The sequence below is a fragment of the Euphorbia lathyris genome, chromosome 7, assembly GCF_963576675.1.
Source record: "Euphorbia lathyris chromosome 7, ddEupLath1.1, whole genome shotgun sequence".
In the NCBI taxonomy this organism is placed as follows: Eukaryota; Viridiplantae; Streptophyta; class Magnoliopsida; order Malpighiales; family Euphorbiaceae; genus Euphorbia; species Euphorbia lathyris.
In genome coordinates, this window is record NC_088916.1 from 43,909,476 (window position 1) to 43,981,564 (window position 72,089).

At 38.1% G+C, this 72,089-nt stretch overlaps 1 protein-coding gene across 1 annotated transcript; it reads right to left on the minus strand.

Moving 5' to 3' along the window:
• Window positions 1-28,656: 28,656 nt before the first annotated feature.
• Window positions 28,657-30,791, minus strand: LOC136235922 (protein PHLOEM PROTEIN 2-LIKE A10-like). Its single transcript, XM_066026006.1, has one exon. The coding sequence runs from the start codon at window positions 30,323-30,325 to the stop codon at window positions 29,096-29,098; it is 1,230 nt and encodes a 409-aa protein (XP_065882078.1). The 5' UTR covers window positions 30,326-30,791; the 3' UTR covers window positions 28,657-29,095.
• Between the last annotated feature and the right edge of the window lie 41,298 nt (window positions 30,792-72,089).

Consider the following 72,089-nt stretch of genomic DNA (forward strand, 5'->3'; position numbering starts at 1 on the left):
TTAAGCTCAACAATAACACTAAAAATCCGTGTCGTGTAATCGGGTCGTGTGTCATTTTGCCACGTCTACTCATTATGGAGATTGGGGTGCTTTACCACATCCCTTTCTTGTTTCAGTTTTGAGAAGTGATTAATAAATCTTTTATTCTCTTTTAAACAAAAACTTGTGATATAGCCCCCCATTATGAGCTGAGTTTAAAAGCCACTAGGGTTCGATAATATATTTTTTTTGCCCTATGCATATCAAAATAATATTATTTTGGTATGAACTAGGACCAAAAAAAAAGTTTAGCTTCTTAAATGTCCTCTATCTTTTGGCAAGGGGGTTGAAATATCTCTGAAAGTAGTGGTTCTCGAGATCCGAGATGCTTTTGACCTAAACTGTGGTTAAAAAAAAGGTAAACTCTTAGTTCTTAATATATTTTTTCTCTGTTGGTGGCGTTTTGCACTCAAGTAGTGTCTTCCACCTTCAAAAGTAATCCATCAAATAAGTGATTCTCGACCTCTGGGGATGCAACACCCCATGCTCATTGTCTCCGTCTTTATATATATATATATATATATATATATAACCAATTTCTTAAAACTTAACTAGTATTTGAGGATAAATTATATACTTACAAATTTCTTAAAACTTAACTAGTATTTCAAGATAAATTATATACATGGTAGGTAAATATTAAGTATATAGGATATTATTGCTTTCAGGTTAGGTTATATCAATTATGTTGTTTGCTTTTATAATCTTGATTATTATTTTGTTTAAGAAAAGCTAGAAGTATAGAGGATGTTAATTTGTAAATTTTATTAAAAATATGGACTTAATTTTAATTTTTTTTTAAATTTTTTTTTTCTGTATCTATATCATGATGGTAAGGAAATCTCTTTCCAAATGAGAAGTTTATAATTTGAGTTCTCTTTTTTGTTTGAATCGATAATTTGAGTTCTCTTAAGACTAATAATACTTACATTTCTTTTAAATAAATAATACTATTGCATCTTAAAAAGAATGAGAATTGTAAAAAAAATGAACATTTTGAAATAACTTACCTTTTTAATTTGAACATTTATTTATTTTAAAGAATGAGAAATATAAAAATAAATGTTTAAATTTCAAATAATAAGTTAATTAATATAATAAAATCTGAAATTACCAAAACATAAAAAAGAAAAAGGTTATTATGTTTTTACTTAACACACTAGTAAGTCCATCATATTATTATAAGGTCCTTAAGTTTTATCTTAATCAATTCTTTAATTCTTCCAAAATGAAAGTTCAAAATTACCCCTATTTATATACATAATTTTTTTTTCATCTTTTAGTATGAAATTTAATCTAAATAGTTTTAATGAAAATTTTGAACTACATATGCACCCAAATTAATATACTTGAAAAAATATATTATTTATTTTCTTAAATTTTATTTATTTTTTTATTTATTCTTTAATATAATATCTTTAAGCTAACATTAAATATTAGGATAAATAATTATAAGGTCCTTATGTTTTTACTTAACACACTAGTAAGTCCATCATATTATTATAAGGTTCTTAAGTTTTTATCTTAATCAATTCTTTAATCATTCCATTTATTTTTGTAAATGAAAGTTCAAAATTGCCCATATTTATATACATAATTTTTTTTTATCTTTTAGTTTGAAATTTAATCTAAATAGTTTTAATGAAACTTTTGAATTACATGTACACCGAAATTAATATACTTGAAAATATATTATTTATTTATTCTTTAATATAATATCTTTAAACTAACATTAAATATTATTATGAATTTTTAAATCATTTTTTTTATGGTGAAGCTTTTAGCCTGTTGGTTGAGAGCTTACCTATGACCCTACAAGTCATGGGTTTGAATCACATGGGTATGATGGGTTTTAAAATAAAGAGATGTTCTTTTTACTAACTTCTATTTTGATAATTTTTGTTCATTTTTTTAGCCAATAAATTTTACCTTATTAAAGTAAAGTTCTTTAATTGTATAAAAATTAATATATCAATTACTTTATATTAGAGATATTGTGATTATATAAGAAAAAAGAGAAAGAAATATAAAATAGACAAAATAGATGTTTTATTATTAAAATATAGAGTAAAAGATAATTTTGGTATTTTGAAATTTATTTAGTATAGTTTGACTATTGACTCAAGTATAAGGACTAACGGGTCGTTTGGCATTTGATGGGGACATGGATAAGGATAAATATTGGGACGAGGATAAGAATAAAAAAAATTGGGATAAGATAAAAATATGATGTTGAGAATTATTATTCCATGTTTGTTTTGTGAGATATGGACAAGGATAAAATAATATATTTTACTATATTAACCTTACTTAAGTTACAAACTATTGATTTGAGGGATAAGATGAACTTTTCCATCTCATTAAAATTATAGGACCCTATTAGGTATAAGATTTGAAGGATAAAGTTCTTATCTCTCCCGTATCTCATCATCATATTTCTAAAACAAACACGAGATAAATGAACTTTAGATATCTTATCCCTATCCCACCACATTTATCCCTCGTAACAAACACCCCGTAAGGAGTTAACAAAAAAAAAACCTAACAACTATATAATTATTTCTAAAACAAAAAAAACTAAGTAGTATATTAGGTAAAACATAGGAACCTTATAATTATTTACCCAAAAAATCACAGAAAATACAAGGAAATGGGAAGGCAATTTTAAAGAAAAGACAATTCTTCAAAAAGAAGAATAGAAAATAGACAAAAGTATTGATTGTGGAGAGTGACAATACCGAATGGGCCATTGTGACCCTAATTTAGTCTTGCTATAGTATTAGCCTATTGGGTATGTGATTTTGGATATTTCTACAAATAATAACCATTTTACATCACGGTCCATCAAATTAGGCCCAATACTTTGATGGAAGATATCTCCATAAGGAATTACGATTATTAATTAAAGGGATAAGATGTAAAAATACGTGTTTACGCCTAATGTTTAAAATGGTGCAAGCTTACTCTTATTGTTGGCAGCCAGAAGTAAGTTTCCCCTAACATTGCTAAGTTGGGTCGATTGGGGAAATTATTCATCAAATTATCTTTTTGGACATGAATCTTGTTATCTACCCTTCACACGTGCCTCATTTTATCACACATGATTAAAAGTGAACAAAATTTAATTTTTTTTAAAAGTATACTGTATTTTGTACAAGTTGGACAAAAAATTCAAATATTTCATCGAAATTAATCTTCAATTCTATTATCAGATCACAACAAAATATCAATTTTTTTTAATCAACTTACATGCATTTGGTGAATAATAAGAAACAAAATATATGTGCTTTATAACGTCTAGAATTGATCCAACTTGCCAATGTTAGAGATAAAATCGCTCTTGATTACCAACGTTATGAGTAAAATATTAAAGGTAAACTTGCTTTAAACATAGGAGTTTGCACCTTATTACTCAATTAAATTAAATTTCTTTTATAGAAATATATATATGTAAAAACTCAATTATATATCATGATATGTTTAGTGTGGTTCTTTTTTAATATCAACTTTTATTTCTTTTCAATAAATAAAGTATAAATTGCATTGTCCTTTATTTTATAAAAAACCTTTTTCTTTTGCATAAAATTTTATGACATAAAATATAATTTTAAGATTTGAGCTTTAGGTGCTTATACTATTGAGCCACATAATTTAAATTGGTTAATTTTTTTCGTTTTTTTTTTTTTGTGATTAGGAAGCATGGCCCAAATAGACCGTCTGGAACAATTCCCGTCAAGAATATCATGGAGGCCTATATGAGGCATATCACACTCATGACAACAATATCCTGCAAAATTTACCATCCAGTCAACAACCTGATTGCCTTCACAATATGTATGAGAAACAACAACTTCCCACTCCCTTTCCCTAAGAACTCGACATTTCAGAATAGACCATGCATGTGGATGATGAACTTCCACATCCTCCTCCATTGCCTGCACAACATTTCGTGAATCAAATTCAACTACCACCCTCCGATAACCTCTCTCCCAAGCCATCAATAAACCATGAAACAAACCCAGAGCTCTTAAATGAAAGCTGTGTAAATCTCCAAGTTGACCGCAAAGTCACCAATCCAAGCACCACAATGATTCGTAAGAGACCTCCAGCCGACGCAGACCCAAAACTCCTTTTACTGGCTCCATATGTATTAACTTTTACACACGTCTATTTGGTGGGTGCCATTTAACCCACTGCTCCACTTTTAGTGTGGCTCAGGTAGTAAGTCCCTCCATTAACTTTTTGCACAGCTCAATAACACTGGCTAAAACCAATTCCACCTTCTCTCCTATCAGTTCATCCCCGCCAAACACACGCAGATTCCGTCCTTTTCAGATTTCCAAACAGTGAAGGCGAATAGACTCGGCCAGTCAACGTCGTGAACCCATCTCTGATGTTGCAAATTGATGCTAAGCCACTCCGCCCTCCCTGTTTCAAAAAAACTCAGTCATCATATCAGTTGGAAGCAGGCTGAGCCACGCCGATCTGGCCTCAGGACAATCGCGTAATACGTGAATTGTGCTTTCATTCTCCCCACACTCTGAGCAGACCATTGAGTCCGTTAAATGTCGCGAAACACAAACCATATTGCTTAGAACACCATCATGACAGACAAGCCATAAGAACGCACAGACTCGCTCGGGAGCCTCCACCTGCCAACTTACACTCCAGCCTCATCCACCTCTCATAGCACACTTTCCTCCTGCAAGTAGCGAAATCCAGAACTAACCGTATATTTTCCAAACCTTGATCGAGTCCAGTTCCAGCAGTCCGACCGACCCAAATCAGGGTGAAGAACGAGTGCATGTAGATGAAGTAGCATTTGTTGCGGCAACAGATGGTTAAGCGAAGTCCAGTCGCAATCATTGTTCTTCCAATAATCAGACATGTTACCATTAATTACCTCACACGAAATGGGGGCAATGACCAATTCCAGAAAACGGCGATCACCGCACCATCAATCAATCCAAAACCGTGTCGTTTCCCCATTGAAGATTACCCGACCAAGACCTCTACGGAGCACTCGTATCCTAGAAAGGATACCATGCCATGTTATAGAAATCGCCTAGCAAGGATTGAAGATTTCAAAATCACTACGGTTACCATAGTATTTTGCTCGTAAAACACGGACCCAGAGGAGCTGAGGTTTAGTTAGAACCGACCATGATAACTTAGCAAGCATAGAAGTATTGAAGTCCCTAATACGCTTAATTCCCAATCCACCCTGACTTCGAGGCTGGCAAACTGTCTCCTATCGAACCAGATGGACATTCCTGTAGTTTGGGTAAAATCCCCAAAGAAACTCCCGGTTGCTTCTGTCTAAACCGGTGACAAATTCCAATTGGAAGAGGCACAGTCTGCATCGTATAGGAAGGCATGGAGGCGGTGACTGACTTGATTAAAGTAATCCTACCAGCAAAAGATAGGCAGCGACCTTTTCACCCAGCTAGTCGACTATTGACTTTCTCAACCAAACCCCGATAAGTCTCCTTATTCATGCGATGATGCACCAAAGGCATGCCGAGATAAGTACCCAAGTCCTTAGTACAAGCAAAACCAAGAGTGTCACTGATACTTTGTTGGGAGGCACCATCAACATTAGCGTGAAAAAAAACTCGAGATTTCTCTAGACTTACCCGTTGCCCCGAGTACTCACCAAAGAACTTGACAATATGTTTAATGGTAGTAGCTTGAGAAATGGAAGCCTCGGCAAAGAGAATGATATCATCTACAAAGAACATATGTGTCAAAAGGGGACCAGAGCGAAATAATTTAACCGGCTTCCAACTGTTACAAAGAACCGCGTCCTTAATCATGTGGCTTAATCTCTTCAGGTAGAGTACAAACAAGTAAGGGAAGAGGGGATTCCCTACTGTTTAATTTTATTTATATACATTATTAAATGTCTATTTACTTGTGGTATCTCATTTTTGTAGTTTTAAACTATAGATATAACAATGTTTGGTTTGAATTGACAAATAGTTGTTAATAACATCCAACAACATTAAACAACTAACAATAATAACAAACAAACTGTCAGATATTGTACTGATAAAATAAGAATTAGAAGAAGAAGGAGAGAATTCAGAGAAGAAAAGAATAAAAGATAGGAATAAAAGCTTGATATTTCATTAATAGTGAGGATAGAATGTAAGGCATGACCTATATAGTGGTAGTACACCTGTTAAGGTTAGAAACTGTTACATAGCTGTAAATGAAAGTTAGCATAACAAACTTACAAAAAGATAAAAGGGAATAATATCCTAAAATAGAAACAGTGTAATCCTTTCCACAGGAAAGATCATCACAACCGTACAGAAATAACAATAATAACATAACAGAATTAACTACCATGAAAAGGTAAAATATCTTAATTAGTCCTTATACTTTTCTTCTTACGCGAGTATGTGACAATACCCCCCCCCCCCCCCACGAGCACATTCTTTTCCCCAAGAATGGTATAAGTCTGGAAATTGATGGCCAAAGACAGTTTCTTCCTCCCATGTAGCATAAACAATAGACATGCCAATCCATTGGATAAGAAGTTGTTTGCAAGGCTGATCTCCAATAATGGTGGTACGAGTATTAAGAACCTTAAAAGGATGAAGGTCCAATGGTTCATCCTCAAGAGGAGGGAGGGTGGTGAGAACAGGGTGGGCATGGTCAACTTTCTTTTTAAGTAATGGGACATGGAAAATAGGGTGGATGCGGCAGGTCGGGGGAAGCTGTAGTTTATAAGCTACCTTGCCCACTTTCTCCAGAATAAGATAAAGACCATAGTATTTGGCAGACAATTTAAGGGACTTTCTCAAGGCTATTATAGTCTGCCGATAAGGCTGTAGCCGGAGGAAGACCCAATCTCCCTTTTTGAACTCCCTATCTGTTCTCTTATTGTCAGAGCACTGTTTCATTCTGTTCTGGGCAGCTGCAATGCTCTCTTTGAGGAAGGAGCTCATGTATTCCCTGACCTGCAAAAAATCCTCAACAGCAGCCACTTGAGTTGTAGGTGGTGGTAGGGTAGGTAGTTGAGGTGCATGGCCATATAAGGCCTAGTAAGGACTCATTTTGATTGAGCTATGCTAACTCGTATTATACCAGTATTCAGCAAGACTCAGCCTCCACTTTTTAGGTTTGAGATGACACATGCCCCGCAAATAGTTTTGCAAGCATTGATTCAACCTCTCAGATTGGCCATCTGTTTAAGGGTGATATGCACTGATATAAAGTAACTTGGTGCCCAGCAACCTCATTAGTTCCTTCCAGAATGTACCTGTAAATTTTTTGTCTCTATCAGACACAATAGAATGGGGCATGCCATGCAATTTAAAAACTTGATCCAGAAAAGCTTTGGCCACTGTAGCTGCATTGAAGGGATGAGACAAGGCAATAACATGTGCAGTTTTAGTGAGCCTATCAATCACCACCAGTATGGTATCATACCCTGCAGACCTTGGTAACTTCTTAATAAAGTCCATCGTAATTTCTTACCAGGCTCCTTGGGGAATTGGAAGTGGTTATAGTAGGCCAGGGTAGGCTACATTCTCAGACTTACATCGGTGGCAGTTGTCATAAGCATTTACCCAATTGAAAACATCTTTCAACATGTGAGGCCAATAGAAGTCATGTTGGAGGCGAGACAGAGTTCCTTTAATGCCTGAATGGCCTCTAATTTACCCGAAGCAACTTCTGTCGAAGGTCAGAATTGCTACCAATGTATATCCTACCTTTGAACTTAAAAATCCCATGCTGGAGAGTGAACTTAGGATGTGCAGTTGGTGAGATAGTTAATTGAGGCACTAGGTCTTTTGCCAAAGTGTCCCCTTCATAGGACAACAATACTTCTTTCAACCAAGTAGGGGTGACCAGAGTCAAGGCTAACAAACTGCCATTATCTTCGTGTTGCCTTGATAGGGCATCAGCCACCTTGTTCTCCACTCCTTTTCTATACTGAATTGTATAATCCAGGCTTAGCAATTTAGAAACCCCTTTCTGCTGCAGGTAGGTGTGTAACTTTTGCTCAAGTAAGTGCTTGATGCTCTCATGGTCTGTGCGTATGACAAAAGGGACTCTTTCCAAATAGTGCCGCCAGGTAGTATATGCTGTTGGTCCCTTATAACCTAACAAGTTAGTTCCAAGGGGGGGGGTAGGAACTATTTAAAATTTTATTACGTTAAGGCTGACTTCTTTTTCTTTGAAAAAGGATAACACAACGCGCTGAGTAAATTAAGACACTAGCTTAGTCAACTGGTGACTAAGTCAGCTTCTTTCTTTGAGTCAGGAGATAGCACTTGAGTCTATTCCTGAACTCAGATACTCAATGTATACAACTCAGCGTGACCTCTTTACTTGGTCAGTTTTGTTTAAGCAAGCAATATATATATTAAGGAGTTTAAGGTTAGAAAGATGTTACTCAGCAGATTTATCCAGGTTCGGCCTCTGAGCCTAGGTCCTGTCCCCGGAACACGTTCCGAGCTTTCGAATTCTCTACTGAGCTCTTTAATGGTAGAGCATCAAACCTTTTACAACTTAGAAGCTGAGTATAACAAGAGTACCTTCCTCTATACCTCTACTCACTCCTAATCTCTCGCTGAGTACTATAACCGAGTACTCAGCCTCTCCTTTCTAATCTCTAGAAATGATAAAGATTTGTCCTAAACAACAATTGCTAAGACACCTTAGATGATTGGATAATCACTCTAGACTTTTACACGAAAGATATAGAATTTGGTGTAAGTATTTGCTTTGCTTTTTCTCACAGAACTTTGAGTAGAATTTTGGTCAGCGTAATGGCTTGATAAAGTTCTTTGTTGTTGAAATAAAGCAACTGAAGGGCTCTATTTATAGAGACGTCTGAGGCATCAGTCATTTCGAATTTCGAAATAACCGTTGGAGGGAAACGGCTTCCTGTCGTTGTCACTCAGTCTTGCTCAGAGCTCTTGGCCAATCAGATTTGAGTATCTTCTGTCCTCGGTCAGCTTTTAGTCAGTTCGACAGAATGTCTCTCCATTTATGGTAAGGTCAACTAGACAGCGTCCTGTGTCTTCTGAACTTTACCCAAAGTGGAAACACTTTGTCTGGAAGTTATTCTTGCTCAGCTGCTGTCTTGTACTCTTTGTCGATTCAACTCAGCAGCTTCATTCCGAAGTTGTTCAACGAAGGTCTTCTAGATCCTTCTCTCGCTGAGCTGCGTTTTGTTCATAACGACAGCGTTTTGCACACGCTGGCCGAGTGGTCTTGATCTGTTTGACTTGGGCTTTGACTTCCGTATTGGGCTTTAAGCTATTTAGTCTTTATGTCTTATAGACAATTTAACTCAACATTGAACAAACACATTAGTGTAATAAATCAAAGCATTTAAACTTAGTGTGTTTAGAATATATTTAATTTTACTTAAATAATTTTGTCAAATCAAAATCATGTGGAAAGGTGGTTCAACAAACTCCCCCATTTTGATGTTGGCAAAACTATTCAGCGAGGAACTCAGTGTTGAGCTCCCCCATGATAGTTGACCTATTATTACTTAGCAAACTCCCCCGTCAGGGTTGAGCTACTGACTTAGTTTTACTCTAAACATTTTAAGGTTTAATCGAGTAAGTCTAAGGTCAGTTTTCAGATATAGGTCAGAACATGGAACATATTATATTTTACTCAGTATTAAGCGGAAGGTTTAACATTCAGAGAGCGCTGAGTAATCATTTTGTTCAATGGGTCTTATGAGACAGTGTTTTATAAACATACAAGACAATGTCAAACATTTAATCAGCATAGGATACAATCAACAAGTATTATAGACAGTAAACACAGTTGATGTAATTGAAGATACATAATAACATAATACTCAGCATCATATAAAATAATTCAAGGTTGGATAAAAGATGCAAGTATTATATTGAAATAAAGTGGTCAGCATACACAGCAAAAGAAACATAGAAACTACAAAGTAAAAGCGTAAGACTGAGTTAGCCTATTTCTATTTCTTCTTCTTTTGCTTAGACTGACTACTTCTAGCAGCTTCCTGCTGAGTTCTAGCTTGTTCTTTCTCCCCCGTTTTGTCAGCATCGGGTGGAGGAGGAATTCTAAAGGAGTCGGTTAAGACTGCGGTGGTCAGTACGCCGGACAGCTCCTTAAGTTTATCGACACTTTCATTGATGCCGTCGAAAACAATAACGCCTTCATCCAAGACCTCTTTAGGTATACCCAGTTCAGCGGCGCTGAGCAAGCTCAGGATGTAGGCTTGAGACTTACCTACCCAAGTAATTGTATCTGACAGCGCAGCAAACACTTGATGAAATGTCTTCAGCAGGGCTGGGTCATAGTATTGACGCTGGATATTGTTATGACGCACATGTGTGAAGGTCTTTTGGGTAGTGACCAGAATCTCATTCTGCTTCATCTGGTCAGTGTCCATCTCTTGTTTATTTAAGTTCAGCAGACGAACTGCTTCGCTAATTTGCTCCACCGAGCATTGAGAGTAGGAAGCCAGTTGATGGTTGGTCTTGGTTTGCTCAGTGTGAAGCTGGGCAAAGAGCATCTTAACTTCATCAGAAGTTGCATAGTGAGTGTTCGTAGCTGACAAGGTCTGGAATTGGCCTTGAAGAGTGTTAAGATGTTGAACCGTTGTCAGTTGGAGCTCAGCCAGCTTCGTTATTGAGTCCTGATTGGGCTGATGTGATTGAATTAAGATCATATCACTTAGCAGATCCTTCAGTCCTTTAACCTCATTTAAGAGCTGAGTGACTTGGGACAGCTGAGTTGATGCATTGTTAGTAGACCCAGCAGTAGGTTCAGCAGTTTGATGAAGATCCTTGATTGATGACTGCACCGAGTTGATGAGTTGTCTACCAGACTCGGTGGCATGCAGATAGCTGAGTGATCCTTCATCAGGTTGCCTAGTTTCCTTAGTGTGACCAGTTGGTGGAGGAGTCAGAGTGATGATATGGTCAGTGACTGGAAGGGAGTTTTCAATCTGCACTTGGTTTTCTGGAAGAGATGATTGATCGGCAGGAGTTATGGTTGGTGAAGAAGTAATCCGAATAGATTCAGTGCTGATGGAGGCAAGAATGTTCTGAGTCAGCACAGTGCTTGGAGCAGCAGTATTGACGAGAACTTGCTCGATTTGGCTTGTAGAGTTGGCGGAAGCATTTAAGTCAGCTTGTTCCTTTTGTGAAGAAACAGAGGCTTGCTTTTCAAGAGAAGCTTGTTGAGAAGAAGGGGTTTGCTTACTGAAAAACTTTAACTTAAGCGAAGAAGGATCTTTGGTCGGCTTTTGTACAGGAAGGTCAATGGCAGTTGTTTGACTTACCTTTACTAATCTTCTTCTGCGAGGAGGAGTAGGATCAGCTTGGATAGATTCTCCTGAGTGAGAAAGAGAAGTCTCTTCTTGATCAGCATTGGGCTGGTTAGCTTGTTCTTGTACTTCATCTGCAGCCAACTCAGTATTAGTTGGGTCAGCAGCTTCCTCTTCACTCGCTGTCTCCTCAGCGTCATCCTGATCGCTTTCTTCTTCTTCTGCTTCCTCATCATCCTGATCTTCGTTATCTAATTCTTCTTCCACCTGAGTAATGAAGTGATCATCCAGTTCCACATCATCTTCTTGATGCTCAGCTTCAGTTCCCTGACATTGTGTGAAGTGAGAATCACCAGGAACAATGATGTCAGTGGGGATAGCATCAATTGGGGTCAGCTCTGAAGACTTCGTCTTCTTCAGAGGTTGCTCAGCAGCATCCACTCTTTCTTCTTTATCAGGCTCATCTTGCCTGCTTCTCTTCTGAGCTGACTTAGGTCTCTCCTGACCTTTTTGAGCAGCTGACTTCAGCTTCTTTACCGGTGACTCAGCATCTTTCGAAGGAGTCCCAACAGCTTTTCTTTTGCGGGCAGCTGGAGCCTTTATTATTTTGCCCTTCTTTGGGACAGTCTCCTCAGCAGGCTGATCACCACCTTTGGCTTTCTTAACCGGTTGGTCAAACTTCAAGGCACGCAGCGCAGCAGCTGTTATCTCAGAGCCTTGGGCCTCAGTTTCCTCGAATAGGTCAATCTGATGGTCTTTGAGGATTCTGGTTATGAGTGAGCCCAGCCTTAAAGTTCCAGTGCTCCTTTGGAAGCCGGCTATTAAGAAAACTGGCATGTTGATGGGCTTATAAGTCAGTATGTGCCATATGAAGCACTGCTCGAAGTTTGTCGCTAAGCTGGTGCAATTAATCTTAGGGTAGATGTAATTGGTCAGCAGATAGTGTGCCATCTTTTGGTGCTGACCCATTGAAGAACTGGAGATTTCTCCAGAATGGCCAGCGGGCTTGCAGAAGGTGGCTACGTACCCATTTCCTTTATGATCACCCTTCCTTCTCAGTTTTGTTCCTTCATTCTTTAATTTCAGCAAGTTGGCAAGGTAGGTGGGGTTGACGAAGATTGTTTTCTCTTTTACCACAGTTACTAGGTAGTCCTGGTTATTGTCAGCAACCCGCAGATTGTGGTAGAATTCCCTTACTAAGTCAGGGTAAGTTGGATCTCTGATAGAGAATAGCTCCGTCCATCCATTCTTCGATATCCATTCACAGAATGGTTGCTCGGTTTCTACGAAAGCCTCCGAGAACCATCTTGAGAAGTCTATCTTCCACTCTCTAACGTCTTCGAAAACCTTAGTATTGGTTCTTACTTTGGTCGGCTTTCCTTTGGAGGAAGTGGCTTGGCCAGCTTTGCCTTTGCTTGGTGTGGTGGCCTTAGTCGTTTCAGGCAGAGTGGTATGCTTGGAAGGTTCATCGGAACTAGTCTTAGGGTGACCGGCACCGGAGATGTTCACTGAAATCTTAGTCATAGTTTCAGAGAGGGATTTGGAAGTTTTAAGAGTTTTTAGAGAGAGAGAGCTTATGCCAGAGAATTCGGTAAGTGTAAAGAGATAACAATGGGGATTTACCCATTATTTATAGATGTGAAAGGTGGATCTTATCGAATCCATGTGTCAGTTTTGCCTTGGGATTGTCAACCGACAATGATTCAGGCTTTTATGACACATTCGGCGCATACGTCATCCTAGGTGGCTATTCGCGTGCTTTATCATTAAACGCAACGGATCTTATACTCAGCGTTTAGAATTCTAAACGTTCTATATTCTGAGTAGTCAGTTTTATACAAACGGATGGTTCAAGTAGTTGGTTGCTCAGTTTGAGATAACTACTCAGTGCGCATATTTGCTCAGTATGTGATATTCATTCATTTGGCATTAAACACTCAGCATACATCTATTCACTCAGCAAATAATATCATAAGTCATTCAGCATGGTAATTCACTCAGCATGAATGTATATTAAGAGCTGGAATTTACTGAAGAGGATTAAACATACCAATGGCTTCTCTCAATATGCTGAACTGCTCACCAGCCAGTGGCTTTGTGAAGATATCCGCAAGCTGCTCGTCCGTTGGGACATAGGTCAGCTTTATCTCACCCTTGAGTACATGGTCTCTAATGAAGTGATGTCTTATGCTGACATGCTTCATCCTGCTGTGTTGAATTGGGTTCTTTGATAGATCAATTGCACTTTTGTTGTCACATTTGACCTCAATTGTCTTTGTTTGAACACCATAGTCTTCAAGTTGTTGCTTAATCCATAGGACTTGAGCAACACAGTGTCCAGCAGCAATGTACTCAGCTTCAGTGGTAGACAAGGCTACTGATGCCTGCTTCTTGCTGAACCAGGATACAAGACAGCTTCCTAAGAAGTGACATCCTCCAGAGGTGCTTTTTCGTTCAAGCTTGTCTCGTCCATAGTCAGCGTCAGTGTATCCAACGAGTGTAAAACCATGAGTGTTGGGATACCATAGACCTACGTTCACTGAGCTTTGCAAATATCTAAGGATTCTTATAACATTGGGATATTATCCCGAGGACCCAGAGGGATATTCACCTAAAGAACGCCGCGTATTGACGAGATCCGACTGGCGGATCACCGGGTAACTAAGGTCTCGTCAAAAGAGACCCGCCAGAGAACTTATGAGGCGAATCTCCTTGGACACTCATTCGCCATTAGAACGGCTGGGCCGATCCGGCCATAAAGACCATTAATGAGCTATCAATTAGCTAACCGCCGGCTTCTAGGTAACTTGTAACCGCCATTAATGGAACATTAATGGAGACTTTCTAGTTACTGTAAGTTACAACTTTCTAGCTATATATAACCTACGTCTCAGGCTATCAAGGTACACATTTACTTACCCTTTGTCAATTCAGTTTGCTCTCTTGTTCCTCTATACTGACTTTGGCATCGGAGCTTCCCCCCGTCGAACCCAACGACGCCCCCACAGGGACGGAAGACAATCGGAAATTCTCCACTATTTATCAGATTCTTTTTACAGCTATGTAATGAGATTCCTTAGGGTTAGATTGATATCTAGCACAGTAGCATACTGAGAACTGAATGTTCGGTCTACTTGCTGTTAAGTAAAGTAGAGAGCCTATCATACCTCGATACAATTTGCTGTCTACTGACTTACCATTCTCGTCAGCACAAAGGACAATGTCAGTGCCCATAGGAGTAGATATTGACTTGCAATTTTCAAGATCATATTTCTTCAATATCTCCTTGGCATATTTAGCTTGACTGATGAAGATGCCATTTTTCCCTTGTTTGATTTGAAGTCCAAGGAAGAAGTTGAGTTCTCCCATCATTGACATTTCAAACTCAGTCTGCATTTGTTTGCTAAATTCCTTGCACATTGACTCATTAGTAGCACCGAAAATAATATCATCCACATATATTTGAGCCAGCAGGGTATCTTTACCCTTTCTCTTAATGAATAAGGTTGTATCAGCTTTGCCTCTGACATAGTTTCTAGTCAGCAGGAAACTGGTCAGCCTCTCATACCAAGCACGTGGTGCTTGCTTGAGGCCGTACATAGCCTTTTTTAGTTTATAAACGTGGTTTGGGAATTTAGGATCCTCAAACCCTGGAGGTTGATTGACATAAACTTCCTCGTTTATAACTCCATTAAGGAATGCACTCTTAACATCCATTTGAAACAGTTTAAAATTCATATAACTTGCATAAGCGCATAAAATTCTAATAGCCTCTAGCCTTGCCACTGGGGCAAAGGTCTCACCGTAGTCAATACCTTCTTGCTGACTGTAGCCCTAAGCTACAAGACTTGCTTTGTTCCTGACTACATTTCCTTGCTCATCCAGCTTATTGCGGAAGACCCATCTTGTTCCAATGGTCTTCTGACTCCTTGGATGTGGTACTAACTCCCATATATCGTTTCTTCTGAATTGGTCAAGTTCCTCTTGCATTGCGCTCATCCAGAATTCATCTTCCTTAGCATCAGCGAAGTTCTTTAGTTCCTGAACTGAGACGAAGGCTACGTTGCTGAGGTATCTCCTGAGTTGGTTTCTTGTCATCAGGGTATTCTCAGCGGCATCAAGAATATCACTCTCTGAGTGTCCTCTTGGTATCCTTATCTCCTTTGGTAGATTGATGTCTTGTGCTGTTTGTGTTTTAACAATCTCTGCAGGTGTAGACTGGTCAGTAAAAACAACTTGAGGTTCACTTTTACCTTTGGTCAGCCCTCGAGGGAATGACTCAGCGGCTGTATCTTGATCAGCGGGTACTGAGTGTGGATCATCATCGGTCAGCGGCAGATATCTTCCTACAGGGTTAGTTTCATCGAACTGAACATGTACTGACTCTTCTAAAACTTGAGTTCGTTTATTGAAAACTCTGTATGCTTTGCTGTTTGTTGAGTAGCCTAAAAAGATAGCTTCATCAGCTTTTGAGTCAAACTTAGCTAGGATATCTTTGGTGTTTAAAATAAAACATTTACAGCCAAAGGCACGAAAGTATCCAATATTGGGCTTTCGTCCTTTCCAAAGTTCATAGGGGGTTTTCTTTAGTATAGGTCTAACAAGAGCCCTATTAAGAATATAGCACGCTGTGTTAACAGCTTCTCCCCAAAAGTAATTTGGAAGCCTATGCTCACTCAGCATTGTCCTGGCTATTTCAACCAAGGTTCTGTTCTTCCTTTCAACAACCCCATTTTGTTGAGGCATCCTAAGAGTAGAAAAATTATGGTTAATGCCGCTGGCTTCACAGAATTCAACAAACTGTTGATTTTTGAATTCTCCACCATTATCACTTCGGATGTGAGCCAATTTTAGGTCTTTATCATTTTCAAGTTTTCTAACCAAATTTGAAAATGTCTCATTGGTCTCATCCTTGCTACTCAGCAAGATGATCCAAGTGTACCGAGAAAAGTCATCTACAATGACCAAGGAAAATCTTCTTCCATCCAGACTCAACGGTTGGACTGGACCGAAGAGATCCAAGTGTAGTAACTCTAACGGACGCTTAGTTGAGACAATATTTTTACTATGAAAAGATTGTTTGGTTTGTTTTCCAGCTTGGCAAGCGTGGCATAGTTGATCTTTTTCAAATTTAAGTTCTGGCAGTCCCTCAACCAATTGCTTTCTTGCTAATTTGGCCAGGAGGTCCATGCTTACATGACCAAGTCTCCTGTGCCATAGCCAGGAATTTTCTTCCTTTGAAACTAAGCATACAGTTTTTGAAAACTTTTTCTCCAAGTTCAGGATGAAGACATTATCAATGCGAGGGGCAGTTAAAATTAACTCATTAGTTTTACCCTCGTATATTTTACATCCAGTGTCATCAAATATAAATTTTCTCCCATTGTCACATAGCTGAGCTACGCTGAGTAAGTTATATTTGAGCCCGCTGACTAGGGAGACTGACTCAATAGTAGGATTACCTCCAACGGTTCCTGACCCTACTATCTTACCCTTTTTGTTGTCTCTAAAACTTACGCTTCCTCCTCGTTTACGCTCAAATGTGATGAACTGAGTTTCATCACCAGTCATATGCCTCGAGCATGCGCTATTAATATACCACATCTTTGACTTCTCAGCACATCTCAGGCTTACCTGCAATGTAACTAGTTACTCTTAGGTACCCAATTCTTTTTGGGTCCTTGCTTGTTAGGTTCAACAGGTAAAGCATCATATTTTATTTTATGGCGACATACTTGAACAGTATGGCCATTCTTTCCACAGAAGTCACAGCTGACCTTCCGTTTAGGATTTCTCACTGACTGGTCAGCACCCTAGTGCTGAGCGTGCCAGCACACCTCTGTGGTGTGTCCTTTCTTCCCACAGAAGTCACACTGGACTTTCCGCTGAGGATTCCATCTCTGCTGACCAGTACCTCGGTACTGAGTATTCAGAGGAATATTTCTTTTGTTTGGAACCTTTAGTTGGTTCTGGATAGTTGTGACGTCCTTTCTCAGTTTCTTAGAATCTGATTGGACTTCAGAGACAGACTTATGTATGATCTCCATGTTATCATGCAAAGTTGAGTTGTCCTGAAGAAGGAATCTGAGGTCACTCAGCTTGACCTCTTCAACCTCGTCACAATGCCTGCTGAGTGCTCTAACTTTCTTATTACACTTTTTGACAAGTGTGTAGAGATCACTCAGGGCATTAACCATTTCATTTCTGAGCTGGGATAGTGATATTACCTCATTTGATTGCTCCTCGTCATCAGATGCAATGGAGGGGTCAGCATGCTCAGAGATGCACGGCTCAGCAAGTTCGTCAGCCATAAAACAGATCTTTGCTGACTTAGTGGCATCAGCTTCTGATGATGAAGACTCATCACTGTCGCTCCATGTTGCCACTGTTGAGCGATTTCCACAAGTGCACGGTTTCGCTTGTAGTAATAAAAATATCGATCCTACAGGGATACGTTTTTTAACGAAAAACTTATTTTTGAATCTGTTAATTTCGAACTTGTTAGATTTACTATTGAATGCAAATGAAAAGTGAAATTTGTCTAATTGAATTTAGGAAATTGTTTAATTGAGTTTGTGGACTTTGAATACTTGAAAATGCTGGAATAAGATTTTATATTTAGAATATATCGATTGTTAGAAAGATCTTCTGATTTTAAGGGTGAATTTTACAAAACAGGAACATTTAGAACTTTTTAGAAAAACGAATGAATTTATTCATTTGCATTAAGCAAAGAAAACAACTTAAACTTTGTATCAATTATGATGATGAAATAAATGACGGAACCTCTAATTAATTGGCTTTGAACGCGACAAAACCCTTTCGGGATAGTTGCCCTTACTCAAATTAAAAACTCTTTCGAGATGATAATTTGCCTAAGTGTTCAACAAAGTTTCATTGTAATGATTTTGAATTCAACTACGTATTAATGAAAACACCAGCCTCACTTATATTGGATTGGTTACCATAAGTGCTGCATAACGATTTGTCGAATAGAACAGACTTTATTAGATGAAATATAAATTGATACAAGTTTACAGAGAACAAGGAGCATCGAGTTCTTCGAGGGCGTGCAAGTGAACGGCTTGATCGGTTCCTTTCCTTGGGTTTCCTAAGAGGTTGTCAGGCTCAGGGGCGAACACTCTACTCAATCTTCTCGCTGTAACTTCGTAATAGGGATTCGGTCGGCCACTACCATGATGCAAACTAAAACTGGAACAATGTCTAAACGCTACTGAGTTGTAATTAAACTATAAACAATATGTGTACCTCATCTTGTTTTGTACAGAATCTAATTTCTAACTCTCGAAATGTTTTACTTAGAACTTAGACATAAGTTCTACGCTCTGATTCTATATCTATATTATAACATTTCATTGCATTTTTTCTCAACATCAACTCTTTATTTATAGATGTTGAAGGGTTGTGTTTGAAGTGATGTATCCGTTGGTTAAGAGTCGTGTCCGTTGTGAAAGGACGTCTTTATCCACTTGAACGAACGCGTTTCTTGGATTTCAACATGTGTAAAATGCATTTGGTAAATTTTCTGCACTTACCGAGGATAGGAATCCTCGGCCGTGAATGACGTAGCATTAAGTTGAACGTTGGACGAAGGGGAGAAATGGCTAAACCACGCGTGTCGCGGTCGCGGGTGGTGGATTCGCGATCGCGGCTTGGTGAGTTTTCCGTTTCTTTGCTTTCGTTCGTGTCCTCGACTTGGTGCTTTCGATTTACGTCGTCTTTGACTCCTTTTGTAGGGTTTTTCTTCTGTTTTAGATCCTTTTTTGTTCCTATTTGGATTTTACCAAATATTTAGGTACCTTGCAAGAAAGAAAGATATTCGAGAGTAAAAGTAATCTAAACAGATATAAATAACACGAATTTGTAATAAAAATGATGTAAATGTTAATGATATTTTAGGTATATTTTGGGCTTAACAGCCACCATTGCCTTTTTGTTGTTCTTCCTTTCTTTCCTCAGCATGGGGCAGCTTGACTTGATATGGCCAGTTTGATGACATTCAAAGCATGTAATGGGCTTTGAGTTGTCCTTCTTGTATTTGTTGTCGCTGGACTCAGCTTTATACTTATCAAACTTTCTGTAAGGCTTCTTAGAATATTTGTCATTCTTTCTGAACAGCCTTTTCATCTTCCTGGTGAACATAGCCATCTCCTCATCATCTGTTGAGCTCCCATCAGTGGAGTCAGCTTTCATGACAAGAGATTTTTGCTTCTTGTCTTCAGACTTTTCCTTCACCTCGAAATTCTTCATTGAGATCTCATGGGTCAGCAGTGAGCTGATGAGTTCATCATATTTGTAGGTGGTTAAGTCTTGAGCTTCCTCAACAACAGTCTTCTTTGCTTGCCAGTTTTTAGAAAGACTCCTAAGAATCTTCTTGACTTGTTCTTCCTCAGTGAAGATCTTCCCAAGTCTCTTGAGCTCGTTGATGATGTTTGTAAACCTTGCATTCATGTCAGAGATTCCCTCATCATCGTTCATCTCGAACAGCTCGTATAGTCTCATCTGCTGGTTCACCTTGGACTCCTTTACTTTGTTGGTTCCTTCGTAGATGACCTCCAGCTTCTTCCAGATCTCTTGCGCTGACTCACAACCTGATATCTTATTATATTCTGCAGCATCAAGCGCACAGTGAAGCATGTTTATAGCCGAAGCGTGATTTTGTAGCTTCTTGAGATCATCCTTTGTCCATTTGGCCTCAGCTTTGACAACTGTTTGGCCAGCCACAACCTCAACAGGAACAAATGGGCCTTGGACTATTGAAAGCCATGCACTCATATTTGTTGCCTGAATAAAGTTTTTCATCCTATTCTTCCAGAAGGTGTAGTTAGACCCGAAGAATAGGGGAGGCCGAGTAATGGACAACCCCTCAGGTAAGATCTGAGTTGTCTGGTTTCCTGGGAGAAACCGAGTGCTGTTTTCAGCCATAGTGGGGATCAGCTCAAGGTAGTTAAACCTTTCTCAGTGAGCTTTTAAGCTCTGATACCGCTTGTTGGTCCCTTATAACGTAACAAGTTAGTTCCAAGGGGAGGGGGGTAGGAACTATTTAAAATTTTATTACGTTAAGGCTGACTTCTTTTTCTTTGAAAAAGGATAACACAACGCGCTGAGTAAATTAAGACACTAGCTTAGTCAACTGGTGACTAAGTCATCTTCTTTCTTTGAGTCAGGAGATAGCACTTGAGTTTATTCCTGAACTCAGATACTCAATGTATACAACTCAGCGTGACCTCTTTACTTGGTCAGTTTTATTTAAGCAAGCAATATATATATTAAGGAGTTTAAGGTTAGAAGGTTCGGCCTCTGAGCCTAGGTCCTGTCCCCGGAACACGTTCCGAGATTTCGAATTCTCTACTGAGCTCTTTAATGGTAGAGCATCAAACCTTTTACAACTTAGAAGCTGAGTATAACAAGAGTACCTTCCTCTATACCTCTACTCACTCCTAATCTCTCGCTGAGTACTATAACCGAGTACTCAGCCTCTCCTTTCTAATCTCTAGAAATGATAAAGATTTGTCCTAAACAACAATTGCTAAGACACCTTAGATGATTGGATAATCACTCTAGACTTTTACACGAAAGATATAGAATTTGGTGTAAGTATTTGCTTTGCTTTTTCTCACAGAACTTTGAGTAGAATTTTGGTCAGCGTAATGGCTTGATAAAGTTCTTTATTGTTGAAATGAAGCAACTGAAGGGCTCTATTTATAGAGACGTCTGAGGCATCAGTCATTTCGAATTTCGAAATAACCGTTGGAGGGAAACGGCTTCCTGTCGTTGTCATTCAGTCTTGCTCAGAGCTCTTGGCCAATCAGATTTGAGTATCTTCTGTCCTCGGTCAGCTTTTAGTCAGTTCGGCAGAATGTCTCTCCATTTATGGTAAGGTCAACTAGACAGCGTCCTGTGTCTTCTGAACTTTACCCAAAGTGGAAACACTTTGTCTGGAAGTTGTTCTTGCTCAGCTGCTGTCTTGTACTCTTTGTCGATTCAACTCAGCAGCTTCATTCCGAAGTTGTTCAACGAAGGTCTTCTAGATCCTTCTCTCGCTGAGCTGCGTTTTGTTCATAACGACAGCGTTTTGCACACGCGGGCCGAGTGGTCTTGATCTGTTTGACTTGGGCTTTGACTTCCGTATTGGGCTTTAAGCTATTTAGTCTTTATGTCTTATAGACAATTTAACTCAACATTGAACAAACACATTAGTGTAATAAATCAAAGCATTTAAACTTAGTGTGTTTAGAATATATTTAATTTTACTTAAATAATTTTGTCAAATCAAAATCATGTGGAAAGGTGTTTCAACATATGCTTGTATAATGGCTAACAGCTCCCTCTCATAGGCTGATAAATGTTGGTTTCTTAGACTGAGTACCTTAGACATGTAACAAATGGGCCTTCCCTGATTTATTAGAACTGCCACAATGCCTGTCCCACTAGCATCACATTCCAGGATAAAAGAAAGTTTAAAATCGGGTAAGGCTAACACCGGAGCTTGAGTCATGAGAACCTTTAGTTGCTGGAAGGCTTCAGTGGCTAGAGAAGTCCATTGAAATTGGTCTTTTTTCAAGAGATCAGTTAAGGGTGTACTGATGGAGCCATGGCCTTGTATAAAATTCCTATAATATCCAGTCAACCCTAAGAATCCTCGTAGGCCTTTGAGGCAAGTAGAAATAGGCCAGTCAACCATAGCTTGGATCTTTGTTGGGTCGGTGGAAACCCCTTCTTTAAAGATAATGTGTCCTAAATAGGGGACTGAGGTGACTGCAAACTCACATTTTGAGGCTTTAGCAAAGAGTTGATGACTCTCTAGTAATTGGAAAACCATATCAAGGTGTTTGAGATGAGCCTCAATGTCTGGACTATAAACAAGGATGTCATCAAAGAAAACTAACACAAAGTTTCGTAGATAAGGTTTGAAAACAGTGTTCATCAAGGATTGAAACGTGGCTAGTACGTTTGTAAGACCAAAAGGCATAACTAGGAACTCATAATGCCCCAAGTGTGTCCTAAATGCAGCAGTTTTGTGAACATCGGATAGGGCCATTCTAATCTGATGATATCCAGCTCTAAGATCAATCTTAGTAAATATGCTAGCCCCTTAAGTTCATCAATTAGTTCCTGAAATAATGGGAATAGGGAACTTATTTTTTATAGTTGTTTTGTTTAATTCTCTATAATTAACACAGAACCTCCATGTCCCTTCTTTCTTCTTAACCAACAACACAGGTGAGGCATATGGACTGTGGCTCTCTCGAATAACTCCACTGTTTAGCATTTCCACAACTAACTTTTCAATTTCACTTTTTTGGTTGGGTGAATATTTGTATGGTCTGATATTAGGATATGTGTTGTTCTTTAAGGGTATGGTGTGGTCATGGGACCTTTGGGGTGGTAAAGTTTTAGGTGTTTGGAAAATGTGTTAGTACTTCACTATCAAGGGTTTGAGTATGGCAGGAACTATAGGTCTAATGTCCTGAGCAATAGGAGTTTCTACAATATGATCTATAATAGATACTGACATAAAAAAACAGAGAGGATTTAACCCATTTCCACCCCCTTAGAGACTAAGGCTCTGTTCTTTATCGCTGAAAAAAACTGAACTGAACTGAATTGAACTGAACTGAATTGAATTGAACTGAACTGATCTGAACTGAACTGAACTGAACTGAATACTGCTGAATACTGAACTGAATTTAACTGAATACTACTGAATACTGAACTTAACTGAATGCTACTGAACTTAACTGAATGCTACCGAACTTAACCGAACTTAACAATAATGATGATATTAGACTTTAAAATAATTTTCATGATAATATTGGACATTAATGAACTTATAATAATAATAATGGTTCTAATAAATTTAATAATATTAATAATAAATAAATATATTATTAAAGATAAAACTAAATTGAATATCAAATAAAAGCCCGGGATGATAAAATCTTGGCTCGATAAAAGCCTATGAAATTAAATAAAAATAAGTCTAATTTAAATTAAAAATACAAATTACATACAAACACAAATTTATATATAATTTAAAGCCTATGAAATTAAATATAAATCTTCATATGAATACAAACTCTTAACTTTTTATTTTAATTAAGGGTTAAAGTGCAAAAATAACGTTTTGGGTCAGAAGTAATTTTACCTCTAACGTCTAAAATGGTGGAATTTTATCCATAATATTGATAAATTGGATAAATTTGAGAAATAATTCATAATATTGATGCAATTCCTAATTTTTAAATATGGATGCATACTTTAGTTTTTTTTTATTAAACCATATATACTTTAATAAACTATCATTTCTTGACTTTTATCTAATTTATAGATAATGATAAACTATAAATAATAATAATAATAAATAATGATAAATTATAGATAAATAATAATTATAATTATAATAAATTATATATAAATAATGATAATATAATAAATAATGATAAATTACTGAATACTGAAACTGAATGCTGAAACTGAATGCTGAACTGAACTGAACTGAACTGAACTGAATTGAATTGATTGAAATGAAATGAACTGAACTGAACTGATTGTTATTGAAATTAAGTGATAAAGAACATGGTCTAACTTATTTAATAATTTTTGAGTCATGAGTTTGAGAGTTACCTCTTTTGTGATTCCTTGCATCTCAATTAGCTTTTGATCCTTATGAACAACCAGCCTATTCTTCTCAAAGTCAAAAGTGAGCTCATCCAATCCACCCCTAACACCCCTAATATGATATCATAATCCCCTAACTCCAACACCCTCAAATTGTACTGAAATTTAGAGCCATGCATAGTCCATTGGCAGTCATTACATCTGGATTACATAACCAACTGCCTTCCATCTACTAGTGTTACGGCTACAGGTAGGGGTGGGCACGGTTCGGTTAACCGGTCCATTAGGTAAAAAAATTAACCGAACCGTTGTCAACGGTTTTTTAACTATCCAAACCGAAACCGGTCCAGATCAATTGGTTAACCATACAACCGTTAACCATTAATTTCGGTTAGGTTTTTCAATTAATGGTTTTTAACCAATTCTCACTAGTTAACCAAAAATCAACGGTTAACCATAATTTTTACCCAGACCTAAATTTTTAAACAATATTAAAATACACATAATTTCAAAAATTCAAACGAAACGAATTCATATAAAAGTTCAGAATTCAAACATATGTACCGAACTAAAAAAAAATCCATCAAGTTTACATTTAAAACATAAAGAAATGTAAATAATATTTCGTCAAAGTATTTATGTTTAAAAGATGGCATATTTATTTTTTTTAAAAGTAAAGCAATATAATCTATATTATATATTTATATTAATATATGTTATAATCTATGTTAAAGTCTTTTTTTTAAATCTTATAATATAATCTATGTTATATAATATATTAATTTTTTAAAAAAATTTATATTTATTAAACGGTTTGGTTAACCGTTAACCGCGGTTTTTGAACACTCTAACCCGAAACCGAAACCGAAACCGGTACCTATCTATTTTTTTAACCATTAAGAAAACCACCGGTTCGGTTAACCGTTTTTTCCAGTTCGGATTACCGATTTGACCGGGTTTTTTGCCCACCCCTAGCTACAGGTTTCACTAGTAGTAGTGGTAACTTAGCATCATGAACTAGTTTTTGATCGATGAAGCTGTGTGTGCTTCCACTATCAATGAGAATCATGACTTGCCTTTTCAACATCACTCCTTTCAATTTGAGTGTGCTATCATTAAGCCCCCCATCCAGGGCATTGATTGACAGGGACATTTGTTCCTCCCCTGCAAGCTCTTTTTCTTCTTCCTAAACAATCTCTTCTGCCCCCATCAGGCACCTCATCTTCAATTTCTTCTCCCTGCAACACATTTAATTTCTTGGTAGTTACAACACATTGGTGACCTAGGAAGTATTTCTCCCCACACTTCCAACAGGGACCAGGAAGTCTCTTAGGTGTGGTGGAGTTGTTTTGGTAAGTTGTTTTTTGTTCAGGTAGTTTGTGGGTTGAAACAGGGGTGCTGTTTGGCTTAGGAGTAAATTGAGAGATCCAGGGTTTTATGGGAACATGTGAACGGAATTGGGGTTTGGGTTTCATGAATTCAAGGACATCCTTGAGGTGTTGTTCTTAATGCTTAGCTTGCCTAATGGAAGAATAGATATCAGGAATCTGAAAAGATCTTACACCTAATCTAATTTCAGGTTTCAATCCAGCAATGAAGCTGGATGTAAAAAACTCTTCATCCACAGTAGGATGTTTCTTCTCCACTCTTAGTTTGATAGCCTCAAATTTCTCCTGGTAAGCTAAGACTGTAGTGGACTACCTGAGCTGTGTAAGCTGCTGCACCACATCTTCAACTTCCACATCTTGGAATCTCTTGCTTACTTCTTCCATAAAGTTCTCCCAATTAGTGACTGGATGATTGGGAATCCAGTTCTTGTACCATTTCTCAGCCCTTCCTTGAAGGTATAATCCTGCTAAATCCACCTTCCTCTCCTCAGCTACTTCAAAGATCTGGAAAAACTTTGTACACTTACTAATCCAAACATCAACATCTGATCCATCAAAGGCATGTAGCTCACATCTAGGCAACATTTTATGGAAGTGAGGACCCTTAGTACCAGAGGTTTCTCCCAGAACTAATCCGCTACCATTCACCAACCCCATTGAGTTGGTATGATTGTTGATATGTGGTGTCGGGCCCAATATTCCTCCAATAGTTAGGATAGTGCTTCTAGAATCAGTGTTTTGGTGCTGGGTTACTAGTTTAGAAAAAGAGGAAATGGAGGATTTCACAAGCTCTTCTAGAGCCTTGTGGGATGATACCAGGGATTGATAAGACTCAGTCTGAGTCCTTTTGATGGATTCTTTCTCCACAAGCATAGAATCTAGGAGTCTTTGTTGATCCTTGTGCATCTCTAGCATCTAGGTTCGAATACCACCCATTTGATGGGGATTTGCTTCAAAGGATGCAGCGTGCTCATTCAATCTGGAAGTTATCTGCAACATTTGCTGTTCTAAGGCCTCCATAGCTGCTTTTTTTTTTTGCTGCTCGGGTTCGTTTATCTACCATAAACGGTTAGAGGACCGTTGTCTCTGATACCAATGTCACGTATTGTAATGATAAAATAAGAATTAGAAGAAGAAGGAGAGAATTCAGAGAAGAAAAGAATAGAAGATAGGAATAAAAGCTTGATATTTCATTAATGGCGAGGATAGAATGTAAGGCATGACCTATATAGTGGTAATACATCTGTTGAGGTAAAAAAACGTTACATAGCTGTAAATGACAGCTAGCATAACAAACTTACAAAAGGACAAAAGGGAATAATATCCTAAAACAGAAACAGTGTAATCCTTTCCACAGGAAAGATCATCACAACCCTACAGAAATAACAATAATAACATAACAGAGTTAACTACCATGAAAAGGTAAAATATCTTAATCAGTCCTTGTACTTTTCTTCTTACGCGAGTATGTGACACAAACAGTAAACAATAACTTTGAATTAAACATATACAACCATTTTTCTTACAATTTTATCACACTTCTATAATAATGCACACATATTTTTGTGTAGTTGAACGGTTTCTAAGTGCAGTTATTAGAAAGTGTAGAAGTTTGATTGAAGAAAATTGAAGTTAAAAGGGGGTCCATACCAGAAAAATATAAAATTGAAGGGCTCAAAGATAAATTTGGTGTAATCCTCAAACATAATTAAATATTTATAACAGTCCAAAATTAGAGCAATTGGTATCTCTATATTTATTCATTCATGTTTTTTTGTTGCAACCGTAGATCTATATTTAGTTGTTTTGTTTGAAGTTATAACAGCCCCTCCCTCCTATCCCTATATATTGTGAATTATGAGGATTAAGATTAGAGATAATTAAACATGTCTAATAAGCTCACTACTTTGTTTCTCTTATCCCTTCTTCTCACCTCCATCATCTTTGCTCATGCTGATGTTCTTAAGGTATTCTTTCTTTCTTTTTCTTCACACATTGCATATATTTTTGAGATTTCATGATCATCAAATAATTTCTGTATAGCCATTTAGGATTTGAATTCTCTCTTATTTTGTTTGGATGATTAATTATATCCCTTGTCTGAATTAGATAAATTGATTAAAAATGTTGATGTTTTGGTTAATAGGAAAGGTCAGAGGATGATGATGTTATATCATGCGAGGGAAACGATGAAGAATGCTTGAGAAGGAGTACTCAAGAGGCTCATCTTGACTATATCTATACACAAAATGATGGAACATGATCTCCTCATTTCATTATATATATATACATATGTTTCAATGTATGCTGTTATTAACAAATTAATATAAATCATCGACTCATGTGTTGCTCTTAAGAAAGACTAATGTTATTATTCTATGAGGGAATGAACCAATAATTAACATGGAAACTATAAACTGCAAATTTTGTTTATTTCAACCAGAAATTTCTAAAAAGGTTTTTCATATATATAATAACTACAATCGAGATTCATAATCAGAATTCAGAACTTACTAACATACAGTACACGAATTCAATTCTAATCTAATGAATGGTTTTGCAATTGCAACAGCAAATCGATTAAGTCAATTTATCTACATTTTCCTCACAACCTAACAAAGAAACTCTGCTTCAATAACTTCATGCTTCAAGAGATACAACACATCTACAAAATTCATTATTAATGGGATATCGTTTTGGGGAAGATTAACTCTTACATGGCTGTTTTTCAACATGTTAGTTTAACCATTGTTTGATTGATTGCAATATCAAACTTTCTAAATATTAATTATGTCTAAAATGTTTGTGGCTGCAAACAATTAAATTTTCACACATATGTTTAGAGAGTTCGAAAGACCCATATGTTTAGAGAGTTTGAAAAACAGCATTTTTTGTCCAAGTCATCGGTTGTGGAAAGGAAACCCATACCAGTAGATTCAATTCATTAATGTGATACAGAACCTCAACATCTGGAGCTACTTAACTAGTTATGTAAAATTTCCATTCGTCAAAATCCAAAATACTCATTGATTGACATAAACTCAAAGGCAGAGCATATTCAGTTAACTTTCAAGTAAGCATACCAGATGGAACTTGCCATTCATACAGCCATCTATCTATGATTTGATACCATACTTTCAAGCTAGCTAGTGGGAAACAAATATCTAAAATCTCTGAAAATGCAGTTAACATTAAAATCCATCTATGATTACACCCAAAACTGATCCTTTCAACTTTCCAATATTTATTACCCAACCACTTTGTACTTGTACATCCTGGTCATTAATTAACTACACCCTAGAAGACTAACAACTAAATTCTATATATAATCATAAATGTGGCCCAGTAACATGTTCAACCACAATAATACAGTGCAAGGCACAACAGCAACTACTTCTGTAGCATATTTACAGCTATAAAGGAAGAGCCTATAGAGAAACATAAATCTGGAAAACCAAGCATATAAAGAAAGTTACATTTAAGTCGATGTCACCAATAATATTAAGAGTACATCCTGTTTCACAAACATTTGTAGCCAAGATTTCTGATAATTTTGTTAACTAATGTAGGATAGAACCATAACAATTAACAAATATAGGAGGAAGCACACACGATTCTGAAGCTAAAGCCAGACACCAAAATGTTTCAACATTGCATTTAGATGTAGGGTACAAGGATATACATACAAATCATCTCCGTCTCAAAGAGCTTTCAGTTCGCTGCTTCATAACCGATGAATTTAAGCAGGCAAAAGAACCCTAGTTCCACCCAGAATGTGCAAATACAATGCAAGACAGATGGTAACAATAACAGAAGATTTCGCCCCAAAGTATCTAATAACCTCAAGGCCCCTGTCTACAACCTCTTCATGAACTATATCAAGACTTCTTTTCAGAATATCTGCTATCCTCCAAAACAACAACTCCACAACAGATCTCACAGTCTCGAACGTCACCCTACCCGTAACATCAAGCACAAACTTCCTATTGCTTGGCACAGACAGAGCAGATGAAACCTTCTCAACCCATCCATCAACTGAGTTTCCATCTTTCAAACACACTTCTTGATCAAAGCAGTCATCTCTCATTGACCCTTTTCCTTCACCCACCTCAACAATTGAATTTGAATTCAAGTTTATGTTCGAATTGGAACTTAAGACCTGGTGTGAAGTCTTTACAAGTGTTTCAATAGCACTATTGCAGACAGAAACCAGAATATCTTTCACATTGGTTTGATGTTTGGGATTGGTTAGGCCAGAGAAGAGCTCATCATAAGTATTGATCTGCATCGTCTTATCAATATAAACAGCAACTGCTGTGCTCACAAACTTCTGTATGCAGTGAGCTACAAGCTCCTTACACCGATCGTCACAAACAACATTTAACCATTCAGACCCATCTGATAACCTAGAACCAATTTTATCCCCAGAAGCCCCAGCATCAGAATAAAACCCCAAAACCAAATTCCTTGCAAAACTACCAACTACAACAGAAACAAACCCAGTTCCAGCCTTAGACAATAATTTATCCATCAGCTTATCAGTAAAACTAGAATTCATCGAACCAGATGCTAATTGATAACCATTTTTTGACTCTACTTTATACCCTTTCACAATCCCAATTGTCAAAGCCTGAGAAACCCTAGTCAAAGATTGAAAGAACTCATCTGATTTAGCAATTTTAGAGATTTGCTTCAAGCTATTAGGAATTTCATCGGAATCGGACTGCAGAAACTCCTTCAAGTCCCTAGAAACAATGGCAATGGTATCGGAAGAATCTGCAACCGTTTCAGCAATAGAAAGCAGGGCTCCCAAAATTCTCATGAATCTCCTCCTTTTCTTGACCACGGATGGCAAATGATAGACCCTGTAAACTCCATAACCAGAGACACCAAAGACAGCGAATAAAAGAAGCCATTTTCTTCTTCTGGTAGTGAAATTGAATCCCTTAATAACCAAATCAGAATCCATCGCAGACCCAAACCCTAGAGAAACCAAATAATTGGGAACCTAGGGATTGGACATGCGAAATTGGAGGTAAGTGGAATGGACGAGTATAGGGAAAAAGTAGAAAGAATGGAGAAAAGAGAATGAATTGAATCAAGAAGAAGAGTCCATGGCATAAAATAGGAGGGAGGGAGAGGGGCAGCTAAGAGGATCAATAAAGGAAGGAATTAATAAGGGTACGATGGTAGATAAGAAATTAAGGGAAGCTATAAATAAGCAATGGAAGGGAAATTAAAGCATGGGCCAAGGATTGAGCAAGAGAAGAGGGAGGGAGGGAAGGAGAACCTGTTTTTGCAGACGGACGCTTTTTGACATTTCCCTCGTCATTTAAACGGACAACATAGGCTTTTGTGATCGGATAATGCATCCCATCCATCTATTCACATCAGATCTTTTTTTTTTCCCAAAAGCGCGGGGAACTCTTTTCCTTAGCAGACGACCTGCCGTTTTAGGGATACCCCAACCCAATAATACTTCAAATAGAACCGGCTGGAGATCGGAATCCGTTTTACTGGATATCCCGACAATACTCTCATTTATGAAATAGGAAAAACCTTATCATCATTTAGGGATGTCAACGTATTGAATTATATATTTCATACCATTATCTTAACGGATATATAATTTTAATCTCATTATCATCTCATATAATTTACGGATACATGTAGATACTATTATTCATTTAAATATATAAATTAAATAATAAAAAAAATAAATCATAAACTATTGTATAAATTCTTAAAAAAATCAAATATTCTTTTTAAGTAAAAGCTTATTCAACAATACCTTAAAAGGAAACCTTCTAATTCCAACTAGATTAACATTGGAAGAAAAACCCATAAACCCTTGAACCAAATTTTATTAATGAATAATGAAAAAAAATAAAAGAATGTAACAATGAAAACTATGCAAACTATTCTAATTAATAAGACCTACATTATATTAGGTTTTCTATTAAAGTTATTAAAAATATAACTACAACAAAAATGCGGAAACAAATTTCACTAACTCTTTGAATCTGCAGTAGCAGTAAACTTTGAAATACAATCAGTTGTCATATTCACTTCTCTAAAAAATATGAGAAATTCAAATCATGTTTCCACTCACAAGATCCAAATATAACAACCAATCATACTTTCATAAGAAACAACTTTGTTGTGCTTAGATAAAAGATCCACGACAAACTTCGCACCTCATTCAACGCATAAAGCAAACCAACTATGTCTCACAGCAGTCTTGATAAGTTAGATGACAACCATTAATGATGTGTAAGAGGCATCCATGTTGCCCAGAGGTAAGGCAAAGCAAGCCTTTGGAAACCAACAATGTCAAACTTTTACTTCCGAAATGGATTGGAGATAGTACTATAGAGAAAGAAATTATGAATCCTTTACCCCTCTCCATATTAGCCGCAATGCATTAGAGATTATACGTTTCTCAAAATTATTATGAAGGCTCTAAATGCCTAAACTGCATAGACCACCTCACAAAAATAAAATTTGAGAATTACGTTGAATCTGGAAAACATTATACATGAAATGTTCTTTTTGAGTTATTTGATTCATTCAATATAGTAGTTAACTATTAAAAGGTATTTTATTTTTTATCACGTAAAGATAGAAGAAATCCTTAATTTAAATTCATAGCATAAAATGTTTATACAAGATGAAGTAAGATTATACTTTATAAATCTAATTAAATAATAATAAACTTAAAGAATCCAACTCAAGTATTATGTTACAAAATTGACATAATACAGTTGAGAATTGCATGTAATAATGTTTTCTGTTTCTGAACAAGAAGTTAATCTCACAAGATATATAGATCTCTAGACAGTTACATGAATGTGTATGAATGAGTTCATATATACTGGCAATCCACTATGAGATAACATCATGGATATATTTATCCGATGTCACCTAACTTATCTCATTTTTATCATTAGACTCAAATAATATCAAGGTTATTCTGGATTATATAGTGTGATGCGCTGACTCTGTTATCTAGCATGATTCATTAAGGTGTGCCTTGGATAGAGATTGAGTATCACATGAAGTAATTGCAGGATAGTTGAATGATAGATTGAGCCTCCATCACTCTCAAGACCGATCCTGATAATTTACTCGTCCTAGATGGAATAATAAATAAAGCCATTTTTAATAAAAACATTTTACATAAAATAAATTAAAATATATTTCAATACATGATAAACAAAAAGTATTTCATTATAATTATACGGTACATATTATTACGTTCACTAAATACAATTTGTTATCCAAAATCAAAAAGATGTGCAACAATTTTATTTATGGATTAAACCCCTATTTGGCTTACGTGGTATTTAAAATTTTGTCATTTGGCTAATGTGGTATTATTTGATAATATTTGCCTATTGGAGTATTTCCATAAGCGACAGTTAACTCATTTTAGATAAAAAAAACTAATCGATTTGTTAAATTTTTTACCAATAATTTTTTTTTCCTATATAGACTTAATACGTGGATAAATAAGAAAAAAAATTAATTCCGTATTTATCTACATATTAAATCTATGTGGTAAAAAATTAAATCAATTGCCACGTGTATATATCATCTGTCAAAAATTATATCATGTGGCAAAAACATTTAACAAAACGATTTTCAGCTAAAATGGGTTAAATGTCACTTATGAAAATACTTGAAGGGGGAAAATGTTACCAAATTATATGACAAAATTTTAGATACCATAGAGGTCAAATATGAGTTTAATTCTTAAATGAACACTCAGTCTATATTAAAAACAATAGAGGGAATCAAACATAAGACCTTTTTTTTTATGGGAATTACATGCTTAACATTAACTTTATTATAAAATTATTTTTTACTATATATATATACAGACCTAATAAAAATTTTGGACCATCTACATCCTTGGGCCCTAGGCCAGGGCACTCCTGACCTAGGTCCAGGGCCGGCCCTGATCACTCTTAATGGATGAGAGATATATCTTAGACCTCTTGCGGTAGAATTACTCTAAACCCTTGCAAGGTGATATGTTAAAAGATGAAATAAAGATTTCACTTAATCTATTTGTTCTGAGTTGATTCGACCTAAGTAAGTGAACACATGTCTTTGTATATGTGACTTGACATTTTCCATAGTCATGCTTCGCTTGGATATAGCTAATAAAAGATCATATTATACTGCAACTGTGAACTAAAAGATAAAAGGTTAAATCAACTTGACTTCTTATGGTTTCTAGGGGAATGAGACATTTTTTTCTTAAGTCGGGACACTCACTCTGTTAGATATTTAGTTTTATTAATTCAGATATAATTAATAGATAAAAATTAAGAGGTTAATTTTCTATCTGATTCAGCGTTAAGTGAAATGCAATAAATGTATATGCTATGATAAGAACCTGACAGACGACACACTAAGAATTGAGAAACAAGGGAAGGGAAAGATGATAATTTTGGAATGGTTCCAAGAGAGAGTGGGCCAAAATTATATGTAGGGTTTACTGATTAATTGATTTTAAAGTAATTATAATTTGATTATAATTATCTATAAATTAATTAAACAAGTTAAATCTAAATAGAAAATATAAATATTGAGAAACATAAATATTTGCAATTCAACTATATATATATATATATAGATGGATAGAAATAATTAATTAATCACATTCCTATTTAATTTGGTATTTTCTAGTAAATAAAAAGAAAAACCTATATAAACATCCTAGCTATATAATTTTTGGCTCACACATATAAAAAACTTTATCCTATCGCTCTTTCCACCTAGGCGGAATCACATAATGGCTCAAGTCGTTCTTCAGTTCGAAATTTGTGTGGATTATTGTTGGAGGCGCTCTATGTTGAGTTGCTTACGAGTTGATAATGTCCATTTTAAGCTTTTATGGTGCTGTGTCATAAACACGATTGTTTTAAGGAAATTTATACGATTAATGAAATACCATAATGGATAAATCTTCTTAATGTCGATTGGCTTATCTCATAGGTGATAGCATGTACAAATAATCATTATGGTAATTCTGGATTATGGATTGTGATGCTTTAACTCTGTTATCTAACACGATACAACACATCGAGTATGACTCGATCAGTGATTGGGTGTCACATGAACTAATTACAAGGTAATTGAATGATAGATTAAACATTGATTACTCTCGATAGATGAAAGATATCATGGGTCACTTGTGTTAAAATTATTCTAAATCCTTGCAATGTGATAAGTTATAGGTTGAAATAGAGATTTCAACCTATCAATCTAGTTTGAACAATTCATTATGGACAAGTAAACAAACGTCTCTGTATATGTGAATTGATATTTTCCATAGTCACGATTCGTTTGGATATAACTGATAAAGGATCAGATTATACTGCAACTATGCACTGAAAGGTAAAAGGTGAAAATCAACTTGACTTTTTATGGTTCTAGGAAAGTGAGACACTCATTTTTTAGGTCAGGGCACTCATTTCGTTATACGTTTGATTGAGTTAATTAGATACAATTTAAAGAGTTAATTTACTATCCAATTCAATTAAATTGCAATAGACGGATAACAACCTAGTGCTAATAATATATGTATTATAATTATTTAGAATGAGATTAATTTTAAGAACTGGATTGATAGGTTTTATGAATTAAATTAATTCTGAAGTTAAACCGATAAAAAAAATGTTTAAAAAAATGTGTATATTGCGTGATTAAAGTTGCTTATGATGCTAATATCATAATCAAATATGAATTAATTAAGAAATTGTGTTATTTTAGGTCAACAAATCGTATGTTGGTAAAGAGTTGGATTGATTGTATTTGTAATATTATGCCACGAATTGCAAATTGGCATTCCAACGCCATATTGGAATAAATTAATCCTTCCTAAATTCCTATTAAATTAATAAAAGTTAAACCTGTAATTTGGATGTGCATAATTTACAAATCAAAATCTACTTTGGATATGTATGACTAATCAATTAATAGTTAATTGATTTTTGCTTTTAATGTTTTAAAAGTTGAATTTTGTCATTTGTTGTTAGACAAACAAATAGTCATTTTGATTATTTTACATTTCCCTACCTGTGCTCTCTCCTCGTGAGCTTTTGGTTTTCCTCTTTTTTGAGTTCTGGAGTCTTCTCCGCTGGTTTTTTTTCTGGTTTTTTCTAGTGATCGATCTTATTATCTGTTGGTTCTTTTCCATTGATCTTGTTTCCGCTTCCCTTTGGCTTTTCTCTGTCGAATTTTGGAGTTTCTTTCCCGTGGTTTTGTCATTGCGTTTTCAATTTTGTGATGGATCAAGACTTTTCAGAGTTATCGTTACTAGATGATGAGGAGGAAGAATTTGTGCTTGATGTTCCTGATGATGGAGATGGAGGTAGCAAAAATCTGGTGGAACTTAGTTTGGTTGGTCGACTTCTCACTGAGACGGCGGTGAATTTTCAGTCTATGAAAAAGCGATTAGCGATTATTTGGCATCCTTCTCAGGGTTTATGTATCAAAGACATTGGGGAACAGAGATTTCTTTTCCAATTCTTTTCTATTGAAGATATGCAATCAATTTTGGATGCTGGGCCATGGAAGTTTGATAATCGAACTCTTGTTCTTGAAAGGTTGAGGTGCGGAGATGTTCCTTCTCAGATTCCGCTCTTTCATGTGAATTTTTGGGTACGTATCTATGATTTACCTATTGGTTTTATGGCTGAGTCAATAGGTCGTCAGTTGGGGGGGTTTGTGGGGGAATTTTTAAAATATGATAGCACAAATAATTCGGGGATTTGGAATACTTATATGCGTATAAAAGTGAGGATTGATGTTAGGGTTCCTTTAAAGAGGTGGAAGAAAATCAAGGTCTCGAATGGGAATTCATCTGTGGTGCAATTTAAATATGAGAGGTTGATTCTTTTTTGTGTTCTTTGTGGCTGTTTGAGTCATACTGAAAGTAGTTGCCCAGTTGCTATAGATAAGGATAGGAAGTTGTTACAGAAGGAATGGGGTCCTTGGTTAAGGGTGGCTTCAAGGCAAGGGAATGATGGAGGAGCAGATAGGTGGCTGCGGAATCCGCGTGATGTGAATATTGCTTCTTTAAACTCCAAGAGGAATGTGTGTCCTGATGATGTTAATCAGGATGGTCTGGATGGTCAGGGGAAGATTGAGGGAGCTAATGTAGGGGAAAAGGGTAAGCAGAATACCACAATGAGAGTTGCAAATAATAAGGTGGTTCAGATGGTTGAGAGAGATGAAGAGCATAAGTTGGTAGAAGGGGACGGAGGTAGTGAGCTTGATGATATGATTCTTGATGATGAAAGGAAGCGTAAGAGGAAGGTTCAAGTTCAATCTGAGTCGGTTGTTGAGGTGGTTACCAATCCTGCTGCTGGGAGTTTAAACAGTAGCAATCTTTTTTCGGCCGGGGTCCTAGGGACGCCCCACCGGTCGCAATGATTGGTGTTAGTTGGAACTGTCGCGGGCTTGGCAATCCGCGTACAGTGTTAGCTCTTAAGGATATGATTAAGAGCTGTAAGCCTTCTTTTGTGTTTCTAATGGAGACTCTTGTTCATGCTAATAGAGTAGAAGAATTATAGAGAAATATGGGTTTTCAGGGGTGTTTTTGTGTAGACAGTATTGTTAGGAGTGGTGGTCTGGCTGTGTTTTGGAATGATTTGATTTCTGTTGACATCTTGAGCTTTTCCAAAAATCATATTGATATGTCTATATCTGATGGTGTTTCTCCTACTTGGAGGTGTACTGGGTATTATGGGATCTGGATAGGAGTCAGAGACAAATTACATGGGATTTGTTGTGCTCTCTTCGGGGGGCTTCGCCGTTGCCTTGGTGTGTTATAGGAGATTTTAATGATATTTTGGGGCCGGAGGAGAAGAGGGGTTTACATTTGCATCCGGAGTGGCTGTTTAGAGGTTTCCGGGAGGCGGTCTCTTCTTGTGATCTTCAGCATCTTTTTTTATCGGGCAAGTATACGTGGGAGAGGGGTCGGGGTACTGAAAATCATGTGGAAGAAAGGTTGGATCGGTGTATGGCTAATAGGGGCTGGTTTGAGTTATTTCGTCAGGCCTCTTTAACGTGTATTGTTACTTCTACATCGGATCATTATCCTTTAAAGCTTAACACTTCTTTGGAGGTGCATAACAATAAGGGTTGGAAATTTAGATTTGAAAATGGATGGGTTGCGGAGGAGGGATTTGTGGAGCTTATTTCAAAGCACTGGAAAGGGTCTGTGAATCTTGGTTTGCTTGAAAAGTTTGGTAATTGCATTAAGCTGATGACGAGTTGGAGTAAAGATCATAAAATGGTTTTTCGTAAGCAGATCCGTCATCTAAAGGAGCGCTTGTTAGAGGAAGTGAAACGAGATTCTCAAGGCTCAGCTGAAATGGTTTTGGGTCTTAGAAAGGAAATTGACATATGGCTTGATAAAGAAGAGCAGTATTGGAAGCAAAGATCAAAAAAATTTTGGCTTCAGGGAGGTGATAAAAACAGTAAAGTTTTTCATGCTGCGGCTTCAGCAAGGAAGAGACGGAACCGTATTCTTTATCTGCAAACGGACAATGGGACTAAACTGGATACTATGGAGGAGCTGGAGCCCCATATTTGTTTGTATTTTACGGGTATGTATAAGGATGTGGATGATGGGAGGGTTACTAATGTTGAGTATGTGAAAAGTCGATTGGTTTAAGGTGAGATTGATTCTCTGCTGAGACCTTTCTGTAAGGCTGAATTTACCTGTGCAGTTATGGCAATGCATCCGGATAAGTCACCGGGGCCGGACGGGCTTAATGCGGGTTTTTTCAGAAGTTTTGGTCTGTTATTGGGGATGAGGTGTTTGTGGCTTGTTCTCAATGGTTAAGTTCAGGTGTGTTTCCTTCTTCTATAAATGAGACTGTGATTACTTTAATTCCAAAATCTTCTAGTCCGACTGAGATTCAAGATTTTAGGCCAATTTCGCTTTGTAATGTAATATATAAGATCATTTCAAAAGTATTGGCAAATCGGCTTAAGCCCATTCTTCCTCGGCTTGTTGGTCCGGAACAGTCTGCTTTTGTGAAAGGTAGATCGATTCTGGATAACGTTTTGATTGCTTTTGAAACCACGCATTACATGCGGAGGAAGAATTCTGGGAAGAGAGGTTTTGTGGCTATGAAGATCGATATTCGAAAAGCTTATGACAAGGTTCGTTGGTCTTATCTAAGGGCGATCTTGGTTCGAATGGGTTTTCCGGAAATGTGGATTGGTTGGATTTGGCAATGTGTCACTGGAGTAGAATATAAAGTGTTGATTAATGGTGTTGAAAGTAAGGCTTTTAAACCGGGGAGGGGGCTTCGTCAGGGCTGTCCTTTGTCTCCGTATCTCTTTATTCTTTGTGCTGAGGGGCTGTCCCAACTTATAAAGCAGGCTGAAGGGCGGGGTGATATTCATGGTGTTAAGGTATGTCCTCATGCACCGATTATTACCCAACTGTTGTTTGCGGATGACAGTATTTTCTTCTTTTGTGTAACTAGAGAAGAATGTGAGGTGGTAAAGGGTATTTTAATGAAATATGAAGATGATTCGGGTCAAAGTGTTAATTTCCAAAAGTCGGGTCTGATGTTTAGTGCTAATGTTAGGATGGATCTTCAAGCTGATCTTAGGAACTGTCTTAGAATACAGGGACCTTTAAACGATGGTAAGTATCTGGGATTGCCGTCTCTGATTGGTAGAAAGAAAAAGGAAGTTTTTAGCTATCTGAAGGATAGGGTTTGGCAAAGGATTAATTCATGGCAATCTTCTTTTTTTTATCTCAAGCTGGTAAGGAGGTTTTAATCAAATCTGTCCTTCAAGCTATATCGGCTTATACGATGAGTGTTTTTTTTGTTGCCTATTTCTCTTACTGATGAAATTCAGAAGGCTTTAAACTCTTTTTGGTGGGGAAGGAAAGTAAATGGGCAGAAGAAGTTGCATTGGACTGCGTGGGATCGGTTGTGTGATAGGAAAGACGAGGGAGGTATGGGTTTTCGCCATTTAAGATCTTTTAATTTGGCTCTTCTTGGAAAGCAAGTTTGGAACTTATTACAAAATCCGAATACTCTTCTATCTAGACTTCTCAAAGCAAGATATTTCCCAGGAGGGGATGTGTTCTCGGCCTCTTTAGGTTCAAATCCGAGTCACGTTTGGAGGAGTATTCATTATTCAATCTCGTTTGTTCAAGGAGGGTTCAGATGGAGAATTGGTAATGGACTTAAGGTCCGGATTTGGGATGACCCTTGGCTTACTGGGGATGATTTTTATATTACCTCGGGGAATCCGAATTTGGATGGTGTTAGTGTGGTTCGTGATCTCTGGAATACAGGTACTACTGATTGGAACTTAAATTTGATTAATGGGGTTTTTTATGCTGAAGATGTGGCGGCTATTTTGTGTTTGCCGGGAGGTGTCTTAGCTAGAGAGGATGTTCTTCGATGGCAATTTGATAGAAGAGGAAGATATAAGGTGAGGTCTGGTTACAGGTATATTTTTGATAATTTTTTTGTGAATACTGTTAATAATGTTGGGGGGAGCCATAGTTCTTGGGTTAGATTGTGGAGCTTGAAAATTCCACCGCGGGTGAAACTCTTTTTGTGGAAACTTGGGAGGGATGTTTTGCCGACTCGGGATAGGTTGTATAGGAGAGGTTTGGACATTGATAATATTTGTGGAGTTTGTGGTAATTTTGGTGAGCATAGCTTACATGTCTTTTTACACTGTCCTTTTGCGGGTGATTGTGGGAGGGAGGCTGGGATTGTTTTTGATATTCCGCCGGTTGAGAGTTTTTGTGATTGGTTCATTTTTCTGATGAATTGTCATGCGGAACCATTTTTGGGTAAAGCTTGTATGATTTTGTGGTGTATTTGGCGTAATAGGAATGCTAATATTTGGAACGGACAAACTTTACCTGTGAATCTTGCTGTCCGGCTTGCTATTGATTTTCTTTACCAGTTTCTGGCGGCTCAAGACGGGGCGAACAGGTCTGCTGTTCGGGTTCGTGAGGTGTGTGCGGGCAAGAAATGGAAGCGGCCTCCTTTGGGCTTTATTAAGGTTAATATTGATGCTGCCATTTTTAGAGATTCTAATGAGATCGGGTTTGGGGCGGTGGCGAGGGATCATCAGGGTGTGTTTTGTTGGGGTTACTCAAATTTTAAGAGCAGTAATGTTGATCCTTTGATTGCGGAAGCTTTGTGTTTGAAGGAGGTTCTGTCTTGGCTAATTGCTCAACGGAAATCAAATGTTTTAATTGAGTCGGATTCTAAGTTGGTGGTGGAAGCTATGTTGAAGGAAGATGATGATTTTTCGGAGTTCGAGTTGATCATTTCACAGTGTAGGCTATTATTTCAACAGATTCCTGTTGTTAGTCTTTCCTTTATTTTTAGGCAAGCGAACGGTGTTGCTCATGCTTTGGCACGAGGGTCACGTTCATATGCTAGCCCTTATTCATTTGTTCATTTATCGGATTCTATTCGGCCTTTGTTACGTTCGGATTTGGTTGTTGTTAATTCTTAATAAAGGTTGGTTCTGTTCAAAAAAAAAAAAAAACAATAGTCATTTTGACTAATATAGAATTGTTTAGTTGGGAGGGTAAATTTTATACATGTATGCATTAAAAAAAATTGTTAAATTAAACTTTCTCAAATTTTTTTACACTTTTGCGTATTAATTTAAAACTTCTTAAAATTAAACTAGATTTAAATTATAAAAATAAGATCGAGTCATTTTAACAAACTTAGAGAAATTTATCACATATAATTAGTTGTATTAATCAAGTTAGATTTTGTAATTAAATACAAACTCAATGAGTTAATTAACCACTATGAACATTAATTTGTCAGAAACAAGTGTTGTCCTAAAATGTGAACGCCAACAAGTGCACTAAGTACAAGTAATCTAATAATGAGTAAAATTATTGTATCCACAGGAATGAGAACAAGCACAAGTTGTTCGCTAATAGTTTCAAATAGTTGGTGCTTTTAAAAGTAACATCTTCTATAAATGTTTTGAGAGAAATTTCTACACTAAGAACAATAAAATTTATCTAAAGTAGCAAATCCAAATAATAAGCAACAAGAACAACATAAAGTTGTGCACTTTATGCAATAATAAGACTGAACAAGATGAAGTCAAAACCAGAACATGCAGTTATTGTGGGAAATGGCTTAAGCCTTTGAAACATGTGTACATGTGAAGCGTTTTTTCACTTAAAGTAGCTTTTTCTATCCCACATAGGAAACTTATGAAAGGTATAGTTTGGGTCTTATGAACTTTTGAATTGCGTTTGGTGAGTTTTAGTAAATATACCACATGCGTACGCTCGCTCGTGATTCTTCTCCACTAGCCAAAGACCTTTTCTTTAATTCTTTCTCCTCAACTACACGTTCCAATGTTCAGTTTTTACTCTAAAAATATAAATGGCATTTTTTATCTTCCTGAATGAGATGGTTTTGATTTTCTCTTCTCTACAAACTTTTCTGGATAAATAAACTACTATGCTGTTCCACTGTTTTCCAACTTTGAGTGCACAAGTTTGGAAGCCTTCTGTGTTAAGCCTTGGGGAGCAAACGGATTTCAGATTCCACCTTCGTCTGCAGAAATCACTTTCAAGGCAGTGGCTCCTTCCATGGCACAGTTCGATTTCTTGATAATTTTTCTATAACCTAATTATCTTTCTTACAATTTAAAAGCGAATATCCGCTTGTGATTATGTTTGCTCTAATTGCTAAAACCCTTTTCGGTCTCTCTAAACTAGAGCCATTAGACGGTCTGAATTACAAAAGATGGTTACAGAAAATTCTTATCTTATTTGAACAACTCGAACTTGATTATGTTGTCATTCAAGATCCCCATTCTGACCCAAATAGACCTGCCATGTCCCTCATTGTTCAACGGTATGACACCCAATCTGCAAAATATGAAAAGGAAACAAAACTGTTAGGGGTCATCTCCTTAATCACATGTTCAACCCTCTATTTGATCTTTTTGTGAACAAAAAACCTGCCAAAGAAATTTGGGATGCCTTATGGATCTGATGATGCTGGTAAATGAAAGTATGTTGTTGGCAGGTGGCTTAATTACCAATGGTTGATGAAAAACTCATCATTGACCAAATTCATGAATATGAAAATCTGGTTGCTGAAGTTCTCAGTGAAGGCATGGCCATGTGTGATCTGCTGCAAGCCAATGTCCTTCTAGAGAAATTCCCTCATTCCTAGAGTGATTGCAGACACCGCCTGAAGCATAAGAAAAAAGATTTCAATCTCCAAGAACTTGTCAGCCACATGAGAATGGAAGAAGCAAATAGGATGAAAGATAAATTACTTTGCTCTAAATCTGTTTCCATTAATGCTAACATTGTTGAATCTGTTGTGGTGCCAAAAGACATGTCAAAAGGACAATTGAACAAGTTCCAGAAAGGCTCAAATCAAAATAAGTCTTTTAAGAAGAATGGAAGGATTCACAAAAAGAAGATTGAATGCTCTATGTTGGAAAACCTAGCCACAAGGCATTTCAGTGCTACCAAAAGAAGAACCAACAAAATCCCAATCAAAATGCAAATAAAAGAGCCGCCCTACAATCCAATCTTGTGGAGAATGAAGAGATCATTGCTGCTGTTGTGGTCAAGTCAAATCTGGTCGAGAACAAAACTGACTGGGTGTTAGACACTGGAGCTACTAGACATCTATGTTCAAACAATGAGCTATTTCATCACTTTGAGGATGATGCAGATCAAGAATATGTCTACATGGGAAACACCATAACTGTTGATGTTGTCGGTAAAGGAACAATTTTAATTAAATTAACTTCTGGAAAAAGCCTATCTTTAAACAATGTGTTGTATGTGCATGCACTTTGTAAAAACCTTATTTCTGGTAGTTTATTAAATAAGGCTGGACTGAAAATTATTTTTTAGGCTGATAAGGTTATATTCTCACTAAGAATGAGACTTTTGTGGGAAAAGGGTACATAGTTGATGGTCTTTTTTTATTATCAACACTATTTCTGTGAACTCTTTTGGAAATAATGCAAGTACATCTGCTTCTACTTACTTGTGTGAATCTATGGATGTATGGCATGGTAGATTAGGACAAATAAATTTTGCTTCAATCAAAAGGTTGGGTTAATTACATACGTGATATACAACCTTTACCCATTATCACACTTTGGTGCACAACCTTCAATTTTGCACACTAAAGTGTACAACCTTCTGGTGACCACCCACCAAAGTGTATAGCTGGTATTTATGACCGGTCAACATAAGTCAACCTTGCCACCTCAGCAATTTGAGCACTTGAAAAGTAAAAAATTGACACCCTATTATGAAATTACTAAAATAACCTTATTCCCTTCTTTGCAACTCCTCTCTCTTACTCTCTTCCTTTCTCTCTCTAGATTCTCTCTCCCTGTAAAATCAGACCATTAGCAAAGCCACATCAAATTTACATGCAATAAAGAATCATCAATTAAACGAACTTGTAATTGAATCCAGCCCTTTGGTATCAGCTTTTCTTTCTATTTCCCGGTCAAAAACAAAAAACTTAAACTCCATGTAGGAATGAACATATTCGTGAATCAACCAAACATATGAAGATGAAATTTTGTATGTCAATCGTTTTAATTTTATTGGAGACCTATACTCATAATATGTTTACATTTGTGCCTAACCTCAATCCATATCAATACATTTCTGAATTAAAACACCAAAATAATAACCAATACATTTGTGCCTAACATCAATCTATATCTTCCATAAGTCAATCCATATCTTGGAGTAATAATTAGGCCTATAATCCCAAAGGTCTTGCTATCTGCAAAAGCCAAGCAGGTCATTAATATTACATACAACCCTAAACTCAGTAGTAATTATGTGACCCTTCCCCTAACACGACATTTCACTTACCACAATCATATCACTATAAATATATGCATCATAATTCAGAATCATACCTTCAATAGCCAGAAAACTTACCAACAATGGATCCCCTTGTTGAAACTCCAGGAGAAATAATTGCTGACTTGGGTAACTTGTACATGGAGAACCCACAGTGGCTTCTGGCCATCAATGGTACATATGCCAATCTATAGTTGTTCTGTAACCCTTCCTGGTTTCTTCTATGTATTTCTAATGATTCTTCTTGGATGATAACGTACAAGTCCTCTCGATGGTAACTTCTTCCAATGGTCGATTAGAATGAAAGGCCCCCAATACACCCCATATGAAAGGGGTGTATTTGAAATCAGAATCAGATACCATCCGGATTTCCCAAACAGACCTACAAGAGTAATATTAACTCACATCAGTAAGATATAATCCCATATATGAAACATACACTAATAGAGCTCTCCTCTTATTCTCAGTTTTGGTTTCGGAATAGGATATATCATCCTAACGTGGATACTCATGGGTCGATTCATCTTCCCCGTATCCTTAATGACCATCGCTTTTCCACTGCCACGATATAATGCAACCATTTATCTATTTCATTTGATAAACATACAACATCATATTTTTGTTCTAATTATTCTATGCATTTTGTAGTGTCTGTGGCACATATATAATCTACTTCTATAGCCCCACAGTGAGGAGCCATTTCCTGGGCAAGAAGTAGTTGCTGAGCAATACCGCAGCAACAGGGATGAGTATGAGGGGATCGCCCGGATATGGACTAAGGAGTATGCAAAGTGCATATAAGGGTGTCCAAATCTCCTAAACTATCTTGGTTAAGAGAAAGGAGAATCAGAAGGCAATGTGAGCTCCAAATGTGGTTCTCATTCCAATTCCAAATTTCCTTTCTTTAGTCAAAATGGTTAAGGAGCTTTGGACCTTTAATCCCCCCTTTTGTAATATATAACGTAGAGCTTTGTGCTCCTAAACTGACCCTTTTATAATGCTCCTTCCACTTGGTAATGAGGGTTATGATACTGTCACCACAAGGGACTCTATTTGTGCTGAATATGAAGGGTGTTCAAATCTCCTAAGCTGTCCTGACTAAGTGAAAGGAGAATCAAAAGGCAATATGAGCTCCAAATGTGGTTCTCATTCCAATTCCAAATTTCCTTTCACTAGTCAGAACAGCTAAGGAGCTTTGGACCATCAATTACAACCGAAAGGCAACACTCATCCCCCCCTTTTGTAATATAACGTAGAGCTTTGCTATTCAGTTTGTATGTATGTGCAAGTAGACTAAACTGACCCTTTTACAATGCTCCTTCCACTTGGGTTGTACTCGTGGTACTCTAAACTTGGTAATGAGGTTTATGATGCTGTCAAAACAAGGGACTTTGTTTGTGCTGAATGCATCATAAACCTATCACCATATTTAATGTTGTTGTTACGATATCAAACCGAGTGGAAAGGAACATAGTAAGAGTATGGCCAATGAACATACATAACCCTTTATGTAGAGCTTGTTATTCAGTTCGTATGTATATGTATATTCTATCTAATCAAAATATATCTTATCATTTGCAAGCCATATCAGTACATGCAATTAGCCTAAATTTACCCTTTAATACATGCTTCATAAACGAATTGCATTCAGAATCCTTACTTATCATTTCAAATAAAAATGAGCCAGTTGAGTTCATAACATTTTCAGCTTTAAGAGTATGCCTAACATGCTATAACAAGTTATTCAAGACAACTTATTCAAGACAACTTATTCCTTACTTATCATCATAGGTCATGTTCAATTTCAAAAAGAGTATGGATATATCTTATCATTTGCAAGCCATATCAGTACATGCTTCATACATGCTCAATGACCCTTTTACAATGTTCCTCGTACACATACTCATTAGGCACCTCAAACATAAGCATCAACAGAACATCAAACATAAACATGTTTCATACACATACACATACTCAATCACTTCTAGCAGTATAACTCATAGGTGTAAGAGTAGTGTCAATCTCAATGAACATTCAAAGCTTTAGAGTATGCCTAATCAGCCACATGCTTAATGACCCTTTTACAATGTTCCTATAATACTTGATGCATGATTAATAAGCTACATGCCCAAATGAACAATCGTACACATACTCATTAGGCACCTCAAACATAAGCATCAACAGAACATCAAACATAAACATGTTTTATACACATACACATACTCAATCACTTCTAGCAGTATAACTCATAGGTGTAAGAGTAGTGCCAATCTCAATGAACATTCAAATCTTTAGAGTATGCCTAATCAGCCACATGCTTAATGACCTTTTTACAATGTTCCTATAATACTTGATGCATGATTAATAAGCTACATGCCCAAATGAACAATCGTACACATACTCATTAGGCACCTCAAACATAAGCATCAACAGAACATCAAACATAAACATGTTTCATACACATACACATACTCAATCACTTCTAGCAGTATAACTCATAGGTGTAAGAGCAGTGCCAATCTCAATGAACATTCAAAGCTTTAGAGTATACCTAATCATCCACATGCTTAATGATCATTCATACATAAAGTCTATGAGTCCTAGCTTCCTAAACAGTTATATCTAACCAATCAGTTCATACCAATCATTTCATCATCACCCAAAACATCATACATATATGTAATCGTTCAGTTCAAACCCACATAACAATATATATACTAAATCAGGCTAGTTTCCTAAATCAATGAGTTTTAGGTTCCAAAACAGTACATCAAACATACACAATCACTTCTAAAAGCATGACCAATCAGTTCAAACCAACATAACATTAATATATATTCAGTAAGTTAAAGAAATCTTCCCATATGCTAAAGGCATGAACCGATTGACAATCTCTTCAGTCAGCCGTCCCATGTACTGAAGCATTCTTACTATCCCTGCAAATAGTGTTCAAATAAAAAGGAAACAGATGAGTTCATACCATCTACTGTATCAAGCACTGTCTTGCCCTAGATTAAAAAAGATAAAGACCCAAGCTTTACAGTAGTGAATCTAAATACAATAAAATCAGTGTAGCTAAGAGAGAGATCTAAACCTTTCAATGATAGGTCTGAAAATCACAAGATCCTTATACCAGCTGCTGAAATCGACATACACAAAAGTAAATCGGATGAGGAAAAGATAAGAGTAAGGAACAATGATACATCTAGGAACGAAGAAAATATGGCTTACCAGTACCGTGTTTCCAGCTCACCCAGTGATTGCATGTTCAAATCAACCATGGAGATAGAGAGGGATGAGAGGGATGAAGCTTGCGTAACCTAAAACTGGGGTTTGGGATTGAGAGAGGGTTTATATATCAGCTGAAATTTCAGTCAAATGATATAGAGCGCCTAAAATTTGGTATGGCCGCGTAAGTGAAATTTCATTTGCCACTTTTTTGTTTTCGGCATACAATGACATTCATTTATTAGAAGTGTCATCTGTTGAGCGCATCAAATTTAATGAAAACGTGCGTTTTCTTTGGATGACAGGATTCTGTAATCGTAATGTCATTTTTTATTTCGCCTTAAGATGACATACAGTTAAAATACTATCACGAAAAATATTCAGACGATACGAAAACAAATGTTTGTCATGTATCTTGTCTCATGTGAAAGGGAAAATGGCATAGTGAGTTTTGATGTGGTTCCAGCCAGAACTCTTTATGATCCTAGCGTAAATCTCACAAGTAATAAGAGAGGAAACAATATTTCTCAAAAAGAATATGTTAAGATCATAGGTAGTGTGATGTTTCTAATGAACCATACTAGACCTGACATAGCTTATGTCGCAGTCTTGATCACATGCACCTTAATAAGCATGTAGAATTTGCTCATTCACCGTTAGATCTAGGCTTATTAGAATCCTAAGATGGAGATTTAAAATATCCTGAGGCTTAGATTTAATAAGCCTATATCTAACGGTGAATGGGCAAATTCACTTGCTCGTTAGATATAGGCTTATTAAATCTAAGCTTCAAGATGCTTTGAATCTCTACCTTAGGATTCTAATAAGCCTATATCTAATGGTGAATAAGCAAATTCTACATGCCCATTAAGGTGCATGTGATCAAGACTGACCAACCAAACCAATCTCAAGTGCCTAGTCGCAGTCATCACCTCAATCGTGAAAGAAAATAATTACCTAAATTCCTATAAATTTTATAATAATAATAATAACAATAATAAAAAAATAATAGCCAAAATAATAAAAAATTCTTCTAATAATTGATACGCATTTTTTCAATAAAGTAATAGATAAAAAGATAAAAAAAGGCAATTGATATAATTTTAATTTTTTCAGCATGTGTGCAAATAACTTTAATTTGTATAGTTACATTAACAAATTAATATACTAATTTGTAGGTCTAAACTATACGCAACCCTTTAAACTTATCATTTTTAGTCATTTTGTCCCTTCAACTATTTAAAAGTGGTATTAACAATCCATTGTTTTCACTATAACGGAAACAATTATGACATGTTTTCATTGCAAATACCAAAGTCATGATGAAAAGGGTTGTACACTACTAAAACAAGCTCCAAATAAAGTTAGTATATACAATACACAAGTTTTCCTGTAAAGATTGCATATAAGGTTTTGCACTACTAAAATAAACTGCAAATGAGGTTACTTATATGCAGACTGGTTCTAATACTTGCATGAACACTTGTACTAATATTGGAACTTCATTTTGTTTTCGTTATATTTAAAATAGGGGGTTGCTAACACCACTTTTAAATAGTTAATGGGGCAAATAGATCGTCCTGTAAGTTCAGGGGGCATAGTGACCAAAATAGACAAGTTCAGGAGGTTGCGTATGGTTTAGGCATAATTTATATAAATTATTCATGATTATAGCTTTTATATTTTATTTCAATTATGTTATATTATTTTAGGTTTAATACATCATTTGCACTCTGAACTAGTTGAAAAAATTTGATTGGCTCCCGAATTTTCAAAGTATCTCGATAGCCCCTCAATTTGTATAAAATATTCAGTTACCCCCTGAACTTATATAAAATATAATCAATTGATCACTCGATTGCAAAAATATAAGTTAAATATGGAAGATGTATTGCACGCATCTTTGAATGTTATTAAATAATTCAAAAATAGATTATAAATGAAGTTATGACTTGCTAACTATAAAACTTGTCAACTCTAATATTCGAACCACATACCCTGATTTTAGTCGTTTTACTTTTTTAAAGATGCGTGTAATAGAAAGGAAAAGCTCTCTCTCTGAAGCGGTGCTAAAGAGGCGAGGCTCTCTTTCTTGATATGGCGGCTTTGCTTTCCGCCGACCTCTCTTCTCTTCGTCTGATTTAACTGGTGTTCTATTGGTTTTGGACGATTTCGATCTAATCGCTCTCTCATTTTGGCGACTTGGTCGTGCTCTGCCGCTCGTTCCGCTGCGGTGTTGATCTCCTCTATAGCGCTTTGTTTTCTGCCGACCTCTCTGGTCTTCTTTGTGTTTGGATGATTGGTGGTTTCCATTTGCGGATTCGATTGAGATCTGGCTGTTGGTTTTTTGATCGATGTTTGCAGGAATTTGTCCGATCTCCTCTCTGGGAATTTGTTTCATTAAAATTTTATTTCAAAATTAAAATTGTTTTTTGTTGAGAAACGGGCGTTCTCCCCTCATGCTATCTGGTGTTTTGGTCGCTCACAACCTTACCCGTTGCTCTGCTGCCGTGGGGTTGATTCTTCCTACCTTTGTGGCGATCTGTCTTTGCTTTGTGTGTTGATTTCTACCGCCTGGTTTTACTTGACCATAGATTACTTGGACAATTTTCTCAGTATTGGGGTTCTCTTCAACCCTAAGGCCCCTATTCTGCAATCACTCGGAGCTCCGCCACTGCTGCAATCAGGATTGAACATGCTGCCGCCGCATTCGGGATTGAACTCGCCGCTACTGCTTTTGGGGTTGAACACGGATAAATCAAGTTCTAGGGTTTTGGGAAGATCATTTGCAAAGGTTCTTGCTGGGAATTTGGATTCGGCGCCCATCTCATCTAATGTTATTTCGGATATTGGAGGTCTTCGATCGGTAAGAATTAATCAGTATGCTTATGATAGACGGGTTGCGGTGTGCTCGTCTTCTCTTATTGGTAGGTTAATTCTCAACAAGGGAGACGCTCCATGGAAGGTCCCCGCTTTAAAGGAAGCATTAACAAAGCTTTGGGGTTTGAAGAATTCTTGACGTTTAATTTCTATTGGGAGGGGATTTTTCCATGTTGTTCTAGATTCTTATGAGATTAAAAATCAGCTGCTCGCATGGGGAATTCTTAATATTAAGCCGGGAACTTTTTGCTTGCAACCATGGATTTCGGACCTTGATCTGTATGTTGTGAAATCAACGAATGCCCATGTTTGGGTTAGATTATATTCTCTTCCGTGGGAATACTGAGATCCCCAAATTCTGTGAGATATTGCTAAGGGCATTGGAGGGCTTATCAGATTTGATAATACCACTCTTGAAGGTGAATTTGGGCATTATGCTAGGATATTAGTTGATGTTGATTTGATTAATGATTTACCTATTAAGCTGGGTATTGAACGGGAAGGTAAGCAAATATGGATTGATATTGTGTATGAACGACTCCCGAGCTTTTGTAAAGTATGTTCAAATATATGTCACATGACATATGATTGTAGGAAGAATATAAAACCAGTTGGGGTTCGGAAGGAGCAAGAAAAGGCTTCAGAGGCTGTGATCAGTGAATGGAAGCGTGTCATGGTTTCATAGGATAGGACAGTGGGGAAAAAGCCAAACCATGTGCAGAATGTGGTTCCGGTTCAGCAGGTCACTCCCAAGACTATTTCAGAGCTTGGACCTTCTGCTGCTGCTCGATCTCTAATGCAGGAGGTTGATTCGGCTTTGCCTGGCAGTCCGAAGATCAGATTGGATGATGAGATTATCTGCGATGATGCTGATTGACCGACATCTCCTGGAATGAATAATATTCTTCTTGATTGTAAGGGTGTCGACTCAACGTCTGAATCATCTTCGCACACTAAGTCATGGGCTGGTATGGCGGAGGAGGAGGAAAATAACTGGACCACCATCAGCGTCAAGAAAGGAAGGCACAGGGAAAGAATAATGACAACAACGAAGAATTTTCCATCTCGCAATAAGCGAGCCAGTAAACCTCTGGTTCGTTTTAAATAATTATTCTTTTTTGGAATTGTAGATGTATCCAAAATAGGGATACCCAAGGTTACTTATATCGTTTATGTTTACTTCATAAACCGGATTTTTTCTGTTTGGCTAAGCCTATGGTGTAGTTCAACTCGGTGAGTGAAGCCTTCTGGCGAAAACTTGCTTTTTCCTTGGTGGCTATGAATAATAGGGAGCTTCCTACTCTTTGGGTTTTTGCTAGGAGTAATTCCTCTATTGTTTCTAGTATCCATGTTCGACATGACCAATATGTTATCTTGAGTTTGTCAACTTTGAATACTTTTGTTTGTTTTGTTTATGGAAGTGTCTGGGCAAATTGTCGTGTTAATATGTTTGTGGGTATTTTGGTACATCAAAGCAGATTGAAAGGGAATTGGATTCTCATTGGTGATTTTAACGCGGTCCTTGGCTCTCATGAGAAATCTGGTCGCCCTCCTGCTACGCGACCGTGTAGAGAGTTTCGTGAGTTTATTGACTCAGGAATTTTTGTTGATCTTTCTGCACAGGGGGCGTTTTTTACGTGGTCTAATGGCAGGGCTGGTTCTGTAAGAGTTGAATGTCGTCTGGATCGTGTTTTGCTTTCTGCTTTGTTTATGGATTTTCGGGACTCTGTTAGCTGCAATACTTTGCCGCATCATCATTCTAATCATTGTCCTTTGTTGTTTAGCAATTCAAAGGGTAATCAGATTGCTTCTTGTTTTAGATTTCAATCTATGTGGACCATGCACCCGAGTATTAGGGAGGTTATTGCCAATTTTTAGAATGGGACGCATCCTAGATTGCCTTCAATGCAAACTTTGTGTGATAAACTGAGAAGGCTTCGCCATGTCCTTCGCTGCTAGGATAAAGAAGTATTTAGGGGATATTGACGTTAATATTACTGCTGCTGAATCTTAGTTGGCTCTGATTCAGGCAGATATTTCTGAAAATGGACATTCTTCTGATCTTCATCATACTGAGCTTAATGTTCATGCTCATCTTGATAATGTTCTGCGCCAAAAGGAGGCTTTCATGCGTGGCAAAAGCAGGGTTAACTGGCTAAAAGAAGGAGATCGGAACACTAGTTTCTTTCATCGTATGGCTTCCGCTCGCGCTGCGGCCTCTGGGATATCAGTCCTGCAAATTGGGGATGAAATGGTCTCCAATCCCCAAATAATTGGTACACATATTGCTGATTTTTACTCAAATTTGTTTAAAAATGAGGACAACTTACCGCTTAATTATGATTTAGTCTATGATATTGTTCCGCGTATGGTCTCTGACTTGGATAATGAATCACTGATTAAATGTTCGGATATGAATGAGGTTCGTATGGCTGTTTTTGCGATGGATAAAAGTAGTTCGCCTGGACCTGAATGGTTTACTGGGGTTTTCTTTCAATCTTTTTGGGATATTGTTGGATCAAATGTCTTTGCTATGGTCAGAAGTTTTTTTACAAGTGGTTTGCTTCTTCCTCGTTTGAGTTCAAGCATTATGGTCCTTATTCCGAAGATTGAGGGGACGCTTTCTTTGGACCAGTTTAGGCCCATTTCTATGAGCAACTTTTGCTATAAAATTATTGCAAAAATTTTGGCAGACAGGTTGGATTTGTTTGCTTCCCGTATTGTATCACAGAATCAGTTTGGTTTCATTCATAGAAGGAGTATTCATCGGTGCATTTCCCTGGCTTCAGAGGGCACTAATATGCTTCGGAAAAGATGCTTTGGCAAAAACTTGGCTGTAAAAGTGGACATCAGGAAAGCATTTGATACAATTAACTGGAATTTTTTATTGGCTGTAATGGATGAGTTTGGCTTCTCTTTAAAATTCAGGGATTGGATTTTAAACATTTTGTCAGCTGCTTGGATATCAATTCTCAATAATGGTGTCATCAGTGGCTATTTCAAATGTTCTAGAGGGGTTAGACAGGGGGATCCGTTGTCTCTTATTCTATTTGGAATTGCTGAAGACTTTCTTAGTCGCTGATTCTTCTTCTGGGTAACACTTGTAGGTCTCGCGTAACGTGACAAGGTTAGTTCCAAGGGGGGGTTAGGAACTATTTAAAATTTTCACATTAAGGTTGACTTATATTTTTAACAAAGACTTTTACTAAGTCTTTTAGCACAGTGATGTTGAGTAAGATCAGAGCAAGCTTAGTCAACTGCTGACTAAAACTACTTCTATCGTGAGTCAGGAGATAACACTTAAGTCTATTCCTGAACTCAGCTCTCAGATCACTCAACTCAGCTTAAGTTCTTTTTAGCATTTTACTAGGCAATACACATCAAGCAATATAAAGGAGTAAAGGGTTAGAAAGATATTACTCATCAGACTTATCCTAGTTCAGCCTCCTTGCCTACGTCAAGTCCCCGGAATCCTTCCGAGCTTTTTGAATCCACTACTGAGCTCTTTCAGGTAGAGAACAACCCTTTTACAATAGCTACTGAGTATACAAGAGTACTTTCCTCTATTCTTCCACTCAATACTATCTCTACTACTGAGTGCTATAACCGAGCAACTCAGTATCTTATTTCTAAACTCTAGAAATGATAAAGTGTTTGTTCTAATAGATTGAAGAACACTTTAGATGAATAAATCAATCTAGGCTTTTACACAAAAATAAGAATTGGTGTAAGAATTGCTTTGCTTTTCAAGACAGAAACTTCAAGTTGCTATTTGGTCCGCGTTTTGACTTGGTGAAGATCTGCATCGAATGAAGCATTTGAGAGGCCTATTTATAGTGACAACTGAGACTCCAGTCATATCGAACTTTGAAATAACCATTGGAGGGAAACGACTTCCTGTCGCTTTCGCTCGGTCAGTGCTCAGTGTCTTCGGCCGATAAGAATGTTGCATCTTCTGTCTTCGTCAGGGATCAGTTGCTTTTGCTCAGGCTCGTTAGAGTGTCTCCACATTTACGGAAAAGTCTTCCAGATAGCTTTCTGCTTCGTCTGAATATTTCCTTAAGTAGAAAGACTTTGTCTCCTAGTTGTTCAGGCTAGCTGCTGACCTGACTTCCTTGTCTGCTTGACTCAGCAGCTTCGACATGAAGTATTTGAGAACTTCCTTCTCGATTCTTCTAACTGTTGGGCTGAGCTTGGTTCTGCTGGGCCGTAAGGCTTGTATATGTTGATTGGGCTTTGACCTTCTCTTGTGGTCTTTTGGGCCTTGATCTTTTAATGTCTTTAGTTCTTATAAATTAATTAACTTGACATTGAACAAACACATTAGTATGAATAAATCAAAGCATTTAAATTTAATGTGTTGGAATATTTTATCATGGCAATTTAAATATAATTTAAATAATTTTGTCAAATCAAAATCATGTGGAAATGTGTTTCAACAAACTCCCCCATTTAGATGTTAGCAAAAATATTCAATTAGCAACTCAGTGTTGAGCTCCCCCATGATAGTTGACCATTTCTTAACTTCTGAAATTCTCTCCCATAAGGGTTGAATCACTGACTTAGTTTTACTTTAAACATTTCAAGGTTTAATCAAGTAAGTCTAAGGTTAGAGTCAGAAGTAGGTCAGTACTTAGAACATTTTTACTTTACTCAGTATGATACTTGTTAAATGGAAAGTGAAGTTCAATTTTCAGAGTTGAATTGTACTGAGTAAGACAATGGATGCTGAGTAGTGTTACTCAGTAGCCAATACTTGTATAAATTTGAGAAAGGTCAGTATGAGTTCAACATAGCAGATAGATACTTGAGCAAATAAATATAGACAAAGTATGTTGAAGATAAGTTTTTATATTAACATACAACAGGATAACGCATCAGCAAAAAGTTAACACAAGAACACGCAAGTAAGAATTCTATCTATTTATGTTGACTTGGACTTGGTTAGTTTTTCTTGTTTGCTGAGTGGGTTGTGGGGTTCGTTGTTGCTGAGCTGGTGGTTTTGGGACAGTAGAAGATGAGCTAGGATGTTGTTGCTTTTGAGTTCCTTCTTCTATACGCTTACCCTTACCTTGTTCTTTCTCCCCCTTTTTGCCAGCATCAGAACTGGGTTGTGTAGTGGGACCAAAGAATTGACCAACATTAACAGCACGAGTCAGTCTTGATGAAAACTGTTGCAGATTACTCGTACTCTCCTTTATTCCTTGGAAGACCTGTAGTCCAGATTCTAAACTTGATGTTGGAAGCTTAGCAGTGACACTGATGGTGCTGAGAATGAACTCAAGTGTGTTGCCAAGCCAAGTGATGGTATCAGTAAGCTTGGCTAGTGACTGATGTTGCACCTTCAGTATGGAAGTGTCATAAAGGAGACGCTGATGCGATTGATGCCTGACATGCTCATAAGTGGCTTTAGCATAGTTGAATATATCAGCAGTCTTGGCATGTTCAGTTTCTATCTCTTCTCGATTGAGGCTAAGTAGTCGCACAGCCTCAGTGACTTGCTCAATTGTGCACTGGGAGGAAGAGGAGATAGACTCTTGAGCTTTGATGAGCTTAGTGTTCAGCTACTGAAAGTGCTGAGTAGTTTCAGTAGAAGTGGACCGTTGTATTCATAGCTGCAATGGCATTAAGTTTTCCTTCGATGGAGTCCATATGATGGACCATATGCAGATGGAGGTCAGCCATTCTTTCACTGAAGTCCTTCGTAGGCTGCTGAGAGACCAGTGCAGTTAGTACATTCATTAGCTCCTTAAGACCTTTGAGTTCGGCTAGAAGGTGCGTGAAATTTGTCAATGAAGTTGGCTCAGCAAAAGAAGGTTCAACAGTACTGGCTCGAGACTTATTGATATCATTGATTAGGGAAGAAGCTGATAGAAGGATTCTTCTCCCTGATTCAGTAGCATTTAAGAATCTCAGGGGATCTACTTCATCAGCACCCAAGAAGTCTCAAGGGCCTGATCCTTGTCCTTAGCAGATATTGGAGTTTGAAGAGCAAGTTGCTGGACAGGATGTTGACTTGCAATGCGCGCTTGCTCAGAGTGAAGTGTATGATCAGCATCAGCAGGGGCGGCATTATCAGCATTGGTACCGTTAGCGACGGCTGACTCATTGACTAACTGCTCAGGATTGGAAGTGGATTGAGCAGCAGTAATATTCACTTGCTCAGAGGCAACCTAGAGCTGAGCAGATAGTTGAACTTGTACTTGCTCAAGGTTGTCTTGATGCTGAGCAGGTGTTTCCTCGATTGCTTGCTTAATATGTTGAGTAGCAGAAGCTTCGAAGACATGCTCAGTAGTGGTATCTTTTGGAGTAGCAGTGTCGGTAGAAATATTGCCTATGTTGGGTTCAGAGTCGGCATGTTCCTGAGTGCCAGAAACAGAGGCTTATTTTTCTTGCACTTGTAGTTCAGGTAGTTGTGGTGGACTTGTGTAGAAAGTGAAGTCAAGGTTTGTGAGGTCAACAATATTCTCGCGAGGTGGAGAGTCATCAATTATGTTGAACACAGTAGGCTTCTGTGACTTCCGTTTATACTTCTTTTCCTTACTACACTGATGATGTTTGGACTTCTTTGAGTGGGCAGTAGGAATTAGTTCGGTGGCAGGAAGAGAGGAGTCCAGCTGAGTATGTTCAATAATTGCAGTTTTCTCCTCAGCAACTGACTCACCTTCCTTCGTAAGAGTCTGAACTCCTTGTTCTTCAGCATGCACTCCAGCAGCTGAGACTTCCTACTCAGGAGCTCGTATTCCCTCATCTTCAATCTGCTCCTCAGCATTGATTGGATTTTTGGTTGGTTCAGTGTAGGAGGGAATAGATGAGGCAGCTGGGGATTGCTGTTGATGAGTAGAGGCAGTAACTAGGGGATCCTCAGCAGTTACTCCTTGAGCCTGGAGGAAGAAGGTGTCCTTAGGGACAACAAAATCCAGGGGTGTTGGTTCCTGAATTCTAACCCCGAAGATGGTCTTCTTTCTCAATGGTTGCTCAGGTTATTCATCATCAACACTGTCAGGGGCAGATCTCTTTTGGGGGCAGCTCAGTAGGGTTTGGTTTAGGCTGAGTTGATGAGACCCTGACCTTCTTACCTACTGACTTGGGAGACTTTGCTACTGATGTTTGAGGCATAGTAGCCTTTTGCTTAGCACCCTTGTTGGGCTGGTCAGTCTCGGCATCTTGGGTGGCCTTACCCTTTTTGTTCTTAGGCACCAGTGGGACACTATGTTTAAGCCCGTTCAAAATCACCGTAGTGATTTCAGTCCCCGTCTGACTGGCTTCTTTGGTAAAGTTGACTTGATGGTCTTTGAGAATGGCAGTAATTAGGGATCTCGTCCTTAGTATTCCATTACTTCTCTGAAATGCACCAATCAAGAAGACGGGCATATTCAGCGGCTTGTTCTCCAATATGTGCCAGATGAAGCACTGTTCAAAGTTTGATGCTGACGTGGTGGAGTTAATCTTGGGGAAGAGGAAGTTAGTCATCATATAATAAGCCTGACGTTGAGGCTGTGAAAGAGAAGTGGTTGAAACTTCACCGACGAAGCCTGCTGGCTTGCAGTAGTTAGCTTCGTACTTGAGATACTTTACGTCATTCACTCTTCTCATCTTTGTTCCTTTTGCCTTCAGATCTAGCAATGTTGCAAGGTACGATGGGGTGATGATGATCTTGGTGCCTTTCACTGAGGTCACTATATAGTCCATATCGTCATCAGCAACCGTCAAGTTTTGGTAAAACTCAGTGACGAGCCTCAGATAAGTGAGTTCGAGTAATGAGAACAATTTTACCCATCCATTGTTAGCAATCCACTGATAGAAGGGTTGCTCCATCTCAACGAAGTCCTTTGAGAACCACCTCGATATATTGATCTTAGGGTTATCAATATGGTTATCTGCAGCGGTAAAGGTCCTTTCCCTAGGCACCTTGTTCTTTTTCTTCTTCTTCTTTAAGGGTGTAGAAGACTCAGCATGAGGATTTTGTCCTAAAATACTGACCTCAGTCATGATCTGGTCGTGCTGACCATGAATCGGTTGCTGGGTTTCAAAAGAAGTGTCACTGTACTCCTGATCTTGATTTTCCTCAAGAGAGGAGGGATTAATGTCTGAATTCCTATCTTCATAGGATTCAGTGTGGCTGGAAGAGTTTGAGGGCAGTTCTCCAGACATGGTGTTCTTAATGTTCTTGAGAAATCGCAGAAGGGAAGAGAAATTTGAGAGAGAAAGAGTGATTAGTGCGAATTATCAAGCTTAGAAGGTAAACAGTGAAAAGCTTTCACTATTTATAGCCGAAGAGGAGTGATTTGATAGGTTAATGAAATGGTGGGAATTCGAACCACTCAGTGTCATTTAATTCTGACATTACTGACAGATTACAGCGCATGGTTCACTAATGATGATGCTTACGTCATCCTAGTCACTACTTAAATATGCGTGCAAACCCTAATTATGCAAGTTGCTTTACTCAGCGTGCAAGATAGTTTTATAATTTAGCATATAAGGTCACTTAGCATGCAAGAATACTCAGTATATAAAATTTACTCAGCATGCAAAAACACTCAGCACAGTTTGTACTTAGAATTTATTGAAGAGGATTGAACATACATATGACTTCTCTTAGTATGCTGAACTACTCACGAGCCAGTGGCTTCGTGAACATATCAGCAAGCTTCTCATCCGTTGGGACATAGGTCAGCTTGATCTCACCCTTGAATACATGATCTCTGATAAAGTGATGCCTTATGCTGACATGCTTCATCCTGTTGTGCTGGATTGGATTCTTTGATAAGTCATTGACACTTTTATTGTCACATTTGACTTCAATCGTTTTCTTTTTAACTCCATAATCATCCAGTTATTGCTTGATCCAGGGGACTTGGGCAACACAGCTTCCATCAGCAATGTACTCAGCTTCAGTGGTTGACAGGGCTACTAACGACTGCTTTTTGCTGAACCAAGACACAAGACAGCTCCCCAGAAAATGACATCCTCCTGAGGTACTTTTTTGTTCCAGCTTGTCTCGTCCATAGTCAGCATCAGTGTCTCCAAGGAGTGCGAACTCATCAGTATTAGGATACTATAGACCTTCATTTACTGAGTCTTGCAAATATCTAAGGATTCTTTTTACAGTTATGTAATGAGATTCCTTAGGGTTAGATTGATATCTTGCACAGTAACGTACCGAGAATTGAATATCTGACCTACTTACCGTTAGATAGAGTAGAGAGCCAATCATACCTCGGTACAATTTGCTATCTACTGACTTACCGTTTTCGTCAGCACAGAGGACAGTATCAGTTCCCATTGGGGTGGATATTGACTGACAGTTGTCCATTTCATACTTCTTCAATATCTCATTTGCATACTTAGTCTGACTGATGAAGATGCCATTCTTGCCTTGTTTGATTTGAAGTCCAAGGAAGAAGTTGAGTTCTCCCATCATTGACATTTCAAACTCAGTCTGCATCTGCTTACTAAATTCCTTGCACATAGACTCACTAGTAGCACCAAATATGATGTCATCAACATAGATTTGTGCCAGTAGGGTATCTTTACCCTTTTTCTTTATGAATAAGGTTGTATCAGCTTTTCCCCTGACATAATTTCTAGTCAGCAGAAAGCTTGTTAGTCTTTCATACCAAGCACGTGGTGCTTGCTTCAGACCATACAGAGCCTTCTTGAGCTTATAAATGTGATTTGGGAACTTAGGATCCTCAAAACCTGGAGGCTGATTAACATAGACCTCCTCATTTATAACTCCATTTAGAAATGCACTCTTGATGAAACAGTTTAAAATTCATAAAGCTAGCATAAGCACACAATATTCTAATAGCTTCTAGCCTTGCCACTAGGGCAAAGGTCTCACCATAGTCAATACCTTCCTGCTGACTATAGCCTTGAGCTACAAGTCTGGCTTTGTTCCTGACTACGTTCCCTTGTTCATCCAGTTTGTTGCGGAACACCCATCTTGTTCCTATAGTCTTATGCCTTTTTGGATTTGGCACTAAGTCTCATACTTCATTTTTTCTGAATTGGTCAAGCTCCTCTTGCATTGCACCCATCCAGAACTCATCGTTCTCAGATTCTGAAAAGTTCTTCGATTCCAGAACTGAGACGAAGGCTATGTTGCTGAGGTACCTTCTGAGTTGATTTCTTATCATCAGGTTGTTCTCAGTAGCATCGAGATTGTTGTTCAGAATGTCCTCTTGGAATTCTGATCTCTCTCGGCAGTGTAATGTCTTCAGCGGTTTGTGCTTCAACAATCTCTGCAGGTTTAGATTGGTCAGTGAAAATGATTTGAGTTTCATTTTTACCTTTAGTCAACCCTTGAGGAAGTGACTCAGTAGTTGCACTCAGGTCAGCAGGTGCTGAGCTGGGATCATCTTCAGTCGTCTGATTGACCTTCTCTGCACGGTTAGTTTCATCGAACTTAATATGAACAGACTCTTCTAAAATCTGAGTTCGTTTATTGAAAATTCTATATGCTTTGTTGTTTGTTGAGTAGCCTAAAAAGATGGCTTCATCAGCCTTTGAATCAAACTTAGCAAGATTGTCCTTAGTATTTAGAATAAAACATTTACAGCTAAATGAACGAAAATATCCTATGTTAGGTTTTTGTCCTTTCCAAAGTTCATAGGGGGTTTTCCTCAGTATAAGTCTGACTAGAGCCCTATTTAGTATATAACACGATGTGTTAACAGCTTCTCCCCAAAAGTACTTTGGAAGCCTATTCTCACTCAGCATTTTCCTGACCATTTCAACTACCCCATTCTGTTGAGGAGTTCTAGGAGCAGAAAAGTTATGGTCAATGCCACTGGCTTCACAGAATTCATCAAACAATTGATTCTTGAATTCTCCACCATTATCACTTCGGATGTGAGCTATTTTTAGGTCTTTATCATTTTCAAGCTTTCTACACAGTGTTGAAAACATCTCAAATGTTTCATCCTTGCTACTGAGCAAGATGACCCAAGTGTATCGAGAAAAGTTATTTACAATGACCAAGGAAAATCTCCTACCACCCAAGCTCAGCGGCTGGACTGGTCCGAAGAGATCCAAGTGTAGTAACTCTAATGGACGCTTGGTTGAGACTATGTTTTTACTTTGAAAAGATTTTCCAGTTTGTTTTCCATACTGACAAGCATTGCATAATTGATCATTTTCAAACTTAAGTTTGGGTAGTCCATCAACTAATTGCTTTCTTGCTAACTTGGCCAGGAGGTCAATGCTTACATGACCAAGTCTCTTGTGCCATAGCTAGGAATTTTCTTCCTTTGACACTAAGCATATATTTTTTGAAAACTTCTTTTCCAAATTCAGCATAAAGACATTGTCAACACGAGGGGCAGTTAAAATCAATTCATTTGTTTTGCCCTCGAGTATTTTACATCTAGAGGCATCAAATATAACTTTCCTACCGCTGTCACACAGTTGAGCTACGCTCAGTAGGTTATATTCAAGTCCTCTGACTAGGGAGACTGACTCAATAGTAGGATTACCACCAATGGTTCCTGAACCTACTATCTTACCCTTTTTGTTGTCTCCAAAACTTACACTCCCTCCACGTTTATGCATGAGTGTGATGAACTGAGTTTCATCACGAGTCATATGCCTCGAGCATGCGCTATCAATGTACCATAACTTTGACTTGTCAACACACCTTAGGCCAACCTGCAATACATTAGTTACTTTTGTTGAAACACCTTTCCACATAATTTTGATTTGACAAAATTGTTTAAGTATAATTAAAAACATATTCTAAACACACTAAGTTTAAATGCTTTGATTTATTCTACTAATGTGTTTGTTCAATGTTGAGTTAAATTGTTTATAAGATACAAAGTTTAAAAGGCCCAAAGCCCAATATGGAAGTCAAAGCCCAAGTCAAACAGTTTATGGCAACTCGGCCCGCGTATATCAAAACGCTGTCGTTACGTACAAAACGCAGCTCAGCGGAAGAAGGATCTAGAAGACCTTCGTGGAATAACTTCGGGAAGAAGCTGCTGAGTTGATTCGACAAAGAGTACAAGACAGCAGCTGGCTAAGAACAACTTCCAGACAAAGTGTTTCCACTTTGGGTAAAGTTCAGACGACACAGTATGCTGTCTAGTTGACCTTGCCATAAATGGAGAGACATTCTGCCGAGCTGACCAAAAGCTGACCGAGGACAGAAGATACTCTAATCTGATTGGCCGAGAGCTCTGAGCAAGTCAGGATGACAACGACAGGAAGCCGTTTCCCTCCAACGGTTATTTCGAAATTCGAAATGACCGACACCTCAGACGTCTCTATAAATAGAGCCCTTCAGTTGCTTCATTAAACACAGAACTTGATCAAGCCATTACGCTGACCAAATCTCTACGCAAAGTTCTGCAAGAAAAAGCAAAGCAATCTTACACTAAATTTCATATCTTTTGTGTAAAAGTCTAGAGTGATTATTCAATCATCTAAGGTGTCTTAGCAATCATTGTTTAGGACAAACACTTATCATTTCTAGAGATTAGAAAGGAGAGGCTGAGTACTCGGTTATAGTACTCAGCGAGAGATTAGGATTGAGTAGAGGTATAGAGGAAGGTACTCTTGTTATACTCAGTTGCTAAGATTGTAAAAGGTTTGATGCTCTACCGTTAAAGAGCTCAGTAGAGAATTCGAAATCTCGGAACGTGTTCCGGGGACAGGACGTAGGCTTGGAGGCCGAACCTGGATAAATCTGCTGAGTAACATATTTCTAACCTTAAACTCCTTTATATATTTATTGCTTGCTTAAACAAAAAACGGACCAAGTAAAGAGGTCAAGCTGAGTTGTGTGATAGCGCGATGCCTAGTGGTAGAGTTTCTACGATGAAATGTATATATTATGAGTGCAGACTCTATATCTATGGATGTGATCTTTATAAATTGCTCCTAACTCTACTAGACGCTACGACTACTTAGGGGCAAGTGTACCCCGTCGTATCAAGTAATAATCCGGTTAAGACCGAGTATCGAATCCACGGGATTTATAATTGCAAGTATTAGACGACTCGGTTTTATACGTTATCTAAGCGGTGGATACTTTGGGTTGGTGTGAGACACAACTACAAACTACTCCTAACCTATTGGTGACACAGATTTATGTAATGGAAAACTGCACGGAGTGATATGGGTGACGATAAGTTATAAATATAATATGCAATAACCCCGAATATATTCGGTTGACAATTTACTCTTGCAAAGACGACTACGTGTAGTTCGACCGACCCGTGAAGTACTTAGACTACGTGGTTCCTAGTCAAGGCGTGTCTAATGCTGGGGATCAGAAACTAGGGCTCGTAAATTCCGTGGCTTGTCAATTCCTACGGTTTCCGGTTTGTCACTTCCGGTAAGGCAACACCTATATGAATCCCTAAAGATAACCCGAATGGCGTCGGAAATCGCGTTCCCCTACACAATAGTCAATTACGAGTATCAAAACAAGTAATAAACATCAACACATATATAGAAACGGAAATTGCAAATCACGTATTATAAATATGGAAAGCATAAATGAGGAATACAACCAAGCCTAGTACATAGGAAGAGTGCAAGCTAATTAGCAAGCAAAGAGGGAAGAATCGGCCCTCGGAACTAGCCAACCGGACTCAAGGTCGTCTCTTAGGACTTGGAGGTGGAACTCTCGAGCTTGGTGATGAATGATGAAGCAGAACGTTGACGGGACGTCGGAATAACCGAACAAGCTCTCGAGGTGGAGAGTTTTTATTACATAAACTGAATCTAAAACCAAAATTATACAACAACTATCTAGAAGAAGCAAAATGTAGCTATGTTCAAGGTAAGGTCCCTAAATGAGTGCTAGTCACTCTTATTTATACATCAAGCTAGGGGTAGAATTGTAACTTCACAAGGTGCAAGTATGGAGCAACATTATTTGGTGCAGAAATCCCATGATACGCCCCGCGTAAGGTGATATACGCCCCGCGTAAGTGCCCATTCCGTTAGAAATCTCCTGCATGTGGCCCAATTCTATGTCTAATTATCTCAAATACGCCCTGCGTAGCTGAAGTACGCCCCGCATAAATGAGTCTCTGATCTTTTTACGTTGAAGAACTACCTTTTACACCCCGCGTAAATGGTGATACGCCCCGCGTATGGAGAGTTGACTCCGGGAGACAATGCAGTCTGACTTTCAGGTTTAGGCCAATCATTTCCGACATGTGTCATACGCCCCGCGTAAGGTGTCATACGCCCCGCGTATGTTGAGTCATTTCCACATGGTGCCTGCGGATAAGGCAATTATTTCTGACACCATGTTTTACGTCCCGCGTAAATGACGATACGCCCTGCGTAAATAATGATACGCCCCGCGTATTTGAGTAGATTTTCACTCCTTCCTCGTACCTGAAACACAAATCTTGAGAGCCGAGTTAGCTTGACGTTTTATTTTCTAATATTAATCAAAAAGAAGGAAAATTAACCGAAAGTAAGGAATTTATTTTTATTTTGTTATTTTATTAAAACACTCTATTTTTGTAATTAAACTTATTTATTTCTTCTAAAATTAAACCGTAAATCACGCTAAAAGATAGGGACGAAATGCCCCTATCAAACCTCCTCGGACTTTAAAGTTGTACTTGTCCTCAAGTAAAAGAAATCGAAAGACAAGGGATTGAGATAATTGAGAAACAAACCGAATGTTGGTTTTACCAAGTGCGTGATTTCAAAGTTACGGTTTTATGCAAAGGTTTCGGTAAGTACCTACGCAAGCAATTGAGTACAAAAACTTATTTGAGACCTCCATGATTAAGTTTAATAGGCGATATTAACGGGAGCCGATCATCTTTTGAGAACTCGGTAGTACCTCACCAAGGAATTTCACTCTTACGCTCAATTTTTGGTGGGTCGGTGTTTTCGCACTCTTCTTTGCACTTACTCAAGATCATGTTGAATTTGCATTTTCATCCGGGTTTTTCCTCCTATAACATGGTTAGGCAATATTAAAAATGAACCCGAAGGGGGGTTGTAATGTGGGTGGCTTCTTTAGTGGTTAGTTTAAAGGAACTCGAGTTCAAAAATACCATTTTGTGATTGCATCGTATCATTGTTTATTTCGGCCTTGGCGAATTTTACAAAATATACTTCAAAATTGCTCGGGTGGAGCTTGAGAATGCCTTTTTATTTTTATTGTATCCTTTGTTTTGATAGAGGCACAAAAACAATATTTTGAGAACTTATGGTGCTCATTTGCTAAGGTCGTGACTTATTTCGGGTAATTCGGGTGCACTTTGATTATGTCGGTAATTGAACAAGAGGAAAAAGGGTTAAATGTTAAGAGGGTATTAACAAAAAAATTGGTTAATAGGCTCGAGGGGGTTTCCTAATGTTCAATGAAAACGAGAAAAATAAATTAAGAAAAATTAGCCTAAGTGGGTTCGGTTTATCATCTATTGCCTTTTTACCACAAATAAGTGTACTTAACCCGGTATTGGATGCAAATTCTATGAGTCAAGTGAAGTCAAAGCTCTCGAAAAAATGTGAAAGAATGAGAGTTCTCGTACGAACTCTTTTAGGCTCAAAAATACCTCACAAAGATTCGGGTTTAAATTGTGTACTATCAAGTTTTCGCTAAATTCTCAGCTATCCCGTTTTTATTGCCTTTTTAAAGTTTATTATGGAGGTAACATTTGGGTTAAGACTCAATGCCTTAGTTTAGTACTAATCCTAAGTTTTGCATAAATTCCCTAACTTTAAGATCAAGACTAAAATTTCTTAATCGAATCATTCCTTTATGTTCCGACACTTTTATTTTTGATGACAAATAACGGAACTTTAATTAATTTCCGAAGGAGGGATAACGTGTCGGGAAAATTTAAAAGAGTCAATAAATTAGTTTAATTATTTTGTTGTTATTAAATTTTTATTTTTGTTTTTGGTAGTGCAAAACAAACGTTAAGTGCGGGGTTGCACGTCCCTCCGCGTTATTTAAAATGACGCCTATTCCAAGGGCGTCGCCAAAAGAAACTAAAACAAAAACAAAAATAAAGCTAAGGAAGGGAAAGAAGAAGACCCTTAGTGGTCAGGGGCCCTACGCGAGGCGTGCCCAGGGGGCACCCCGCGTAGGGCGGCATTTTTAATGCGTTTTGAGTCAGAGACTCAAATACGCGGGGCGCAATAGAGGGGGCACCCCGCGTAAGGTAGGATTTTTATCGTTTTTTTGGGGACAGAGACTTAAATACGCGGGGCGCAGGAACAGGGCGCCCCGCGTGTTTGAGTTTCTGAACTTTTTTAAGCATAAAAATGATGGGAACACGGGGCGTACCATGGGGTACGCCCTGCGTGGTGTTATTCTTAACAATAAAAACGAAAATAACGAAAGCAAAAACACAAACGGAACTTAACGATTTAATTAAAAACAACAGCGCACATTAAAACATAAAACAACATAGGAAATAACAAAAGAAAATACATAAAGAAAAGAGAAAGAAAAACGGAAACTATTGTGGTGGAGGCGGATTTCCGTGGAGGTTGAAGTATGAGGCGAAGGAGCTGGTGAGGGCATCAAAGCGAGCATCGAGATGAACCTGATCCTCCCATTGTTGTGCTTCGATGGAGTCGAAGCGGGTGTTGAGGGTGGCGAATTGGGAGTCATAATGAACCCGGTCCCGGCGTTGGTTATCCTCCAAGATATCCAACCGAGCATAGATGGCATTGAAGTCATGGTTAGGCGGAGGGCTAAAGTTGAGACCCAAATCTGAATCCGAATCCGAACCCCCTTCCTCGTTGGCATGAGCCGCCCCCGGAGTCTCTCCCGGGCCTGAAGTGGGGCGGTTAAGGGACCTAAAAGCATTTTTGTCTACGGGCCGGGAGGAAAGACTTGGGAGATGCTCAAGGGCAGCCGCACCTAGAGCGGAAGTGGCAAAAATGGTGACGAGGTGGCCCAACCCGATTTTACCACGTTTGCGGGTGGAGATGTGATGGAGTTGGACGGCTACAAGGAAGGAAAGGTCGTAGGTGAGGCCGTTGGCACAACAGTAGAGTGCCAAGAGTTCGTCTTTGTTGACCTTTGTGGATTCGGACTTCCCCGAAAAATAGAAGGAAATGAAGCGGTGGAGAAGTCGGAGGACCGGGTCAAGGATGAGCGATGGGCGGAGGTTTGAGATGTCATAGCTTTCGGACCCGGTGATGGAGGTCCAAAATTCATGGGCGGAGGCCTCCTCGGGCCAATGGGCGATGCCGCCCCCCGCTTGGTGGGTGAAGTGGTTGCGGATCCATTGGGTGTCAATGGAAAAGGGTTGGTTGTGGAGGTGGAAGTGGAAGAGGGCGGCACCGGGGACATTGTTGGAGTTGATGGTGGTGTAGAACTCGATTACCAAGGATGGGTAGACGAGTTGGTGGTTACAAAAATGCTCGTACCACCCAAGGGCATGAAGACGGTCCTCAAAAATGCCGCCAACATCGTAGTGATTTAGTGTGCTCCGTTGGATGTATGGGAGCTCCATGATGTGAGCGGCGGAGAGTGTTTGATAATTGTGGGCTTCCTCTTCGGTGAAGAGATGGAAAGGAGCCCGGTAGGTGCGGGTGAGTGGTGGTGTCCCCTCCCACTCGGGTGATGGTAGTGGTTGTTGATTTTGTGCGGAACGGGAAGAACGTGCCCTAGTGGCCCGTGGGGGACGCATGTCGGCGGTATGTTTTTGCCTAACCATGGTGGTGAAAGATAGGAGAGGAGTGGGTGAGGGGTAGAGAGTGTAGGTTGTGCAAGTGAGAAAGAGAGGGAGAAGAGGGGTTTAAATAAGGGAAAAGTGGGAAATCCAAGCAAAGCTCGGATTCCCAGAGGGGTACGCGAGGCGTGAAGGGGCCACGCCACACGTATCCCTCCCCCCGAGCTTATTTTTCATGAGAAATGGTGCGGTACGCGGGACGTGAAAGGAGGCACGCCTCGCGTATCGCACATCCTGCCCCTTTTTGGTGGAAAAAAGAGGGCGAGGACGCGGGGCGTATATGGGGATACGCCCCGCGTAAGAGGGGGAGGTGGAAAGATTTTTTTCGGTTTTTGATCAGTTTTCTGATTTTTAATTTTATGCTTTATGAGTTTTTATGATTTTGATGTTTAAGTATTAATTGGTTTTAATGTTTTAATTGTAATTAAGGAGGTAGTTAATATAAAATTTATTGTGGAGGGAGTTTTGAATTTGAAAGGGTGGAAGTTGATTGGATGGAAAGGAAGGTGGAGTGTGGAAGTGGAGAAGGTGTATGGGGAAGAGGAGTGATGGGAAGTTTGAGGGAAGGAAAGTTGCCATGGGGAGTTGTAATTCACAACTCCCCGAGGATACGTGAGGCGTGCCCTGGGGTATGTCCCGCGTGTCCTCCCACGTGGCGTTTATTCAAAAAGTACCGAAAATTAAAGCGTACGCGGGGCATGGCAGGAGAGACGCCCCGCGTATCGTGTCTTTTATTGTGAATGAGGATCAGACACGCAGATACGCAGGACGTATAGGTGCGTACGCCCCCCGTGTCATAAAATTTTGGATTAAAAGGGATTTATTTTTTTTCTTTTGATTTTATGAAAATAAAAGAAAATAGGAGACAATAAAATGAAGTAAAAATGAAGATGAAAATAAAATAACAATAATGCAAAATAAAGAAAAGAGATAATGTTTATAATACATATAGACAAGTGGTTCGAGAAACTCAAACCGGTGCTACGTTTTGAGTCGAAGTAGCTCGACTTTGAACTTCCTCCTAGGTGTATGCTTCCATTCGCGTTAGGAATTCAAATTCTTGAATAAACAACCCGTACCTGCAAAACGGATTGTTCGCTTCAAAAGAATTTGACAAAAACCAAAAACTATATGTACAGAAATTATCGAAGAGTTTAGTTTGCTCCCTATTTGACTCCTTTGGTAGTTCAAAAGGAGCGAAATGTTCCGAGGTAGAAGGAACCTCCGACTCTTCTAGCTTTAGATTTGTCTCCATAGGTTCGCACACAACCGGCTTATCGATGTCCGTTTCCTCACAACTGAGACGACTTTTATTCTTTGGGGGGATCCTTTTGAGAAAATTCGATTAACTCGAACTTCCCATTTTGGCAAACCGAATTGGACTCTCGACTTGATTCGTCCGCGGTGGAATCACGAGGAGACTTCAATCTGGCCCATAGATTTCATATTTCCCTGAAATATGTCTCAGTGTTAGATAATCCTTCATGAATGCCTTTAAGCAAAGAATCTACGACATCAAATTGCGAGGTTGAGTGTGGGCATTCGTCATCCATGCGGTCGTCCCACCGATGACAACTATGAAGCATTATACCCTGAAACAAATCATTAGTAACAACATAGAACGAAATAAATTATTCACAAAAAGAGAAAATAATATTTACAAATGCTTAAACTAACAATAAAACGTTTTTGTCTAATATTGCAAGATATTATAAATCCCCGGCAACGGCGCCAAAAACTTGATAGCGCGACACCTAGTGGTAGAGTTTCTATGACGAAATGTATATATTATGAGTGCGGACTCTATATCTATGGATGTGATCTTTATAAATTGGTCCTAACTCTACTAGACACTACGACTACTTAGGGGCAAGTGTACCCCGTCGTATCAAGTAATAATCCGGTTAAGACCGGGTATCGAATCCACGGGATTTATAATTGCAAGTATTAGACGACTCGGTTTTATACGTTATCTAAGAGGTGGATACTTTGGGTTGGTGTGAGACACAACTACAAACTACTCCTAACCTATTGGTGACACAGATTTATGTAATGGAAAACTCCACGGAGTGATATGGGTGACGATAAGTTATAAATATAATATGCAATAACCCCGAATATATTCGATTGACAATTTACTCTTGCAAAGACGACTACGTGTAGTTCGACCGACCCGTGAAGTATTTAGACTACGTGGTTCCTAGTCAAGGCGTGTCTAATGCTGGGGATCAGAAACTAGGGCCCGTAAGTTCCGTGGCTTGTCAATTCCTACGGTTTCCGGTTTGTCACTTCCAGTAAGGCAACACCTATATGAATCCCTAAAGATAACCCGAATGGCGTCGGAAATCGCGTTCCCCTACACAATAGTCAATTACGAGTATCAAAACAAGTAATAAACATCAACACGTATATAGAAACGGAAATTGCAAATCACGTATTATAAATATGGAAAGCATAAATGAGGAATACAACCAAGCCTAGTACATAGGAAGAGTGCAAGCTAATTAGCAAGCGAAGAAGGAAGAATCGGCCCTCGGAACTAGCCAACCGGACTCAAGGCCGTCTCTTAGGACTTGGAGGTGGAACTCTCGAGCTTGGTGATGAATGATGAAGCGGAACGTTGATGGGACGTCGGAATAACCGAACAAGCTCTCGAGGTGGAGAGTTTTTATTACATAAACTGAATCTAAAACCAAAATTATACAACAACTATCTAGAAGAAGCAAAATGTAGCTATGTTCAAGGTAAGGTCCCTAAATGAGTGCTAGTCACTCTTATTTATACATCAAGCTAGGGGTAGAATTGTAACTTCACAAGGTGCAAGTATGGAGCAACATTATTTGGTGCAGAAATCCCATGATACGCCCCGTGTAAGGTGATATACGCCCCGCGTAAGTGCCCATTCCGTCAGAAATCTCCTGCATGTGGACCAATTCTATGTCTAATTATCTCAAATACGCCCTGCGTAGCTGAAGTACGCCCCGCGTAAATGAGTCTCTGATCTTTTTACGTTGAAGAACTACCTTTTACGCCCCACGTAAATGGTGATACGCCCCGCGTATGGAGAGTTGACTCCGGGAGACAATGCAGTCTGACTTTCAGGTTTAGGCCAATCATTTCCGACATGTGTCATACGTCCCGCGTAAGGTGTCATACGCCCCACGTATGCTGAGTCATTTCCACATGGTGCCTGCGGATAAGGCAATTATTTATGACACCATGTTTTACGCCCCGCGTAAATGACGATACGCCCCGCGTATTTGAGTAGATTTTCACTCCTTCCTCGTACCTGAAACACAAATCTTGAGAGCCGAGTTAGCTTGACGTTTTATTTTCTAATATTAATCAAAAATAAGGAAAATTAACCGAAAGTAAGGAATTTATTTTTATTTTGTTATTTTATTAAAACACTCTATTTTTGTAATTAAACTTATTTATTTCTTCTAAAATTAAACCGTAAATCACGCTAAAAGATAGGGACGAAACGCCCCTATCATTGTGCGCATTGAATATCTGAGCTCAGGAATAGACTCTTAGTGCTATCTCCTGACTCAAGTAAAGAAACTGACCTAGTCACTAGTTGACTAAGCCAGTATCTTGCTATTCACTCAGTGCCGCTGTTAAAACCTTTTTCTCACGAAAAAGAAGTCTGCCCTAACTTAATTTTTTTAAATAGTTCCTAACCCCCCCTTGGAACTATACTTGTAACGTTATAAGGGACCAACAAGTGGTATCAGAGCTTAAAAGCTCACTGTAAAAGGTTTAACAACCTTGAGCAGATCCCCACTATGGGCGAAAACAGTACTCGGTTTCTCCCAGGAAACCAAACAACTCAGATCTTACCGGAGGGGCTGTCCATTACTCAGCCTCCCCTATTCTTCGGGTCTAACTATACCTTTTGGAAGAATAGGATGAAAAATTTCATTCAGGCTACAAATATGAGTGCCTGGCTATCCATAGTCCAAGGTCCATTTGTACCTGTCGAAGTTGTGGCTGGCCTAACAGTTGTTAAAGCTGAGGCCAAATGGACAGAGGAT

What these genes read in the sequence shown, in the direction of transcription:
- LOC136235922 (XM_066026006.1), bottom strand. Translation starts at nt 30,325, where the DNA reads ATGGATTCTGATTTGGTTATTAAGGGATTCAATTTCACTACCAGAAGA.